The sequence below is a fragment of the Phyllostomus discolor genome, chromosome 6, assembly GCF_004126475.2.
Source record: "Phyllostomus discolor isolate MPI-MPIP mPhyDis1 chromosome 6, mPhyDis1.pri.v3, whole genome shotgun sequence".
Classification (NCBI taxonomy): Eukaryota; Metazoa; Chordata; class Mammalia; order Chiroptera; family Phyllostomidae; genus Phyllostomus; species Phyllostomus discolor.
In genome coordinates, this window is record NC_040908.2 from 154,813,351 (window position 1) to 154,884,662 (window position 71,312).

The following is a 71,312-nucleotide window of genomic DNA, read 5'->3' on the forward strand; positions in this document are numbered from 1 at the left end:
CACTATGTCCAGGCCACACTCTGGGGGGGGGGGGGGGGGCGGGGGGGAGAACTGGGCCCCACCTATTGAAGGAAAAACCTTCACATTGACATATTTACAGTCACGCCAGGGGGTGAAAGGAGGCGTTAGCCAATCACAGCGGGGTGATGAACCAGGACCGTCCTGTGCAAAGCACATGTGCTCGCTCGACGCCTTCACAGTCTCTCAAACCTCTGGACCGTGAGCCGCAGCTAGAAGTGAGTCATGACCTCCCATTGGCACACCCAACTGGAAACACCCACAAAACACCATTGAACCTCATCTCATGCATTCGTAGGGGAGGAAAAAGTGTCCCTAGGCCCTCTCAGCGTCCCTGTCTGGTCCAAAAATAAAGCTGGCAAAGACGGATGAACAGGAGAAAAGCAAGCGTTTATTTAATATGAGCTTTATGTGGCACGAGAGCCTCATAAGGGGACGAAGCGCCACAGAGACAGACCCGTGGATTTGCACGTGAGGTGTGGTGCGCAGTGACCACCGTGAGGACTGTGACGGATGAAGGAGTCTGAGGGAACCGTAGTAGACAGGGCACACTGAGCATGGTCTGTTTGTTCAGTTCCTCCTGGCGCCCCTCTGACTTTGGAGATGAGGACGTCCCTTTTCCCCAGGTACCTGGGGGTCACCTCTCCCGGGAGGGTGTATGACCGGCCTCAGGGCAAAGGGCGGTGGGGGTTCAGAGTGACTCTCCTGCTTGTTGTGCCACTCCCTCCAATCCCACAGCTGCCACCGCACAGGGTGCCCAGGCACCGCAACTGGGGGAGGTGTGTCTCGAACCCCATCATGTTGAAATCTAAATTAATCTTCCACTTAATTTCATCCTACTTTATTCTGTTATACTCTGTATGTTCTCAAAACACCGTTTATACCCACCTAAATTTATGTCATGACTCAGTAACAGTTCGAGACTCAGTTTGCAAACGCAGACGGCTGTCCTAGAAGGCGTGCCACGTGAGCGCCATGGCTGCTTCCACTCTCCGTCCACCCTGGAGCTCTCCACGGGTCTGACCCGAGTTTCTTAACCCACTACGTGTTTATCTTTTAGACCCCTCTTCCCTCCACACACACACACGGACACACACATGCACACGCAGTCTGTAGCTCTATACAGTCAGTGCATCATGAAACATTAGAGTTTGAGAGACACTGTGGATCGGGAATGGCAAACGTTCTTGGCAATGCCCACGGCAGACGTTACCAATCGCTCACAGCTCTGTCCCATGAGACTCAGTGTCTGCTCAGAATGGCACACCCAGCGTGCCAAAATCCCTTTTGCTTTTAGAGTGTGAGACAAAATCTATTTTGTAACATTTCTTTGGAAGTTAAAAAGTAAACTCTGAATCCCAGAGACATGGCAGGGCTCTCCCAAGGCCACGCTGCCAGGCGGTGGCCCGGCAGAAATGGGCGGCCTGCTCCCTGACCCGGCCCACCGCTCCCTCTGCCAAGCCCAGACTTCACCCGTTTACTCCCCGTCTTCTCGGATCCCGCTCTCCTGACCAGGATGCAGCGATAGCTCACCCGCTCATTCCTCACCCCTTGCCCACGGACCGCCACGCGGTTCGTGAGACCCAGCCCCTGAGACCCAGCCCCTTTCCAGAGAGACCCTCACCTGCGGCCGACGGACACAGGGCTACAGCCAGCCCAGCCCAGCTTCGTCTGGGATGCAAACCACGTCAGAAAAGAACCCGCTCATCCTCTGGTCCCCACCTGTCGGCCACCCGTCCCTGCTGCCGTGAGGGCCCAGGCTGGGGCCCTGCGTTCCCGACGTGCCTGCTCATCCCGCATGAGCAGCTGTGTGCCACTCACTCCCTACTCCCTTCTGGTGCCAGCGCAGGCAGTGGCCCAAAAGCAGAGAAATGAACACGACTGTGGGGACTCACAGACACCCTTCCGGTCACCGTGCCGGCTGGAGGGCACATTTTCCGGGCTAGAACAGGGTGCTACAGGAGCATAGAAGAGGGGACGCTGATACGCCAGGTAAAGGCTGCTATGGAAAGGCTGCTCTGTCGGAAGGGGACAGCAGAAGGAGAGGCACAGAGAAAGACACAGGGAGCAGTGGGATCCGGGGAAATGCAGCCATTTAACGTTCTTGGCGAGTGTGCGGCAAGGCCGGGGGGAGCCCTGGCAGTGAGGCTGCTGCCCGCAGGCAGCTCCGTTCTACGGAGGGAGGGAGAGAAAAAGACGGCAAACACATACCAGGTGGTGACAGGAGCAAAGGCGATGTAAAGCAGGGAGGGGACAGAGCCGGGGTGCCACTTTCAGATGGGTGGCCAGGGAAGACCTCTCTGAGGGAGGGGCATTTGAACAGGGACCTGAGATGTGGAGGAGACGATCTGGGAAACCGGGGGAACAGCATTCCAGTCAGAGGGGACAGCCCGCAGAGGAGATGCCCAAAGTCTCATGCTCGCTGTTGGGTTCGAGGAGCAGCAGGGAGGCCAGTGTTCGCACACGGCACACTTTCTCCCTGGCCCTGTCCGGTCCGCATGACCACCTGGAAGGAAGGTCACAGACCGATGCCCCTTTTCCAGACAGTGACCCGGTGGGCCCAGGGGGTAAGTGGCTGATCCCAAGCCATGGAGTGAGTTTGAGGCAAAGGAGGGCCCGATACCCACAGCTCCAGACATGCAGTCCAGGGGGCTTTGGTGGCTCCGAGTGGCCTCCCCTATCAATGGTGGGCTTGGGCCCAGCAGAGCTCAAACCAGGACAAACCCCCAGGCTTGCCAGAGGGTGGGACTGCTGGCTGCTCCGGGGCAGCTGGAAATGTCCCCTGAGTTTGGTTCTGGCTTCTCCCCAGGCCGAAGCATTGCAGCCAAAACTGGTCTGTTTCAGGTGGCCTTCATCAGAGGCTTGGAGGTCAATGGGATTGAGGAAACCAGGCCGAGCAGGAGCTGTTCGCAGTGTCCTGAAGCTCTCGGAATGGGGCCTATACACAAGGCCTGCTTCTGGGGACCCAGCTGCACCCAAGAGGTCCTCCCTGGGGTGGGGTGGGGGTGGTACCTGCAGGCAGCATCTCGAGTCAGCATGCATCAGGGGTCCTCAGTTTGGAGGGTTCACAGTGGAATCTGTTTTCTCCTTCCTTTTCCTGCTTGCTTCTTTTAAAATATCAGGAACGAGATGGGGTGCAGAGGATGGAATTGGATAATAGTTTCTGGGAACTCAGGATAGAGGCCCCTTTGTGCCCTGCCAAGCCAAATGCAATGTAAAGCCTTCATCACCCGCCCCCCCCCCCCCCGCAACATTCTAGGTGAAGAGGCAAGGAAGGGGTTAAAAACTTGGGCTCTGACTTCAGACAAACTTGAGTTCAATTCCATTCTCTCTTATTAGCTGCTTAATCTTGATCAAGGCGGCCACGGCTTTTTTCATCTGTGTAAAGGGGAATCGAGCATCTTTCTCTTGGATCATCAGACAGTGCCTTCAAAGCCCTGAGCGCAGTGCTTGGCCCATGTGTCCAGGGCTTAGGGACACATGAGGGGCGATCTGTCGCGGTGCACAGGGCCCCCCGCCGCAGCCAAGCTATCCACGTGAAGATCAAATGTCAGCCTCCCTCTCTTGATGGAGAGTGAGAACAATCATAAAATTCACTCTTGAAATCCAGCTTTCGCTTTCCGCCGGGATGAATCTCATGTTTCCTCTGGGTGAAAAGGATAAGTATTTATTGGTCCATAAAGGGTCTTTCAGTCAGGGCGGGGTGGGCCTGGATGCACAAGACTTCCTCCAAGTTACTTTGGGTGTGGGTGGTGCCCCACCCCATCCCTTATTTGGGCCTATGCCCCGCTCTTCAGTTACTGTGTCGGCTGCTAATAGTTCACAGATTGTTCCCCCATCTGGAGAATCACCCTTGACCTCGCAGGAGCCAATGGCTGAGGGCCCTGTAAATACAACAGGCCAGCCCCACTGTTTGTAGTTACAATTGTGCTGCAGAATTCCCGTGGGATTCTGCTGGAGCAAGGTTCCGGCTGAGACTTGCCCTGCCCTGTCCTTCTTCCTTCCCGCCCCTTCTCCCTTCCCAGTCAATCCTGTGCACTGAACCTGGACCTCGGGCTCTGCTCCCGGACCAACAGACTCAAGACACGGGCTCGCCACGATTCTAGTCTCAGAAACGACCATCATTTCAAAATTTCAGAAAGAGGGCTTCCCCTCCCCTGCACGTTACCTACAGACTGGTCTCCAGGCCCCCACCCCACCCCTGCTCCCTAGAGGGCCAGCCTCACCCATCTCCCCCCCGCCCCGCCATCTTTGCCTCCGCTTGATTTACCCCACCTGCTCCCCACTCAACCCCCTTTGCGACAACACTCATTTTCCTCTAGGTAACCCCCACATGTATAGCGCTGCCATATCTGCCCTCTCTCTGGCTCAGCCCCAGTGTCCCAGCTGCCTGCTGGATGTCTGCACACGGCTGTCTGGCGCCTGAAAACACCGACTCTAAAATTGCACTCACCATCTCACCATTTCCCCCCAAACCCAGCTCCTCCTCCCGGCCGCCGGGGGCTGTAAATGGCACTTCTCTCTCCAGCTCTTCGGGCTCCAAACTTGGCTGTGTCCTGATTCCTTCTCTCCCCTGCTCAGCTGCCAACTCTCATGCATCTGCCCCCCTCTCCCTTCTTACAACCAGCCTCTTCCCCTCATCCACCGCATCTGTTTTGAAGCAATCTTGGCAGACATTTGCTAAGAACTTACTACATGCAAGCTGCGGAGTTCTTTGTGTTTAGGAACTCACTCATTGCAGTGATCATAAGGTAAATTATTCTTCATCCTCATCCCCATTTGCTAGATGAGGAAACTGAGGCATAGAAAGGTGAAATAAGTCACCCTAAGCCCCACAGCTGAAAATTGGTTGTTTTATTCTGATTTCCCCAGGAACCAAGCCTAAGTAAGGAATTCGAGGGTGAGAAGTACATTTGGGCAGCGGGTCCAGGAAGCTCTGGCAGGGGAGAAAGGAAGTAAGATGGAGGGGGTGAGGTGGCCAGTGAGGAGTGTGTTATCACACAAGGTGCCGAGGTGAGCACCGGAGCTCAGTCCCTCTAGGGAGCTTGGGGGAGCACCAGGGATCTGGGGTGTGGAAACACCAACTCAGTCCACAGTGGGGAGTTATTCCTGGGGCTGCTGAGTCCCTGGCAGGTAGAGTGGGCGCCAGCAGCCTGATTTCTCAGCAAAGCAGCGTTGGTGCTGGGAGTTGGGAGTCAGACCATTGCAATCAAATGTCAGGGCCAAGGGGCCAGAGCAGGGCACCAACGGAGCCCACTACCCGGTTGGCAGAGCTGACCAAATCCGAGCCCTGTGGGTCTAGGGTCCATGCCTTTAGCCACGTGCTCTGCCAGTTCCGACATGGTGGCCTGCCTCTCTCATGCCTATCCCATGCCTTCCTTCCCACTAATTTTCCCTATCACTGCCAATTTATTCTCCTGCCTTTCCTTTGAGTCAGTCTTCTACTCACGCCCCTTCAGTGGCCCCATTGCCCACTGACTGAAGCCTCATGCCCTTTGTTAAGAGCACTCACCTCTGTGTGCCACAGCTGTGCTGCTCCAACTGCCCCAGCTGTCAGGCCATTGACGCTGAATCGCTGAACCCCCACTCTGCAACTGCTATGTGATCCTGAGCAAGTGACTCGATGGCTCCAGGACTCAGTTTACTCATCCATGCAATGGGGGAAAAATAATAGTATTTATGTCAGACTTCCAGTCAAGATAGAGGCGTAGGTAAACATGGCTCAACTCCTCACACAACCACATCAAAATTCCAACTAAACTATAGAACAACCATCATTCAGAACCATCAGAAATTGAGTTGAATGGAAGTCCGACAACTATGGAATTAAAGAAACTACATCTATCCAGACTGGTAGGAGTGGTGGAGACACAAAATGGGCTGGCCCTACACCCACATGTGGTGGATAAAAATCAGGAGGGCTATCTTGGGAGAGAGGAGTCCCAGCCCTACACTAGGCCCTCCAGCCCAGGGTTCCAGGGCCAGGAAGATAAGACCCCATAACTCCTGGCTGTAAAAACCAGCAGGCATTGAGTCAGTGGAAGAAACTGCTGGAGTTTCAAACAATGCCTCTTAAAGAACCCCCACACAGGGTGACTCAGACTCACTCCCTCTGAGCTCCAGCACTGGGGTAGCAGCTTGAAAGATACCAGCCACATACAGAGAGGGACTGAAGTATCTGGCATCAAGGTGAGAGCTGGGGGGCAGCTTTCTCCCAGACAGAAAGGCAGGCAGAGGCCTTTGTCTCTCTTCTGAAGCCTCCCCACAGAGCCACAGAGCTGGTAGGTGGGTGCCATATCTGAGACTCCATCAACCTGGCTAACACAGTTGGCTCCCCCACCAATATCCCCTGAGGCTCCATCCCACCCAAGCTTTTAACAGTGGCTTTCACATATGAATGGCTGGTCTTGGCTCATGCTTCACAACTTCCTAAACCTTGTCAAACAAGCAACAACTAGCCTCATTGAGTCCCCAGCCCTTGTACCTTTTGCTAAGTGGTCCCATACATAGCACTAGCAGCAGCCAGCCTCGCTTCACAGCTTGGCTTCACCTGAGAACCTCCAAGCCCAGCACAAGTGGCACCCATCTTGAGATTGCTTTATAGCTCATGCAGGGTGGTCCCTGGCAGAACACAAGTGGAGACTGACCTTGGCTTTCACTCCTACAGCCTGTGCACCCAGTGGACAGCTATAGACCACATAGGAGCACCACCATCCTGCCCCTGCACAGCTGATCCTCCACGGAGGGAAGAACTCAGTAGTCAGTGGTCACAGCCAGTCCTTGCAGCTGGCTGGCCTGGGTAAATCCCTCCCATTGACCTTCCAACAGCAATCAAGGCTCAACTACAAGAGGAGGGTGTACTCAGCCCCCATGAAGAGCGTACCTTGAGTATCCAGCATGGGTGCGAGGGCAGGTTGTGCCACAGGACCCTACAGGACACCTCCTACATTAGGCCACACTACCAAGACATGGAATCAAAGAAGCTCTACCTAATACATAGAAACAAACACAGGGAGGCTGCCAGAATGAGGAGACAAAGAAACATGGCCCAAATGAAGGAACAGATCAAAACTCAAGAAAAAGAGCTAAACGAAATGGGTATTCACTGGTTATAAAGATGCTCAAGGAATATAGTGGGGACATCAACACCATCAAAAAGATCCGGTCAAAAATGAAGGATACACTAATTGAAATTTTAAAAAATGTACAGGAGAACAACATTAGAATGAATGAAGCCAAGAATCAAATCGATGATTTAGAATATAAGGAAGCAAAAAAGAACCAATCAGAACAAGAAGAAAACAAACCCCCTTCCCTCAAAATGAGGATAGTGTAGGAAGCCCCTGGGACAACTTCAAATATTCCAGCACTCACATAATAAGGGTGCCAGAGGGAGAAGAGAAAGAGAAATTGGAAATATTTGAAAATATAATGAAAAAAAAACCTCCCCTAATTTGGTGAAGGAAATAGACATGCAAGTCCAGGAAGCACAGAGAGTCCCAAACTACATGGATGCAAAGAGGCCCACTCCAAGAGACATCATAATTAAAATGCCAAAGGTTAAAGATCAAGACAGAATCATAAAAGCTGCAAGAGAAAAAAAGTTAGTTACCTACAAGGGAGTTCACATTAGACTGTCAGCTGATTTCTCAAAAGAAACTTTGCAGGCTAGAAGGAATTAGCAAGAAATATTGAAAGTCATGAAAAGCAAGAAACCTACAGCCAAGATTGCTCTAACCAGCAAAGATATTTAGAATCAAGGGGCAGATCAAGACCTTCCCAGACAAGAAAAAATTATGGCAGTTCATCATCACCAAACTATTATTACATGAAATGTTAAAGGAACTTGTTTAAGAAAAAGGTTGCCACATGGGAGGGGGTGGGGGGGAATGGATGAAGAGGTGAGATGGTTAAGAAGTACAAACAGGTAGTTACAAAACAGCCATGGGGATGTAAAGTACAGTACAGGAAATGGAGCAGCCAAAGAACTTATACACATGACCCATGGACATGAACAATGGTGTGGAAATTGCCCGAGGGATTGGGGAGTGCTGGGTGGAGGAGGAAGAAGGGAGAGAAACTGGGACAACTATAATAGCATAATCAATACAATAACTTTTAAAAATTAAAAAAATAGTATTTACATCAAAAGGTTGCTGTGGGAATTAAATGAAATTACCCAGGTAATGTGTTGGCACGTAGCATGTTCCCATTAAATGGTAACCATTACATTTAGGCAGAAACCTCCCCGTCAGCCAGGCCACACATGCCACGAGAGGGGAAGCCACCTCTTAGTCCTTTCTTTATTCTTCAGGGCACTTGGCACAGCTTCTCCACCCAGCTGCTGACGGAGCATATTAAAATGTAAATCCCACACCTTGTCAGATCGAACACGCCCCTCTCTAAGTCCTCTCTTCCTTTCATTTTTCTTCTTTTTTTAAAGCCCACTCATCGTGCTCCTTAGTGTTTGTCACTTACCGACATATTTATTTCCTTGTTCACTTATTGGCTAGCTCTCCTAACAGAATTTACACTCCCCGATGGCAAAGATTCAGGACGTTTTGTTCACCGCTGTACGTCTGGCACCTAAACCATCACAGTAGGCCCTGGAAAATGCTGATTGGTTGGTTGAATGAATGAATGAATGAATGAGTGAGTGAATTGAGCAAATGCCCAATGATGTTCATTGCCACAGAGGATCTCTCCAGAGAGCCTGTGTTATTTTCTTCAAGGCCAAGGCTGTAGACAGTCAAAGGTTAGGTCTGTTTCCTCACGGGCTGGGGCCCGGGCTTGAAGGCACTCAGATGGAGGAGTTTCTCCTTTGCCTCTGGGTCTGCTTCCATGCATTCTGGGCTCCCTCCAGGCCATGCAAAGCGGCCCCCATCTTTCTTCCTGGAGCCAAACCAGGCTCCTAAAGAGGCAACAGGAGTGGAAGATTGATAAGCCAATCAGTTGGGGCCTCTGGAGACCCAGACGGGGCCACATCCACAACTGTCACCCCTTCCACAAGGCCCTGCTCCCCACTCCAACCCCACCTCAGTTTCCTTCGGCATTTCAGTGCATCAGAATCCCAAAGGGTTTGACCTCCTGGGTGCCGCATGCAGAGATGACCCCACCCACTACGGAGTCAGGACCATCCTCCTCCATCCTTGGGTGCTCAAGTTGGGGAGGATGGGGGTGGGAGAATATGGGCAGATGTGATTCAGTTTGGGGCCCTCAGCAGAAACAGCAGCTGCCTGAGGGACTCAGCAAAGAGCATGTTGGGGGTGCTGAGGGCTGGCGTGGGCCAGGGCTGGAGTTGAGCGAGTGGGAGTCAGGGACCGGTGACGCACCACATTCCACACACAGGACAGTCGCCAAGTGCACTCTGGCTTGGGAAAAAAGACATTCAGGGACCACGCATCTGATGACTCCATTCACAGCTCCCTGGGCGCCTGCTTGAAAACCAAACCCAGCCTCATTCAAAGTCCTCCAAGATTTGGTCCCACTCTCCACCAGCCTCTCATGCTATATCTCCTCTCAACTCTGCTCCAGCCATGTGGGACCATTTGAACTCCCAGAAAGCTCCATCCCCTTCTTTTCTGTAAACCTCTGCCCTTTGCTTAGCAGGCCCGCCACCTTCCCCATCCAGCTGGTGCAACTTTGATGCCCACCCTGCAGAAGCTAGACATCGGATGTGAGTAACATGCCCCTTCCCATGTCACCTTAGCACCTTGGGCTGTCCTTTACTCAGGGGGCCCTATTTAAACTGTAGGTTTTGTTGTTATTCAGATATGGTGAGGCCAACAGACCAGGAGATGCTGCCATTGAAAAAATAGTTTGTTACTCACAACTCCCAAGAGGAAGGGGCACTCTGCACCGTGGGGTCCACACCAGGAAACACCGGGGTCAGGAAGGAGGCAGAGGAAGCTGGAGAAAAACATGGGTGGGTGCCTTCTTGTTGTTTCTGTGGGAAGAATGGGCAAAGCAGGGTAAGCAGGCTAGTCTGAGTAATTTCAGTGGTCTCTGGGGACTAGGGGCTGTCCCTAGTTGTCTGGTACCTGGCCCTGGGGTGATTAGGACAGGTGGATAGTGACCCAGAGTGAGAGAACCCCATAGAGGGACAAACGAGGTGGTTGGGGTTTGGTCTCTAGTTGGTTGGTTTGCATGTGAAGGGCATGATCACGGGCAAACTGTTCACTCTCAGGGAAACAGCCGGCCTGGGAGGAGCAGTCTCTCAGGGTCCACAGGGCCCCGGGTGTCAAAGCATCAGCAACACATGGTTCCCACACACCCCTTTATCCCATTTGTCAAATTCTTCTGAGATCAGCAAACAGGCCATGGTGGAGCCCCAGCACTGGCCTGCCAGCTGGGGGGCTCTTGGCAAATTCGTGGTGGGTGAGGGGTCATCATGGTGCAGACATCGCACCAGGCACTTAAGGACACAACCGTGGACAGGAAGGTCAGATCCCTCCTCCGAAGGAACTTACTTCCAGTGGGCATGGCAGATCACAAACCGGCCAACAGAGAAATAAACTAGAGAACCTCAGTTACTGGAAAGTGTTGTGATAGAAATGAATCACGAAGATGCAGTAGCATCATGGTAGGATGGAGGGGCAGGGACTCCACTGGAAAGGATGGGCAGGGCTGCCTCTCTGAGGAAGTGGCCTTCGAACTGAGACCTGAACGTTGAGAAGGAGTCAGCCACGCAAAGATTTCAGGGCAGAGAATTCCAGCAGATGAACAGATGAATGAACGAGCAAATGAAAGAACAAATCAGCCCTTCGCTCTGGATTTCCCACCCCTTACTTCTGCCTGTCATGCATTTTGAGGCTGGAATGCTATAGGTGCCAGTCTCACACATCCAAATAACTTTCTTTTTAAAAAAAAATTATCTACTTTTAGAGAGAGGGGAAGGGAGGGAGAAAGAAAGGGAAAGAAACATTGATGTTTGAGAAAAACATTGATCTGTTGACCCTTGCCTGCCTCCAACTGGGGACCTGGCCCAACACCCAGGCATGTGCCCTGACTGGGAATCGAACCAGTGACCTTTCAGTTCACAGGCCGGCACTCAATCCACTGAGCCACACCAGCCAGAGCCAAATAACTTTCATTATGGTCTTCGGTCATTAACGGGAACATTCCATGGGACATGTGAGCAGGCATTTCCGGTCCTTGGGGCAGGACACCATTTTAACCAGATTTGCTCTTTGACCCCTCATCATATCCACACTGGAGCCAGCAATCTCCTTGTCAAACTTGTCCCTGATGAGAATTAAAGTGGTTGATTTATGGCCCCAGCCGATGGTGCTTCTTTCAGGGGAGGGTAAAGGGCAGTCTTGCTCCATTACTGAGATGCTGCCCAGCCGTTGGACACTCGAGCCAAACCCAGGCTACAGATGCTTCGGGCAAAGCCCCGGGTGCAGACCCCTGGCCAGCCCAGCACCTTCCAGCAAAGATTCCTTGGACAAAACTAACCCTCAGGGGAGCAGCAGCAGTAGGCCCCTTTGGGGTTCCTGGTAAATGCCAGTCTTTCCTGGGAGAGCCAGGCTCTCCGGCCAAGCCACCAGCACCCACCCTTTGAGGGCTGGAGGGTGTGCAAATGTGCTCAACAAATGAAAGTCAGTGGGAGGCACTGTGATTATGCTGTCGGTTGGCAGGCAGCAGGGATATAAATAGTTTTAACGGGCCCTTTTCCCGCTCGGAGCACTGGAGAAGGCATCGTAGTGTTCATCACAGTGGCCTGAGGGCAATCTCAGTGACCGTCTGTGCGCCCCACAAGCCGCCCGCCTCTCCACGCAGCACCATTCTCAGCCACGTGCTTATTGCTCCCCACTGGAAAGTCCCCACCTGCCCGGACCCCAGACCTGCCCGGTTGGATAACAGGACCAGGAAAACAGGCTGTGTCGGAAGACAGGGTGGGAGGGGTTGTCGGGAAGGGCAGGAAGGGAGCACTGCCCGAGCTCTGGCTCTGCTCAGAGAAGAGAAGCAACTGCTCCAAGGTCGAAAGTGTTGGGGTTGAACCCAAGTCTTTTTTGCTCTTAACCACTATGGCATGTTGCTATTGCCACCTTCTTGTCATTCATTCATTCATTGGTCCATTTTTCAAAACTTCTTGAACCCCAAAGGGAGCTCAGGCCCCCTGGTTCGGAGCCTGTTTCTCCGCACACTAACCGAGGGCCCAGGGCAAATCACCTCCCTCAGTTTCCTGATTAGTAAAAAAGGGTCATGGTGCCCACACCCTGTGAGCACCCTCTAAGGATCAGCGTGGATGCTTATGGACCACACTGGCACACAGCAGGCCATTGCCCATGTCTGGCACTGGCTTGGGGATGGCAGAGAGCCAGACATGGGCTGCCACCAGACTGGCCTTCAAAACGCTCGGAGACTGCTGAGGGACAGACACATCGTGGCCACTTCTGCTGGTGGCGAGATGGAGCAGGTGCCCCGTGGAAGCATGAGAAATATGCTGTGGGCTGTCACGTTTGGGTGTGGGGAGGGAATTTTCACAGAGGATTGGGGCATTTGAGTCCCATCCGTGGGGTGGAAGGCGAAGGGACATTCAGGTGGAGAGGACAGCATCAGCCAAGGCTGGAAAACCTGAAGGCCATTTGAGGATAAGGCGGACAGAATAGACCAATGTCACTTAGATGAGAAAACCAAGGGAAGAATTGGCGGGGTCTGGTCAGGGGGGTTAAGACTAGAAGCTGATTGGCTTTGACTGTTAAACTATGGGACTTGAACTTGATTCTCTGAACACAGGGGAGCCATGAATGACTTTTGAGGAAGACTATGACATACTCTGACCAGGGTCTTAGGCAGAGCGCTCTGGAGGCAGTGTGTGTGGGGGAGGAGCTATGGAGACTGAGGCTGGAACTTAGGTTCTGCAAGTTCAGCAGGGAGATAACAATAGACAGGTCTGGGTGGAAATGAGATCCATTTATTGAGCACTTACTACGTTCCAAGCTCCGTCTGTACATTTTTTCTCATTCACCCCTCAACAGCACTTTGAGTCCCTTGTTCTCATTCCCATTTTATAGATAAGAACACTGAGGTGCACGAAGGTGAAGGAACTTGCTCAAGGTCACATAGCCATTGAGGTCTGGATCTGGGATTCAGCTTCCGGTCTGTTTGAATCCGAAGCCCTGAGACTTCCCAGGCCCCAAACCTGATCCCCACGGGAGGAGAAGGCTCAAGGGTGGAAAGAGAGACAACAGCAGGCTCAGCACGTCCCGAGGGCCTCTTCCCTCCCAACATCCCTGAGCCGGGCACCTTCTGTCTGTACCTGCAAGGCTGACCGCAGGGCAGCATCGGCCCCCTGACCACTGCCCATCAGCTTCTGGCTGGTTCCAGGAATGGGGCAGGAGAGCTGAGGAGGGGAGGACCATGCGTGGGGTGCTTAGTTCCCCTCTGTCTCCCTCCCACAGGCAGGCCGTGTCCCCCTGCCGGCCACAGCTCCTTTCGGCGACTCCCTCTGTACACCTCCCTCTTTCAGGTTCTGGCAGCGGCTCCCTCCCTTGCCCTTTTTAGCCTGGGGATGGTGACAGCACCCCAAATTTTATATGGGATTGTCTATGGGTCTGAACCTCAGGAGAGAGGGCAGCAGGGATCAGCTTATAACGCTGGTCCCTGACGTCACGAGGGTGGCTGGGCTTGTGCGGAGAATGTGCAGAGGAGGACGCTTAGGGACCCAGCTCAGGGAGACCCTGACGTCTAAGAGTCCCCAGAGGGTGGGGAGCCAACAAGGCAGCTGAGCCTAGATGGGGCTGGAGCCTCCTTTTCTCACACCTCCAGCTGGAAACCGTTCCCACTCACCGTTACCTTTGCCAAAAGCCATGAAGGACCGTGGAACAAGGCTGCCAGTCTCCCGAGACAGCTCTTGCCCTCAGTTCAGCCTTACCCCCTGCCTCCTGGGGTTTCTCCAGTCCCGCATGTGGGGGCCCAGCTTTGTGCCCTTGGAGGGCCTTTGAGGGCACGCGGAGCTTCCTCCAGGCTTGTCAGGAGAGAATCTGTCTGAGAACAGACCATCTTTTTTTTAAGATTTTATTTATTTATTTTTAGAGAGGGAAAGGAGGGAGAAAGAGAGAGAGAGAGAAACATCAATGTGCGGTTGCTGGGGGCCATGGCCTGCAACCCAGGCATGTGCTCTGACTGGGAATCAAACCTGCGACACTTTGGTTCACAGCCCACGCTCAATCCACTGAGCTACACCAGCCAGGAATCTTTTTGAAAAGCTTGTTCCATCTCTAAGTCCCTGACTGGCTGAGCCCTCTGGAGCCAGCCCCGGTGAGGCGTGCCTTTTGGGAAAGGAGAATGAGGGCCTGTGTGTCCCTCCCCCACCCCCCCGCACCGTGGCTGGCCTGTGTCAAGCTTTAAGAAGGCACCACTGGCCCCGGCAGCCAGCTACCTGCAGGGAGGGCATGCCAGGCAGCAGGCGCTGGAGGGGTGAGGTGTCCAATGAGCATGTCTAGGGTCAGAGAAGGGGTGCGAAGGATGGGGCCTGAGAACTGGGCACCTGCATTTGAGCTACAAAAATCAGTCTCCACACGAAGGTAGATGGACCCATTTAGAGCCATACAGCTTGAGAGCTGGAAAGGGCCTTCCAGAACCCACCCTCCTTTCAGATGAGGAATCTGAGGGCCAGAGAAGGGACATTACTCTGGCCTCCAAGACCAGCCCCACCCAGCCCGTGCACACCCAGCACCGCCACCTGCTTTGCCGCAGCCCCTCTCACCCATCACCCTCCGCTCCCACAGAGCAGGGTGAAGGTTTCACACAAGTCGGCATCTGCATGCCTGCGGCTGGTCCTGACCTGGGTATCCACACACCTCTGTCCCCCCCACGGGAGCAGCTGGCTGCCCCAGAGCGGAGGCTGCCGGGGTGCGAGACGACCATTTTGCACAGGGCGGAAATTAGATCTGCTTTACTTCTCAGGGAGAGGTGTCTGTGGGCCCAAATGTCAGCCAGCTGGGCGCCGCACGGGGCCTTGCCTTTCTGTGTTCCACAGACTTCTGCTACACAGGGGAATGGGGGGCACAGGGAGGAAGGGCCTGGGGCTGGCAGAGCCCTTAGAAGGGGCCTTGCAGGTAGAGAATGGAGACACCAAGGGGACGAGGACTGGTCCAAGGACAAGGGCTCACCCTGTCTGCAACCCCCATTCTAGCCTAGGCTGCCTCTTCCCTCTGCATTTGAACCCTGGAGGGCAAAGGGGTCCCGCAAGTTGGGGGTCTTCCGGTCATGAGAAATTGGATTATTATTCAGCAAATATTTATTACCCTCCTCCCCCCACTGTGCACGGGGTCCACTTCCTGCCTCCTCAAGTTGAACTTGACTCTGTGACTTGCTTTGAGCAAGAAATATTAGCAAGCATGGCGGAGCAGAGGCCGGAAATGCGCTTGTGAGGACCAACCCGCTCCCTTGCAGTCTGGTGCACCCTCTGAGAAGAGGTTCCTCTGGGAGGCTGCTGCTTCCCTTCAGCGGGGGTCACAGAACAGGCATAGTTGAACCTGAATGAACTTGAACCCAACCTGCAGTCTGTAATAGAGCACCCAGCTGAGCTCATCCTAGATCAGGAAAACCCACAGGCCCCCGAATGGGAGCGTAAATGCTTGTGGCCGGAAGGTGCCGGAGTCTGGCCGACGGTTTGTGTCACAGCGTTATCATGGCAATAGCTGCTACACGAGCCCAGAACCGGGGGCCAGGGAGGGAGCTGAGAGCTGCGACTTAGAAGATCCTTCCCCTGCCAGGGCCCTGTGCGAGGGGGACTGGCGGAGGGGACGCTGTGGTTGCTCTCAGGAAACGCCAAGAGGCCAGACAAATACGGGGGCGGGGAACCCCTGTTTCTGGTGATACTCATGACCTCTCTGTGACCTCACCCAGGTTCAGAGCCAGAAGGTGGCAGAGCTGAGACTGGAACCGGTTCCCTGGGCTCCATTCTCCAGTCTGCAGGCAGCCCCGCCCTGGGCCAGTTGAATGGTGAGACCCATGAGGACTGGAACCCCCGTCTCTCCCCTCGTTACTCTGTAGTCCGTGCCCGGCCAATGCGAGGCATCCCGTCAATGTCAAGGTCATGAGGAGTGACCAGGGAGCCTGAAGTTCTGATCGCCATCGATTTGCATGTAACCTATCGTAAGTCACTTCCCGCTCTCGGCCTGGATCCCTGCCTCTGTCAGGAGAGGGACACTGGGCCAGATGGCCTGGGAGGCCCCCGTCCCCAGGTGAGTTCAGGAATCGGCTCTCACACAGGGCCCACTCGCTGACGCCGCTCTGGCCATGGATCGTGCCCAGGACCCACAATGACCAGGTCTGGTCCCTTTCTCTCTGAAGACCCTGATTTAGAAGTTTTAAAAATAAACAAGGAGGAAAACAGTTTGGGACATCTGCAAACCCAGGCCAACAGTTTTTCCTCCTGCTCCCAAAATCTGCTTCTGAACAATATTTAGAGATCGCCACCTTGGCTTCAGCCTATTCAGCCCTTATCTTCCAGAGAAGGGCGAGCAGATCTAGTACGACTGGCTTCACAGACGTGATAACGTCTATTTCATTCCCTAGAGATAAGATAATCATCATTCATTATATGGCGAATAGCTGGGGGTGACTGCAGAGGGAAGCAGCTGAAAGGAGCTAATTTTTACTTATGGAAAACTCACTCTGAGCCAGGCACTATCCCCAACGCTTTGTGTACAGTAACCAACTTGATGTCACAATAATCCTCGAAGATGTGTAAGTGCTGTCCGCATCACTCCCGTTCTCCAGATGGAGAAACGGAGGCACAGGGCAGGTGCGTAACCGGCTGTGGGCGTCACACCCTAGTGCTACGGCTGGCTGAGAAGCAGAGGCACAGAGGTCTGTGGTCCCGGCCCTGCCAGCTCTGGCCTGCTGTGTGGCTTGGGGCAAGAGAAGAACCTCTCTGTTTTCTCAACTGGGAAATACAGAAAAATAGCACCTACCTCACAGGGCTGTTGCAAAGATTAAATGAGTTAATGTGATGGCACGTCTGTATGGTTGATAACATATGACAGGGCTCAGGAAATAGGAAAAACTGTCATTAAACAAAGAGAAAAGGTGACTGGATAGACGTCCTCACCCCAGAGCAGCCCCAGGACAGCCCCAGGACAGCCCCAGGACAGCCTGGGCTCTGAGAGCCTCTCTCAGCTCCACTGCAAATATTTAAGGGAAAAAGAATGCTCCCCCTTCCCACCCCCGCTCAGCACCCCAGGCACCCGTCACAGGGGTGAGGATGGGGGCATCTCAGACCTGGGAGTTAGCCAGCCCGGGGCCCCCCTCCTGCTCTACTGCTTATAATTCCACGTCCCCAGGCACTCACACCCTCTCCCGCCTCAGTTTCCTCGCCTGCACGATGAGGCAGCAACCACCACTTCACAGGTGTGGTAAGGAGCAGGGCACCAGCCAGCTCACGTTTATTAAGCTCTTGCCATGCACGAGCCCCTCTTCTCTGCATATCGCAGCCCTCTGCAGAGAAGTACTACAGTTACCTCTATTCCACAGACGCGGAAACTGAGGCTCGGACAGGCCAAGGAAACCGCACAAGGTCACCCGGCACCAGAGAGGTGGATGAGTGAGGCCAGCCCAGCAGGGCTACAGAGCCCGAGGCCTGTGGCTTTGGAAAATTTCTCCCAGGGGGTCCCTCTCCGGCTCTCTGGGATTAAAAGCAGGGAAACACGGGCTGTGCCCTTGACTTCATGGCCTGAGCTGACAGGTCCCTGGCCACTTGTGAAACATGTCCAGCAAGGCCTGGGGCTCCATGGTGTCTGATGCAGTTCCCTGACTTGTTCCAACAGCCATCGTCCCTGGACCCTGGCTGCAAGCAGGGGCTTGAGCAGCCGGGCCTTCCTGCTCTGATTGCTTCCCAGCTCGGAGGTGAACATGACCTCCACTCAGCCAGTTCCTTTTCCCCAGAGCATCTTCTTCCTGTTGCTCCAGTTTGCATCTCCTCAGGCCCAGGACAAATGACTCCTTCCACTCCACTTGCCAGGAAAACAGGCCACTGCAGGAAACCCTTTTGCCCCCAGCGGCTCCCTGTCCACATTCCTGCAGCTCCAGGGGGAGGCTGGCCGGCCTGAAGTTATCCATCCTGGCCAGAAGGACTGTTCAGGCCGACTTGTCCCGCCTCCCAGTTTTCGTAGACCAGGAAATGGAGATGCAGACAGGGGCAGGCTCTGGCCAGATAAACTGGAGCTCAAGTGGGAGCAGGAGGAACCCCGAAAACAGCCACCACGGCGGAGCCTTGGGACCTGCAAAGAGCCGTCTGGCCGCTGCTTTCATCTGAGACTCAGTCCAGCCCTGCAAGGTGCGTGTCGTCGCTCCCATTTTGTAGCCTGGGAAACTGAGGCACAGAGAGGTTAAGTTGCTTACCTAAAGTCACACAGGAAGCAGCAATCTAGAGAGTTATTCCAAGGTCTGTCCTGACTGCCAAGCCAGCGCACTTCTCTCTTGGTCATGCCGTCAGTGACGACATACCGAGTCTACCTACTGAAGGTAGGTGGCCATACCAGGGCCACCTACTGAAATGGCTGGATTCTCTTGCCACTGCCACCACCCAGAAAATCTGGCAGATGGTGGAAGTGTCTCCTTGCCCCAGCAGTCTGGGGTTCCTCCTCTCCAGGCTTCCACCCATCACCCTCTTTCTCCAGAGGAGTTCTCGACAATTTCACGCTGCTGTGACGCAGAAGGGCGCCCCCCACAGGCCCAGCCTCCTTCCCGTTTCCCCTCTCTCCTCACTTGCTCTTCCCGCGCTGGGGCCACACTGGCGCCTCACCATCTACCCACACGCTTCCTCGGGCCTGCCCTCCAGACGCTGCCTCTCCCGGCCCACGCCTGCTCATTTGCAGATAGACAGAAGTTCAAGTCCTTCCACACTTACACGAGCTGTTTGACCTTGAGCAAGTCACTTATTCTTACTGGTCCTCAGTCTCCTCCTTTGCAGATGGGCTGATGATAGCAGCTTTGCAGGGATATTTGGGGGACGGGTGAGCCGTTGCATGTGAAGCAGCCCAGGGCCACCTTAGGGCGGTATTGCCAGCGCAGGGGTGGGGGCGAGGGCAGGATGAGAGACCGAGCAGGCAGAACCAGGAGGGTGGACCTCGGGTGCTGCAGAGAGGACTCCCAGTGCTGACCAGGACCGAGTCTCGGTGAGGCCAAACAACAGAGGGTACCCCAGCCACCGGGCAGCAGCAGCTGCTGTCCCAGAGGAAGTGGCTGAATGCCTCCCCGGGGGAAAGGGGCCCAGCCTGGGGCACCCAGCAAGGGGGCAGTGGGGGCCACATCAGGCGAAGGTTTGGGGGAGAGAGCCGCTATAGCCCTCTGAGTATCAGCATTCCCACTTTACAGACAAGGAAAGCAAGGCACGGAAAATGCAGGCAACTTTCCCAAGATCACCCACCCAGAAAGCAGCCACACAAGAATGAGGACCCAAGCAGTCCGTTAACCAAATACTCTCCGCGCCCACTCGTCGCGGCTTTGAACTGAAGTACTAGCGCCTGGTAATGTGCCTCGTCCTGGGCCCCGGCTGAGTCAGGATGTGGACAGGTTCCCAAGGGACGCAGCGAAACCAGGCCAGTGCCCGCCCCCACATCCCTCTTCCACCCCAGACAGCCAAATTCTTCCCCCTTCTGACGCGCCCCGGGGCGGCCAGAAAGAGGACTGGCTCCAAAGACAATTTCTAACAATTAAAACGAAACAGGAAAAAAACAATTAAGTGAGAGCAAGAGGGGGCCCTGGGCCCTTGAACTCGCGGGGGCGGGGCTGGCAGCACGCCCCAGTCGCCTCCGCACTCGAGCTCCCTTATTAAAATAAACCACCGTGTAGTGGGCCTTGGGCAGCCCGTAAAGGGATCTGGGGCCAAACTGGCACCACCAGCCAGGAATGTGCCACAGGGGGACCCAGAGCCCCGGCCAGGCTGGGATACAGTGACCTAGCTGGACGAGGACAGCAGCCCTGCCATGGCGGGGAAGTGGGCGGGGGAGGCACCCCAGACCCCAGAGACTCCTTGGAGCTGGCTGGGCTCTTTCTCTTCCTCTGCTTTGCAGGACAGGCCACGGCCGTCCTCTGGGCTGGGCTCAGCGGCCCTGCTGACCCTGCCCTTGCCCCTGGACCGCCCCTGCCTCCTCGCAACACGGTTGTCAGCCCCTTCTTCTGAATTACTCCGTGAGGGTCCCACTCCGGGCCGCCTTCTCAAAAGAAACAGCCCTCCTGCCTCTACAGCGGGACCTAAAACACTGGAGTGAGCCAATCCCGTGGGGTGGGGGGGGCTGCTTCCTCACTACCATCTTCCTCCCCCCACCCCACACTGCACGTCATGCAATCCACGCTCCACACAGTAGAAACGCTGCCCCTGGAGTCGTGGGGTGCCGTGGTCCTCAAGGCCAGCCACTCCCCTGAGGGTTAGAGGCAGAAGGTCCATGGGGACAGGCGTATGTCCCAGGTGCCACCTCCCCACTCACACAGCCCTTGGCTGCTGGCCAGGGGCTGAGGGTTTTTTATTCTCTCGGGCAGGGTCAGAACAGAGGGTTGTGGGGAAGGAAAACGTGTACCCTACCCTTCTGGTTCTTCTGGCTGGTCTGATCATTAAGTCGACATGAGATAGAGGAACAGGAGAATATAACCAAGTTTAAAGTTGTGTGTGTGCAGGGCAGCCCCGCCTGCGGGAGCAGCACAGAGAGGAAGCAGCAGGTCTGCGAGGCACCCCGACCCCGGGATGGGGTTGGGGGGGGAACGCCCCAAGGCCGCAGACGGGAGGAGGGCGGTTCTCAGGACGGCAAGAGGAGCAGAGGAGCAGTAACTAGACGTTTGCCCTGCTCTACAGGTAAATCCCTGAAAAAATGTGGGCAAGGTCTCAAATTTAAATTCTTTAAAGTAGCAGGAAAAGGGTTATCTCGAGTATGCAGGGTGTCTATGGCCTTCAGCTGAAAGTCATCCACATGGCAAAGCAGCCCGTCTTAGGGAGCCCCGTGCTGAACCCCTTTCAGGTAGACAGTCTGCCCCTCCTCCCGGCAGCCCATGTGGCCCACAGACCCTGGGTCTTGTCGATGACGTAGGCTCACTGCTCAGTAACCCCTTCCCCACCAGCCCCCCCCCCCCCCCCGGCAGCCAGTGTCACCCCCTGTGAGAGCAGACCGGGGGTGCCTACAGAGGAGGACGTGGCTTCTGAGCTGGGTTCAAGTTCTTGTGACTGTGGCCCACTGGGCCTCAGTGTATCTGTCTGTCAAAGGGGGGAGAATCAAGCCGACACAGTGGAGGGGGACATGCCTCCCGGCAGCAAGAACAAAAGCTCACGTGTAACAGGTGCCTTCCAAGTGCCAGCACTTGCTGTGCATCCTCAGGCCATTGCCACACACACCTGTGAGGGGAAGGACTCTGACTTATTCTACCCAACAGATGGGGAAGCTGAGGCAGGAAGCAGCGCCAGGGTCTGCGTGTAAACAGTCTAACTCATCCACACGCTTTGCCTCTGAGGTCAAGGCCAGTGGGAGAGGAAGTTTGAACTAACACGACATCCGTTTCCCCATCCCCAACCCCACCCAGAAACCATCAGTCCCACCCTGTGGCCCAGCCTACCACTCAGGGAACACGAAGTTGTGGCCAGCGGGGTCCTGTTGTGTCCCCCCACCCTACACCCCCAGGGAAGCCTCTTTGGGTGGAGGAGGGAGGGCACAACCCGCGCCCTTGGCCTCCACCCCCATCAGCACCCTGCCCCAAAGGGAGCCCGGTCTGCTCCCCTCTGCTTCCCCTCAGCCCTTCCCTCCGCCCCTCCCACGGAGGATTTATGGTTTTAATAATGCAGACTTTCTCCTCCAGCCTCTCTCGCTGTTTAGTCTCCTCTAAAGATCCTTAAAATTAAGGCACTAATCAGGAATTGATTTTCTCATCAATCCTGCCCTTCAGGTTATGAGGCCCGGGCGGTTTCCACAGGCCGTGGGCGGGTCACAGGGAGCAAGGGCTCCGGCTTCCGTCTTGGGAGACTTAGAGAGAGAGAGAGAGAGAGAGACTGGCAGAGGCAGAGATCTCAGACTCGGGTCAGAAGGAAAGGAGACAAGCCTTCCTGCAGAGACTAGAAAGACAGGCAGGAGCGGCATGCTGGGAGGGGTGGGGGAAGAGAAAGAGAGAGACAGAGACCCAGGCGGGAAACACGCACACAGCGGGGGATGGAGACACAGGGGTAGAAACCCAGGGAGACCAGAGATGGAGTGGGGAGGAGGTGGGCAGGGAGGGGCAGGGGGCGGGGGTGGAGACCGTGGCAGGCAGAGAAAAGAAAAAGAAAGCCAAGCAGACTGAGGAAGACAGAGCAGAAGGGCCAGGAGAGAGATGGAAACCAGACGAGCTGGGCGCTGGAGGCGGCTCACCGCTCCCCTCCTGCAATTGTACAGTTCTCAGCGGTCCTGGGGTACTTCCGTCTCGCCCCCTGAGACCACAGCTCCACGGTGGGGCATGGGGAGGCGGGGGGCAGGCCTTGGTGTCTTCAGAAAGAACCTGGCTCAGGGCGCCTCCAGCCCTGAGACCCTGCAAGATGCCCAGCGAAGCCCTCGGGAGGCCCTCACTTGCCTCTTCCTCTGAGCTTCAGGGAAGCCTGCTGGACACCAGGCCCTGCTCCAGCCATCCCCGCCTCCGCCCCCAGGCCCTCCTCGCAGCGTGGGCAGCTCAGGGGAAGCATCACCAGCACCCGCCCCCACCCAAAGGGACTGTTTGCACCGCATGTCTGTCCAGGCCCAGCACTACTGTTCCCCCCGTGGGAGGCCTTCGAGACCTGTCAGACCACCCAGAGCACGGAACAAAATCTACTGCCCGCTCTGCCTCGGATGGGGTGCTGTGTGACGGTGGGCCAGTCACTGGCCCTCTCTGAGCCTTGGTTTCTTCATCTGCAGAATGAGGGGGCTAGACGGTGTCTACAGCCCCTTCTTGCTGTAATGGGCTACGGTCTTTGATGCGGTCGCTTTGGAAGCCCCCAAACTAAGTAAGGAAATGGAAAATCTGCACTTTGTTCCCATGTTCTTTTGACAAAAAGAAGCAGGGGCCCGCTGACCTGGAAGGCGCTATGCCAGGTACGGGGGACATCACCCTAAAGAGCCTGGACTTGGCCTGGGTTCACGGTCAAGTCACAACATAGCACAGCCTCAATGTGTTCACGTGTGAAATGGTAGGACGTGGTACCCACCCTGTCTCGGAGAATAATTAGTCGAGAAAGGCCTTTGTCAACAGAAGTAAGACACCAGAAAGGGCCAGTCAGGGTCAGGAGGGTGTGACACACCCATGAGGAACTCGTTCTGTCCACTGCACAGCCCCCCGGGCCCGGTAGGGTGTCCACCCCTGTCTCAGGGGGGCCAGGCCGCAGGCAGACCTGCGTCCCACACACCGTCCAGCCCTGGAAGGCCTGAAGAAGAGCGAGAGTCTATGGCAGAGCCAGAAGACCCGAGTTCGAGTTTCTGCAGCCCTCATAAGGTCACTCCCCCACCCCGGGACCTTAGTGTCACCATGCAAGGACACAAACAGCCCTGTCTCGCCTGGGGTGTCATGTGAGGAGCCAGAGAGGCGGCTCCGGTGGAAGGGCCAGGCCCACAGTAGGTTTGGGAAACGCTTGCTCAGCACACGGTTGAAGCCCAAACCATTCCTAACACCAAGCGCAAGAACACCAGGTGCCAGGTGACCCACTTGCGCGTGACCTGGGATCGTGGCACAGCCCACCCCAGAGAGGCAGCGGGCTGCAGCCTCCCTGCCCCACGAGGCCTTCCCCAGGCCGGCATTAACATTTTCCAAGATGATTCAGCAAAACCAAGGGGCTTCGCCAGGCCTCCCCTTTCTGCCGAGAGCTTGTTCACGCCACAGCCCAGCTTGTCTGCCTGATAGGAAATCAATGCGTTTATGATCCGAGGCCTCTTGCAAAGAGAGGAGGGAATAATTGCTCTTCCGAGGCCTGAACAGCAGCGTTCCCAACATGCTGATTTAACTCGCTGGGCGCCTTCCCCAACCAGAATCTTTCCTTTGTTCAAGTTGCAGAATCCGAGATTTGTAGAACCCAGGACCGGCATCAGAGGACCTGTAATACTCACACCCGAAAGGGTAGACGATTCCTCTCGGGCGATCCCGGCCATTTAGGAAGCAGTATTTGTCAAATCACGTGACCCGAGGGAAGGGATTTGACTGCGTCCTCAGGAGGTTTTGAAGCCTGAACTAACGGAGACGTGTTGGTCTCTAACTTGTACTCCTACCGGAAATACTATAAGGTACAGGGGGAAAGGGTGAATTTTGTTGAGAGGGACAAAATAATTATGCCGTCATTATGCCTCATTTATACTCTAACTGCACGTCCGGAGCAGTACACGATACCGTTGTCTGATATAATGCAGGATTCGCAGGTAAAATTAATGTCGTGGAAGCTAATAGAATTTATGCTAATACTGATGCGTGTGATCAAACGTATTGGGAGAGTGAATCAAAAACCCCCTCGGGACGTTATGCCTATGAAGGAAATTGGCCTGAAGAAGATTTAGATTTGATTAATGATAGATTGATTACGGTTCTTAATCACTCGACAAATGCATGCAGCAAGTGCAGATGGCTGGGGATCAGGGAAGCAAAAGGATTGTCGTGTTAAGGCCCAAGTACGAGAAAATTTGCGCTGGTGTTATTGGGTGCTTCAGTGGTCTGTTAAAACCTGGACCAATCCCTCACTGGTTGTTACAAACGTTTGCCATCTGTGTGAGCATTTTAATGGCTGTCAAATTAAGGATGACGGTTTTGTCGTGAAAAGATCAGGTGCACGGGACAGGGGCGTGGACGGTGCTGTGAGCTGTGTCGGTGAAGCCCCCGCGAGGCACTGACCGTGGTCAGGGTAGGAAACTCGGTGGACAACAGTGTCGCCCTGTAACCAGGGGGCGGTGGACTTCCGGGGCAGCTCCCAGCAGCCCATCAGCACTACGTACGGACGACAATGAGGGTGACGATTTGCACCTGATCTTGGGGTTACCCCCGAGGGGCTCTGTTTTTGAGGCTGGTTTTGTAGCAGGAAAATGCCTACGTGACCAGCGAAACACAAAAATACAAAGCCGAGACTCTCGCCCAGTTCGGAGGCCTCCCATGCACCTGCCCCCGACAGAGGGAGGAGGTGAGGAGCCTGCGCCTGGCCTCTCCAGACCCCTGGCTGGGAGGTGCGACGTCCTGACGTTAATGCAGTCTCTGCGTCATCTCCTGGTCCTGCAATAAGCTGCAGACTTACACGTATTGCCACGTGAGGTCCTGTGAGTCTTCTTTAACAACTGAATCCAGCCCAACTTCCCCTATTAGAGGTTTAAAGTCTACCTTTCATGTTTTATAGGTGGAGCAACTGAAACCCAGAGAAGGGAACTGATGCGCCCACAGTCACGCACCAGGTTTGTAGTAGAACCCAGGTAGGAAGCAAAGGCTCATCCCTCAGTCCAGAGACAATACTCTGTTTTTTTCCTCCTCACCTGGCTCCTCAGACATGAGTGGTGACTTCCCAGCAGGCCTAGAAGAACCAGAGAGGAGCCTCCACCACTAGCACAGGCTTCAGGGTAGCAGGAGGAGCATTATCCGGGGATGGTTCAGAAACCAGAAAACAGATGGTGTAACCCGAGGTTCAGTGATAGGAGCAGATGGAGAAAAGGGCCCAGGACCGAGCCTGTGAAGGGAGAGTGTATCAGTCAGTGTAGGACAGCTGCTGTAACAAACAGTCCCCAGTCTCAGGCACTTAATGCAGGAAGAGTTTGTTTGGACTCCTGTCTCAAGTCCAAAGCAGGTCAGGGGGAGAAAGAGAGAGAGCACTGCTCCATGCATCCATTCAGGGGCCCGGGCCCCCTCCACCTTGCAGCTCTGGTCTCCTCGAGGTCCTCAGAGTCCTTGCCACGCAGAGGGAAGCTGCGGAAAGAGCAGACAGTAATGTTGTGAGATGCCAGCCCCAGCATCACATCTTTCATGAACACCCTTGCCTGCGTGTCAGTGTGAGGGAGTCCGGACAGAGGGCTGACTTTTCTTTCTTGCTGTCAGGGGGTGGAGAAGGGGCCTGACTTGGCACTTTAGTGTCCCCAGGAGAGCCTCCTGACATCTTGACATCAACACAGTCCCTCATTCACGTAAGGTGAGCCAAATCCCAAACACGCCACCAATCCCGAGACAGCCGGGCTCCTCTTGGCCTTGGAAACCCACATCCCAAGTTCATCCAATGCTCCTTGGAGGAGCATTTCAGCGGTCATGCAGACCACTGGCCATTCATTTTAACCTTGGGATAACAGTAGAGTATGAATTTCGAGCTGTTCTTTCCCGGGGTGAGCTGCTCTATTTAGAAACACTTGTCTTCATGGCAAAGCCCCTGTTGGAAGCTGACTCCAGTAGCTTAAATACTGTAAGAGTGGTCATTTGTGTATTACCCAAGGGAGAATCTGTTCTGGAATTTTCCACCAGGACTGGCAGCGGAAATCAGTGAGGCACAGGGGTGTGGGGGCTGGAGCAGAGCCTGGCTCAGAGTCAGGCTGGGGAAAGGCTCCCAGACACAACACCCCAGGACACCGTGGGGAGGTCTGGGAGGAGCACGGGCCTTGGGGCAAGACAGCTCTGGCTTCTCCTCCATGTTACAGGCTGTCAGCTCGCCTCACTGGGCCTTCTTTTCTCATCTGAGAGACGGGTCTGATTGCAAGATCTTTCCCACGGGGATGCTGCGAGGTCTAATGAGATAATGCGCTAACGCACCACATTTGGCTCCCAGGAAGCTCTCGTGACTAAGCTTCCATGAGCCGTCTGCCCTTCTGGAACCCTCTGTGCTGAGGGCAGCCCGGAGCCTGTTTTGGTAAGCCTTTCAATCTTTAGAGAAGGTTCTGTTTCCCCGGGAGCCGAGGGTCTCTTCCGGTTACACTGTGGCAGGAGGTGAAGCTTCGATGCCCAGTTCTGGCGTCCAAGGCTGGGCGGTGAGCAGGGTCTCGGAGCCCAGGGGTGCAGTGAGCTCCTCCATTTCGGGACTGTTTTCTCACCTGGCTGAGAAGAGCCCAGGCTCGTAAAATGCACTTATTAGTCGAAATGATCTAAATCTAATCTAATTCTCCCGTGGAAACGGTGTAACGATGTTCTTCCGCACAGACCTGATGTTCAACATTCTCTAAAATGACCACAAACATCTTTGTTAATCACATTTAAATGGCATACCTGTGCTCCAGGCAGTGGCAAGCTTTCAGAAGTGCTTCTAAATCAATTAAACGGGGTGACACAGTGAGCACTCACATAAAATATCGTTTAATATGAAACAGAGTCGTGGTGAAAGGTACAAAAGGTCCTCATCAAAGTTCTTGTTAATTTTCGCCTTATTTTCTCTGGAGTGAATCCTAACACCTAGCATTTATGTGCCCAGCGCTGTTCCAAGCTCTTCCCAGATGCCGCGTCACTAAGTCCATTCCAACAACGGAAAAGCAGCTCGGGCCCCAGAGACATTAACCATACTTCCTCCGGCCACACAGGTAGGAAGGGACAGAGCCCAGCTGTGAACCCACACGATGAGATTCTAGAACCAATGCTCATAACCGAGTTGGGGATGGGCCAGTTCTGACAGATAATTCAAGGAGCTATTCAGGGACAGGGGCTCCCCCTGGTTGGCTTTGAGAGCTATCCACCAATTGTGTTGGGCTTTTGCCTTTCTGTTCCATGTTCTGGCCAATCCTGCAACATCTAATCAGCCCCATCCGAGGTGCCCAGAGCTGTGCTAAGCACGGTGATATCAAGGCACTTGACAACTGGTCCCTTCCCTTCGGGGGAAGCAAACAAACAAATGGGCCATTCCAAACGAAGAGGAAAAGCACAGTAGGGACACACTGCATGGTTGACATGGCACCAGGGAGGAAATGACTCGCCTGGCAAAGTCTGAGGGAAAAGAGTAATTACTAGAAGAGTTTTGGAAAATGAAGAGTTTTCCGGGCACAGAAGAAGAAAATGCACCCTAGACAGAGGCATTCATGGAGATGCAAAGGCTGGGTGGTGGGCCCCAAAGGCGGCTTGGTGTGGCTGAAGCACGGAGCCTGAATTTGTCACATAGGGTTGGGCGCCAGGTTATGGAGCAGCTGTGTGAAGTCTGGCAGAGCTTTGCAGGCCATTCTTAGAGACTTGAAATATCTCTTACATAAGAGGGAAACTGTATTAGTCAATATTCTTATAGTTACAAATGACAGAAACCCAATTCAAATGGTCTTGGACTTGAAAGATTTTGACACATGTGACTGAAACCAGCAATTACCACATTCAGGCATGGCTGGATCCAGGTGCTCAGAAGATCTCCTCAGTGGTCTGTCTTCCTCCATCTCTTGGCTGTGTTTCCTCTGGCCTAATCCTTAGTCAGACTCAGTGTAACTGATGACAAAGATGAGCTCCAGCTGCTCTAGGGTTACATCTTACCAGCTGGACAAACTTAGGGGAAAGTACCTTGTTCCTGATCATTCTAATCAAAGTCCTGGGGCAGATGTTATCTGGCTCTAACTGCCTATTTAAATGGCCTGTGCTATTATTGAAGAGTGAAGCCCAGATCAAGAGCCCCCAGCCCAATTCCAGCCCTGCCAATTAACCAAGTGAGCTTGGGTGAGTCCCTCCACCCTCTGGGTCTTGCTCTCCTCATCTGGGGTGGGGTATACTTGGGGATCTCTAGGACCCCTTTGGGGTCTTCCCTGGCAGTTTGCATGCAGCCTGCCTCCCCTGAGTGCTGCTCGGGCAGCATGGTGCTGTCTGCAGTCTGCGGTCTGCGCGCCCACAGCTGCCCGCTGCGGGGATGGGCTCGCCCGGCACCCTCCTCCCATCCTCTCTTTTTCTCTCTTCCTAACCCAACAGCAGGAGACGACTGGAGGATGGCTTGACCAATTGCAAGGGCTGGGGGACGGGGGTCAAGCAGACACAGCCCCGCCTTCCCCAAGGACCCAAAAGAATGGCCTTAGAGACCAGTGGCACTGTGTGTCAAGCCACTGTGCAACCCCCAGCCAGCGTGGGGACCTTCCGGGGAGAGAAACCCCGCTCTGGCACAGGGTGATTTAATAATCGCAGGACGATGGCTTCACCGAAAAGCATGACTGCTTAATCCTTAAATTGAATTTTATGGGAATTTTTTTCCCCTTGAATTCTCATGGTACTTCATTCTCGCTCTAATCTGGGACCCTGACTCCAATCTGTGACCTGGGTCACTGTCGTATTTTATCAGGCAGCAGTGAGGCTGTTCGTGCGTGGACTACTTGCCATGGGCAGCTGCTCTCCACGTGGTCGGGGCCTCCCTCCTATCCACACTGGGACTCCTGGCTTCCTTGAGCTCTAACCTTGCTCATCCTGGGCTCAGCCTCTGGCCAGGCCCACCCTCTGGTGGTGCCCATTTCCATGTTCTGGCTCATCGCATTGCACTTGACACCCCGGGGTTCGGGTTCTGATTTGTTGCCCTTGTTCTGGGGGCTGCGGAGGGGAGAAAAGTTCTCAGCAGGAAAACTACTGTTCACAATGGGCCTCGCTCAGATGCTGCCTTTGGAGGGTAAAGAGAGCTGCCTGTCCCTTCCTGTCTTATTCCCCCGCTGGCCCCCTCCACCCACCCAGGCCCTGTGCTGGGGACAAGATGCCTGGTCCATTTTAAAGTACAGCCTGGCAACACAGCAAGAGCTGGAAGAAGTGGGCACTCTCCCTTATCTTCCCTCCCTTCCTCCTTTCCTCCTTTCCTTTCTCTTGTTCTCTTTTCCCCCCTCCTTTCCTTACGTTCACTCAGATTTCTCCCTACCTTGAAGGACTATTGAATATTTCATTAATCCGTGTAAAGGACTCAGCCTGGCACACAATAAGCACTCAGTAAAACTTATTATCGATAGGCCAGCAGGTAAATGTGCCTAATACGGCCTCTGGGGCAAGAAGACAGTGAGCTGTGCTCCGATGGGGGCAGGAAGGAGGAGTGTGGACAGAGAGGCAAAGGAGAGGGGTGGGATCAGGAGTCAAGGAGGCCATCCTGGAGAAAGTGATGTCGTAGAGGCCTTGAAGGCCAAGCAGACTTTCATCTACAGCAGGGGCGTGGCCTGCAGCCGGAGAAAAGGGCACAGCGGCGCGCTTGTGGAAGAGAGGCTGTCCAAGCATGCACAGGACAGGCTGCAGGGGAGGGTCAGATGGAGTGACAGAGTGAAGCAGGAAAGGTGGGCCGAGGCCACACAGGTCGAGCCCAGAATGTCATCCCAAGGAGACTGACTTTATCTTTAGACTAAGAACAATGTTCTTTCTCCTCAAAGCTGGGAAGTGAGTGACATAATGAGATCAGACCTGAGTTTTCACTGTTTCCTCTGGCAGCCCTGTTGCAGGGCGAGAGCCATGTGCAGGAGGCTGCAGCTGCCTCCCAGCCTCACAGAGGAAAAACCCTGGAACCCACGTGTGCTCAGGTCAGCCATTGCTTCCCTGGGAGAGGACATTCTGGACCCTAGTCTTGGCTGCGTGGGCCACTGCCTGGGCTACCTCGCACCAGTCCGTTTGTTCTCTGGGTCTCTGTGTCCTCAGCAAAAATGAATGCACTGAACCAGCTCCGTGCCAGGCTGCCCAGCGGGATGAAGGTCTCAGACTCAAGTAACATGCATGTTATCTCCCCAGACAACACGCAGAAGATGTACTAAGGGGAGAGGCAGGGGAGCATCAGGGACAGGTGGGCATTGTGGGAAACTGGAAAACACTTGCCCTGTCTGGAGAGGGGGCTGCTGCTCTGTCCAGCCCACCGTTGCCATGGGGACCAAGGGTGTGTATGTGTATGTGCTCTCAAGTTGCCTACAAGTCTTCCAAATTTTTTAAAGGAAAGCAAGAAATCAATTTTATTTTAAATGAGGAATCATCTGACTTTTAAATGTTGGCTCAATTTAAAAATATATATATATTACTATTTGGATCAGCCCATCTCATCTACCCCCCAAAACGGACTTATCCCACCAATCTGGGACGCCCTCCCCCTACTCCCACCGTTGTAGGATTCTGGAAAGTGGAGACAGAGCAGGTGGAGAGGAGCAAACTGACGGAAGGAGTCCTGGGCCCCCCAGACTGAGGACAGCCTGGTACCCCCCTGTAGCCAACCATCCCTGCCTGCTGTCAGGCTAAGCACCTCTTCTGAGCTCACTGGGCAACCAGGAGTCTGTTTTCATTAGAAGCCGAAAGCAGCACCGGCCCCGGGGGCGTGTAAACCAGCTCCCCTGTCTGGGAAGCTTTTAAATCTATTTTGTAAACTTGCCTTTCTGGCCTGACAAGAGGCAGCCCTGTCGGGAGAGAGGCTAGTGAACCCCCGTCAGCAGTCCCGCTCTCATCAATCAGGCCACAGCGGTGGGAGGAGTGGGGGCAGGAGCGCTCCAGGAGGCCCGGATTCTGCAGCCTTGGAGCCGTGTCAAGGGCAGACAGCCGAGTTCCTAGGCTGCTGTCCTGGCTGCTGTGTCTCTTTGAGCAAGTCACTGAGCCCTCTGCGCCTCTGCTTCTCCCCCTGAAATGTGAGGGCAATACAATCGTGCTGGCAGCACAGCCACTGGAGTGGGGCGCCACCGTTATTCTCATTTTATACAACAGGGAACCGGCATTCTGGAACTTGCCTGGGATCCGTACATCTAGTCAAGTCAGAGGTGGGACTTGAACCCAGGTGGTTCGCTCCAGAGTCCGTGCCATCTGGCTGGTTTCCCACACTACTCTGGAAGACTAGGGGAGAAGTGAGAAGGGCATTTGGGTCTGGAGCCAGAGCTGCCCCAGCTGCCTTCCAGCTCACTGGGTGGTCTCGGAAAGCCTCTGCCCCTCTCTGGACTCCAGAATCGGGATGGCTGTTTGACCTCGGGGACCCTGCAGCTCTGACACCCATTTATTCAAGAAGGACTCTGTTAGTGCCTGTTCCGTGTCAAGGCCTTGGGGTCAGAGCAGGGAACAGGACAGACAGACAAGACCCCTGAGCTCTCGGAGTGTGTAGTATCTGGGTGTGAGGGTGGGATTGGGGAGACGTGGAAACGCAGGAGCTCGGGACCAGAGATGGGTCCCGGAGAGCATGTGTCTGCAGCAGGCAAAGCAGGCAGCGTGACAGAGGCGAGCACGGGGGAGCAGGCAACCTGAGATCCAGGGCTCGCGGGAGCCTCTTCCGGGGACCTCATCCATCAGCCCACGTGTGATGGTGGAAAGGAGTCAACCACACAAAAGCCTACAGGGCGATCATTCTGCACGGGGGAAACAGCAGGGGCAGAGACCCCCAGGAGGGAACACGCTTGGGGTTTCAAGGACCAGAGAGAAGCCCATGGGACCTCAGTCAGGATTTGCAAACCCTACCTGCCCTTCTCTGCCTCCTGCTGTGGAGGCCAAGGGCCAGGCAGCCAAAGGGAGAGAGACGAAGATGGAGCCAGCCTTGAGAGCGCATAAACCCGGAGGACTGGCCCTTCAGTGATCCCAGGGTGGGCACTCAACACGATTGCAATCTGGAGAGCTCAGCTTGCTTAGTACAAGTGGAAAATTACCTTAGCATCTATTCTGTATTGCTTTTTGATCCTGATTTCATCATTCAGATGTACAGCAGTGCATTTTCGAAGGGTACAATTTAATTAGGCTCAATTTGTATAACTACGTTATTAAAGACTCATTTGAAAAGTGCTTCACGTCCAAGGTTCATTGGACGGCACCACTTGCTCAAAAACGTATTTGGAATAGAGCCTGCCGATGACCCTGGATGCAGAGAACTCTCCTCTGCTTCTGGCTCAGCGGCCTGGCCTGGCCTTTAATTTCCATCTCATCTAGGAGAATGTCTTTGGACATCTCTGAATCTTGGAGTCTCTGACAGGTGCATCCTGTCATTACACAGATTCCTCGTACGCTCCCTTAGTCGGTCATCAAACACTCATGGGGAGCATTATGGGAGTGAGGTCCTGAGTCAGGGGACTGGATGGGAATAAACGGGTCAGACCCTGCAGACACATACCTTAGAGCCTCCAAGGAGGTGGGGAGAAAGAAAATTCATAATCCCATTTTTATCCTCATGAACAGTCCTGCGGGATGGGCATCGAAGGGTCACTAGTGCCGGTCGCAGATAAGGACTTTGAGGCTCAGGGTCCCTAAGCCAGTGGCAGCATCAGGGCTTCGCCCCAGGACTCCGGACTGGTTCTGCTTCACCAATATCTTTTTTCCCCTGTGAATGAGGCGCAAAGATATTCGCCAGGGCAGAGATGGAAGGGTCTGGTGGGACTCGGATTCCTGGGAAGGCCGTCTGGGGGCAGACGCCTTACAGATACTGAACCTGGAGGCCCAGGAGCCTCTGAGCCACTGAAGTCACTGAAGCAGAGGGGGCGGGAGGCAGGCACAGGAGTCAGGGCTCTCCAGAGAGACAGAGGCAATAGGATGGATTGGTCCAATAGGATAGACGGCTTCATTCCGTCTACTCACTCAAACGTCCGCCTCATCCAGAAATGCCCCTGAAGACTCACCCAGGATGTCTGACCAAACGTCTAGGCACGCCGGGTCCCAGTCAAGTTGACACGTAAAATTAACCATCACAGAGGGAGAGAGAGAGGAAGAGAGAGAAGGAGATTTATAAAACAGTGGCAGGGGCGTGACGGAAGCTCACGCTCCCTTTCATCCTCACAGCTACACTGTGGGGTAGGGGTTATTACCCTCAGTTTAAAGATGAGAAAACTGGGGCTGAGGTCAGTGATTTGCCCGGGGACACCGGCTGGTGTCTGCATGCCACCTTGTTCCTTGGTAATATTTTCATCATGGAGAAAGGGTAAAGGGACTATTTGTAGGTCGATCCAACTCTCGCTTTTTGTTGCTTCTTCTGTTTTTTCTGGGAACTCAGAATCTGGCCGCAGGGCTGAATCGCCTGTCTCCAGCTGCTGCAAGTGTTGAGGGAAGGTAGCATCACTGTCGGCACCAAGGCCAGTGGAGACTTCAAAGTCTCCCAAGATCCTGTGCTTCAAAAGAGGCTGAGAGCCCTGGAGGTCAAGGTCAAGGACCCCAGCTCTGCCTCTGAGTCGCTGTGTGGACTTGGATGAGTTCCTTTTTCTCTCTGGACCTAGGCTCCTCATCAGTAGAACAAGGAAGGACTAGATAATGCCTAAGATCTAGCAGAACCTTCTGAAGGGTTCCATGGCTCCAAGATGGATCTGTCCTTTGTTGGCGTCCCTCCAGCCTCTGCAATCCCCAAGTCCCATAGGGGCCGCTCTGGCAAGGCCCCCGAACCAGGGGCTGCACAATCCTCACTAAAGGAAATTTACACCCAGGGCCCCAGCCCCGCCCAGTGCCACAAGCAGGGCCCCGGACAGGGAGGCGTTGGCTCTGATGCTGGTGGGAGATGGCCTCACACACAGCCCTGCTTTCCCTTCATCATCATCATTGTCATCAAAATCAGCCCAGGGGCCCTTGCACGGCCAGGGGAGTTCTCTCCTCTCTGGCCTTTTCCCTGAAGAACATTCCAGTGTAAGGAAAACCGCACTCTTTCTGTGTGTCTCTTCAACTGTCACCTTACCATCCCATGACCCTCTGACACCAGATGTGGGGTCCCCCCCCCCAACAACAAGCAGTGCTGTGACACCGGCTGGTGCCCTGCAGTGTAACTCAGTCCCGGCAGTCTCTGCCTGGAGATGCGTCGGCTCCACAGGCAGGGGCTCAGTCCCAAAGATTGCCCTCACTTCAGACACCAGTCACCTCGGGGGTCCCCAGGTTACTCACACATACCTTCTGTCTCGCTTGGCTGCACTGGAGGTTCCCATGACCCCCTTCCCTTGGATTGGATTGTTTGCTAGAGCAGCTCACAGAACTCAAGGAAACACATTTCCCAGTTCATTATATAACAAAGAATATGAACAAGGCTATGGATGAACTTCCAAACGAAGAGATACACAAGGTCAAGGTCCGGAAATGCCCCTAGCCTGGGAGCTCTTGTCCCTGTGGAGCTGGGGCACATTACCCTCCCGGTACATGGATGTGCTCACCAACCTGGAACCTCCCCAAACCCCATGCCATTAGGATTTTTATAAAGGCTTCAACATGTGAGGATTGGCAATCATTGACTCCTCTTCCAGCCCCTCCCCTCTCTCTGGAGAACTGGGGCAGCCCCCATGCAGGAGCCCACCCTCATTGGGACAAAAGACACTCATATCACCAGGAAATTCCAAGGGATTTGGGAGCCCCGTGTCAGGAACCGAAGACCAAATGTTAGAATACACTGTGCTTCTGGTGCTCTTACCGCTTAGGAAATTACAAGGGCTCAGGGAGCTCTGTGCTGGGAGCAGGGGTCGAAGACGAGATGTTAGAACAGGAGATTTCCCTAGCAGCTGCATTTACAAGAGTTTTAGGAGCCCTGTGTCAGGCACCAGGGCAGAAACGAAGGTATAGATTTCTTCTTATTTCCCAGTTCTTCAGTAATGCACCCCACATCAATGAATCTAGGGCCCAGGAGACTGGAGGAGGAAAAGTTAAGAAGATCATCGCCTGTGATCCAAGAAAGAAATTGGGAGGAGCTCAGAGCTCGGAGCCCAGGACTGGATGGGAGCCACTGAAGAGCTGGACTGGGAATGGCACTCGGGATCCAGTGCCGGTCCTCTTCCTCATTCACTGCGTGACCTTGGGCAGGTTCCTCCCCTTCAGGTTTTGCATCTATAGAACAGAGAAGGGGTAGGTCAAGGTGATTGTTAAGGTCTACACAAGTTTGCCTTCTTACCAGAGGGCCTTTGCACATGCTCTTTCCCTCCTCCGAGAGCCCTCCCTTTCCACCTCACACCTCAGATCCTGCTCCCACTTTCGGTCTCCGTGTCAACACCACCTCCACCGGGAAGCCTTCTTGGAATTCAAACTACATGAGGTTCTCTTATAACATCTGCCCCAATTCCTAAATTTCCTCATTACAGCTTCGGTCAGAGTACTTATTTAAGCTCCATTTCTGGGATGTTAACTCCACGGGAGCAGGAGTCCCCTCTGACCTGTTCACTCTGTGTTCCCAGCACCGTGCATAGTACTGGTACATAGCAGATGCTCACTAAACATTCGCTGACTGACGGACTGGGTGCTGGAATCCTGTGATGGTAGGAGATAGGGGATAGAGAAGAAAAGCATAAATAATGCAGAAACCACCCATGTCCTCTGAGCTTTATAAACCCCTGGCCGATCCACAGGCCACATAACAACGGCATCCAGCCCCTCTACTGCAAGGGGAAGAACAGCGTGGTTGTGATACACAGGCCACACACCCCCCTCACCTTCCCTGCTCCCTCTCACCTGCCCTGCCTCCCTCTCACCTGGCCCTCACTGCAGGGGTGGCGGAAGAAGGGACTCACACTGAGGACCTGACCCCCCCACCATGCTCTGCCACCCCTGCGGTTGCTCCGGAAACCACCGTGGCACCACTGATGGGGCGGTGAGGCTTCCGGGCAGGCTGTCGGCCCTGGGAATCAGCACGGAGGCACAGCCTCTGGGGTGCTCCCATGTAAGTGCCCTTCGTGTGGAGAGCAGGCTGTCGGGACATCCACACAGGCTGCTTCCTCCTGCCCCTCCCCAACCCGCCAAGACCTTCCCCAGCTGTGGCACATCTCTCATGCTGTGGGAAGCTGTCAGATCCATGGAGCCACTGGAGAAATTAAAAATAAAAATTGGCTCTCAGAGAGCGAAATCAGACCTGACAACTTAAGTCATTCAAACCAGCCGTGGTTAACACATCGCAAATGTGTTTATCATAAGGGGGTGGTGGCAGGGACGGGCTGAAATAGCACGGCAAGGGAGAGAGAGTGGAGTGAGAGGAGATGGTGCCTTGCTTCGGTCAGTGAAATGTTAATGGACGTGAGGTAAGCAGTGGCTCTAAACGAGCTTGTGGAGTTCGGCCCGGCCAAGACCCTCGTGCTCAGAACCAGGGAAGGAAAGCGCTGTGTCTGCTCTAGGAGGAGGCCCTGAGAAGTCCTGTATGAAGGGGGCACACGCCCGACCAGAGGAAATGCAAGATTAGAGACCATAATCCAGTTTGCCACAGTGGGATCGCTCTGGCTGCTACATGGAGGGTGGGTGGAAGAGGGTGGGCGGCCGTGGAGGCAGCAAGACGGGTCCAGGTGAGAGGGGAGGGCGGCTTGGGGTTAGGCGAGAGCGCTAGAGGCAGAGGGAGATGGACACACAAGGGATGCACTTGGGGGGCATGCCCCCGGGGAGCTGGCGACAGCTCAGACAGGCAGCAACTACTGTCGCATGCTCTTTGCCCACTCCATTCCAGCCACTTTGTTCTTCGTCATGCTGCTCCTCGAACATTCCAGGCATGCGGTGCTGCCAAGGTCTTTGCCATTGCTGTTTCCCCTGCCTGGAGCCCTGTTCCTTCGGCACTGCCTTGGCCCATGTCTTCCGTTAATTCAGGGCCTGCTGGAATGTTGGCTCCTGGGCGGGGCTGTCTCGGGTCACCCTGCTAACAGAACAAGAGAACGCCCTTACCCTGATCTGATTCTCCGTGGCTCTTACTGGTCAGATCCTCGCTCATTGGTTTCCTCTCTCTCAGCGCCCCCGCCGCTGGAAGCTCCATGCATGCAGGGCCTTTTGTATGTTCTTTTCACTACTGTCCAGTCAACGTCTTGAGTACTGCCTGGCACAGAGTCGGCACTCAGTGTATCTTTGCTCAGTTAAAACAATACATCCCCACAGGCCAGCCCTCCCAGGCAGGCCTGTGACAACTCCTGGGAACCCTTCCCCTGGGGTCTGGTCTTCAGAGAGCAGAGTCAGGGCCCACTCTCATCAAGAAGACCCCCTCTCCCCACGCACCTGTCATGGGGGCAGTCACACACCTGGACTGCACGGGGGCTTTCCTGCCTGTCAGGAGTCACTGGAAGGCCCAGCTGGGGAATTTCTGGCAAGCTGGTTTGCATGGTTCTGATGAGCCTCTGCCCCACCGGCTGGTGGTCCTGCGCTTTCCCACCACAGTGTGGGAACTCCGGAGGCCAGGCTCACACCCCTCCCCGACCCTGGAGCAAGGGCCAGGGTGAGAGTGAGGGCTTCTGGGGCCTCCCACAGCGCCAAGCTTCAGCTCTGAGATCCGAGGCCGACGTCTGTGGGCAGATCTGAGAGGAAGGGAGAGAAAAAGCCTCCCTGGACATTTGTTGGTGGCAACGAGCAAACCAAGGCACCAGTTGTCTTCGCAAAAGAATAAACAGCTCCTGATTGAAATGGGAAACTAATTGATTTCACACACTGGCTTTTCACAGGACAATGTCTTCCAGGAAGGGAGTTTGCAGGGAACACCACAGCCCACACGCGTCATGGGGAAGGGGGTGGAGACAGCTACGGTGGGTACAACTGGAGGAGGCGCCGGCGTGCCCCTGGGGAAGGGGACAGGAATGCTGCTGTGCTCCCAGAGGGATGGCAGCTCAGGGCTCTGCTGGAGGACTAGAAGGGACACCGTGGGGGAGGGCCATAGAGTTTTCACACAGCGGTGTGTTTGCCAGAAACACTCTAACCCACCTGTGTGCATTGGGAAGGAACACTGCGGGGGAGCCGCTGGATAACAAACACAGGGGTTCTGCTGTACCGTGTACCCCAGGGGAGGGACCGCCGTTGGGTATGCAGACGGGAGGACCATGTCCCACTGAGAGAGCCGAGTCACCACTGAATGACACCTGCCCAGGTAACACCGCCAGGTGCTGAGGCAGGCCCACCTCGCAGGCGTGCACTGCCTGGGGACATTGGGCCGAGAGGTTCCGAGTGGGCGTGCAGCCTGCTCCCCAGACAGTATGGTCCAGCATTACTCACTGATTCCGCCCACAGGGCGCCTCTTTTTCTAATCGGCCAACCCCTAGGAGGCACCTTGTTGCTACCTGGTCCACCCAGAAGGATGCCTTTTTCTGATTTGTGCAAATGTGCCGTAGTGCTACCCACAGTCCCGTGTCCTGAACTCCCTCTCCCCTCCCCCATCTCCTGCTTCGTCTCCCTGTCCCCTCTCCCACATCCCCCTCCCTCTTGTTCCAGACAGACGGGTCTGTTGTCACCCTACCTGCACGCCCCATCTGTGACTTTCCTGACCTCTCCTCCCCATCCACGTCCCTGGTCACTCCCACCTCTGAAACGAGTGTGTTAGGCCAGATAAACTACCAGGTCTTGTCTATAGGCTCTTCCGTAGGAATTTTAAAACCAGTGTCATCCAGGTATAGTGAGCAAACAATAAAATTCACCAATGTTAAATGTCCAGGTCGACAAGTGTGACAAAAACCATCGTGTAACTACTACCAACCCAGCCAGGATCCTTCCTGTGACTTCCGAATGCCCCTTCCTGCTCCTGTGCGGTCGGTCCCCTCCCCCACGCCATCCCACGGCAACCACTAATCTGTCCCTGCAGTTTGACCGTTTTCGGATACCGTATGAATGAAAGCACGCCCTCTACTCCCTTCCAGACTGGCTCCCGTCACTCAGCCTAACACTTCCGGGATCCGTCCGCGTCGTTGCTGGTGTCGGTCATTCATTCCCTGTTGCTGCTGCATAGCTTCTCGCTTTGTGGATACGCCGCAATTTATCTCTTCAGCTATTAAATGATCGTTGGGTTGTCTCCAGCTTGGGGTTAATGTAAACACAGCTGTAACTAACGTTTGAGTACAGTGTTTCCGTGAATGCATGTGTTCGTTTCATCGGGCATACACCTAGGAGTGGGACAGCGGGGTCCCATGCAAGGGTCTGTTTACCTTGGTTTTAGAGATGCAGGCTATTCCAAAGTGGCTGGACCAATTTTCACTCCTACCAGCAATGAATGGACATCCCCGCTGTTCCACATTCTGGCCAATTCTAGGTATGGTCATTTTCTAAGACTTCAAAAATGAAACTTTCTACTTTGCATTGCTTCGTAAACTGTGTGTTAATTGTAGAGTCACATGCAGTTGTAAGAAATAATGCAGAAACCCAGTTTCCCCCTGCGGTAACATGCTGCAAAGTAATAACACAGTTTTACACCCTGGGAGGCGGCATTGGTACAGAACACGCCCGTCACCACAGGGATCCTCTCTCTGTCTCTTTCTCCATCTCGTTCCTTTCTGTGCTGTGACCTGCAAGTTCTGGTAGCTTCAGCCTCCATAAACCGCCACCTCGGTCTCTTCAAGTCAGCCAGGCTGCAGAGCTCTGCACCAGTTTTCTCTCCTGGGTTCTACACCACCCCACCCCCCCGCCCTGACCTGGAGACAGCCCCCAGGTGGAGAATGAGGCAGGTCCCGGGTTCACCCCACTGTGTCCCTTCTCTCAGGCTTCATGCCACTGCATTGCCTGTTGTCCCAAGTTGAAGAGCTGTTGTGTCACCTGTTTTGTTCATTCCCTTTACATTCTCAGACCAGGGGTAACTCTGGACTCTCTCACTCTCCCTTGGCCGGAAGTGGAAGTCTCCCACCGTCTTAGGGTGTTAAAATGGGAAACCAGATAAACCCAAACGGGGCCGCCATCGGCACGAGGACTCTAGTTCTCGGAAAGCCAGCAAAGACACCATCCTGTGCTTCCCTCTGGTCCAACCTTTCCCTCACGTGAGGAAGCAAGAGCAGCATGGGTTAGACAGGTGCAATGAGGGGTGTCCAGTGAGTTCCAGGGACACTGAGCAGGAAGATGCTGGAATGGCAGGAACCTGGAGGAAGACAACAGGACTGCAGAGCTGGCAATGCAGTCCTCGGCCCTCCCGGCCTGTGGTCTGCTGGGATCTGTCTCCAAGGGGGAAAAAGACATCAACAAGAAAAAAAAAAAAAATATATATATATATATATATATATAAATATTTTAGCAAAATGCTTTTCCAGCTGGGATTTGCAGAGGGTTTTCTGTCCCCCTTAAACAAGTGGCAGTGAAAGCTTTAGTGCACCCACGATCCCCCAGACTGTTTTTTTGTGCTGCATAACGTGTTTGCAAGTTTCTGTCCGTTGCTGCGTCTCCCTGTGCTTCGTGCTATGTGAAACCAATGGTTTCCATGGCAACTAGACTGCCGGCTCAGGGAGTCACATGGAGGGACAGAGGTTCTGCAGTTCACATCTGGGGGCTGGCAGAGGCCTGGGCCACAGGTAGGAAGGGACCGTGTAAGTGTTCACAAGCCTCTGCTGCCCCGTCTGCTTTGCACCCTGGGTGGCTGCCCGGTGCATCAGCACATCAGCAGGCTGCGGCTCGTGGGGGGGCCTTGACCTCTGCTGAGCCCCTGCAGTCATTGACGCCTAGGCCAGCCTCGGGGCCAGGTGTCAGATTCCAGAGACAGACAGGACTCAAACTCTGCCTCAAGGGGCAAGCCGTCTGTCTAGAGACAGAAAGATGAAGGTAAAGAGTGTCCCAGAAGAACATTTATTAAGTGCCGACGCTATGCCACACGCTGTTCTGGGAATTCCATACCTTAGATTTTAATCTCACAAAACCCTCTGATTCAGTTACATCCAAGTGCAAACAGCTAATGAAAGGTAAAGCCAAGCTTCACAGCCAAGTGTGTCTCTGCCTCTACCGCTGTGCACAGCCTCGCTCAGGCCAGGCTCTCTGCCTGTCTCTGTACGTCTCTCTTGCCCAGGTGCCTCTGAGTTTAGAGAACTCTCTCAGAGAGTGCCTCTCTCTCCCTCTCTCTCTCTCTTTCTCTTCCCCACCCCCTCCTCTCTCCAACCACTCCCTCCTTCCCTCCCTCCCTGCTTCCCCCCACCCACATCCTGCCCCTCTCGGCCCTGTAAACATCTCTGCTTCACATCTCTTCCCTCATTCTGGAGATAAATGCATCTTTGAACTGAACCCCCGAACATGAATTAAACATTTGAGTAAATCCCAGTGTGACCCCTGAGCCCCATGCAGTGTGGCGACGACATTAATGAAGGGTCACACTGCCACATCTCTGCTTAATTCCCTGAAATCCCACCCGTTTTGTCCAGAGAGCAGGAGGAAACAGCCAACATCAAAAACCTGGAAGACCCTCAGGGGAAAGAAGCTCTTTAAAAATAGCTGCTGCAGAGGGTGGGCTCCCCAGGCCAAGCCTTCCCGGGGCCCCAGGAGCCAGCCACAGCCACCCTTCCAACAGGCTGGGTCACTGCCTGGACGGCCTCAAAGGCTGGTCCCCGGGGGCCCGAGCCAAAGGGAACAAGCTCAGGAAGCTAACGGCTGCAGTGGCTGAGGTCAGGGTGGGCTCCTGGAGCCAGAAGAAGCTGAAGGAATCAGAGCGCACAGCCTGGGCCCAGCCTTGGCCCTGCAGATGGGCTGCAGGCACCAGTCTTCTCCCCTGAGTCCCTTCCCCCGTGCTGAGCATGCTTGGGGTCCACGCTGTATCAGAGGCCGCAGGACACTTTGACCATGCTGTCTGGCCCCTTGTTTTAGAAGTGGGAACCCAAGGCTGAGAGAAGGGTAGTAAGGACCCCGTGGGTCACATACCAACTCGGATACAGGGCCAGTACTCAAATCGGGCTAGGGCTCCAATCAGGGCCACAAGGCAGTCATTGCCCCAGGCCAGCCTCACGCTACAAAGAGCACCAGCTCCTGGAGCCCTGGAGACTCTGCAGCAACCTCTCTGCTGCAGATGGCAGGGGCGGGCAATGCGCCCCAGGACCCGGAAAGAGCATGTGAGATCTGAGAAGTGGGTCCAATGCAGACGGAGGCCCAAGGGGATGGGAGGCCTCCTGGGTACCAGGATCGTCTAGGCCCCCAGCTCCTGTCGAGGGCATGATGGGCTGGCAGTACAGCTGTGGACCTTGGGCAAGGCCCCTAGCCCCCTCTTCCCCGCTCTGTGATGTGGGGGAGTGGCAGCACCCACCTCTGGGCATGGCTGAGTACATTATGCAACGATGTATTTAAGGGGAAGAACCTCGCTGGGCCCTGGCACATGGCACAGCCTCAACAAACAGCACGAATACACATGGTCCCCTTGCAGGCACGGCATCCCCGCAGGGGCCGGGCCTCACATGGAAATTCTTCGTGGCTCAGGGAGCTCCTGGCAGCATCCAGAGAGCTGGGTGCCTGCAGGTCTTTCCCGTCCACGTGATTCTTGGGTCCTTCCTGATGCCAACAGCAGATGCAGGGCCCTCGCCTTGCGACTTGAGTTGCCGCCATGGCTCATGCACCAGCATCCCGGAGCCAACCAACCTGGACACTTTGCATCGGTACAAGGCTCAGTGGAGACCCAGATCCTTTGGGTAAGTCGTTTAACCTGTCTGGGCCCCAGTTTCTTAGTTTCTTTCTCTGAAAATGAAAATAACAACAGAGCCTAACACACACACAGACACACACACACACATACACACACGTATTAGACTCTTCATTCAACTTTCTTGAGGTACAATCTGTGTCCAACAAAATGCATTCAGTTTTTTTCTTTTTTTCAGCTCTATCGAGCTGTAATTGACAAATGAAATGGTAAGATTTAAAGTGTGCATTGCGGTGACTTGATGCACAAACACATTGTGAATGATTCTCCCCATCTAGCTAATTATCATCGCATCCGTCATCTCACATACTTGCCTTCTTCTTTTTATGAGAAGATTCAGTCCTACTTTCTTAGCAGATTTCAGTTCTACAGTACGGGGTTCCCACCTACAGCCCCTGTGGCAGACGTTAGACCCTCGGACCCTGTTCGTCGTGCAGCTGCAAGCTTGTGCCGCTCCACGACCCGTCCCGTCGCTCCCACCCCCGAGCTCTTGGCAGCCACCATGCTTCCCCTGTTTCTCTGAGCTTGCCTTTTTTTTTTTCAGATCCCACATGTAAGTGACATCAGGTGATACTTACTTTCCTCTCGCTCATTTCACTTGGCGTAATGCCTTCACAGTGCATCCATGCTGTTGCAGATGGCAGGATTTCTTCCTTCTTTCTCATGACTGAATAATACTCCATTGTATATGCACCCCGTCCTGTAGGCATTCACCTGCCGAGGACACTCAGGTTGTTTCCGTATCGTGGCTGCTGTGAATAATGTCTCAATGAGTGTGGGAGTCAGATAATTTCTTTGAAATCCTGTTTTCATTTCCTTTGGATAAATACCCAGAAGTGAGACTGCTGGGACATATGGTGGTTCTCTTTTTAATTTTTTGAGAAACTTCCATACTGTTTTCCTAGTAGCTGCATCGATTTACATTCCCACCAATAGTGCACTGGAGTTCCTCTTCTCTACCTCCTCACCAGCGCTCACCTCTTGTCTTTGAGAGAATGACCATTCTAATGTGTGAGAGGACATTTCACTGTGGTTCCAGTTTGCAGGTCCCCAACATTTAGTGGGGACAATCTATAGATTTAATGCAATCCCTGTCAACTTCTGTTAAGATTTCTCATTTTTTACAGAAAGAAAAAACAAGCTTTAAATGTGTATGGAGTCACAAAAGACCTGAAATAGTCAGAACCATCTTGAGAAAGAACAAAGCTGAAGGCATCACAATTCCTCATTTCAAACTATATTACAAAACTGTAGCAATTGGTGTGGTATCGGCACAAAAACAGACACGTGGGTTCATTGAGCAGAATGGAGAACCCAGAAATAAACACATGCCCGTGTGGTCAATAGTTTACCACAAAGGGGACAAGATCGTACCATTGTCTCTTTGACAGATGGTGCTGGAAAAGCTGGACATCCATGTGCAGAAGAATGAAACTGGACCCTGTCTTACACCACGCACAAAGGTAAACTCAGAATGGATTAAAGACTTACATGTAAGACCTAAAACTGCAAAACTCCTAGAAAAAAATCTAGGGGGGGAAGCTCTTTGACATCAGTCTGGACAATGCTTTGGAGGATTTGACATCAAAGCAAAGGGGGACAAAAGAAAAAGTAAGTGGGAACATGTCAAACTAAGAGTCTTCTGCCAAGCAAAGGAAAGCACCAATGAAATGAAAACGCATTCTAAGGAATGAGAGAAAATACTTGCAAGGCATATAGCTGATGAGGAGTTAATATCCAACATATATCAAGTCATACAACTTAGAAAAAAACAATGCAATTAAAAAATGGGCAGAGGAAATTAACCTGTTTTTTTTTTAAAGAAGACATGCAAATGGCCAACAGGTGCAGGAAAGGTGCTCAGCATCACTAATGGGAAGGGGACATGTGCTCATGTTTTCAGTGTACAGTGTGGCGTGTTTACATACTACGCTACTGTGTTTGGTTACATACTATACCATACAACTCCCTTACTTAAAGTGTACAATTCAGTGGCTTTCAGTACAGTCATGTAGTTGTGCAACCATCACCACTACCAATTCTAGTAGCTTTCACCACCTCCTTCCCCCCAAACCACAGCTGTCAGCAGTCACGCCTCACTTCTTCCAACTCCCACCCCTCGCACTTAGGGAACCAACTTTCTGCCTCGTAGGTGTGTCTTTTCTGGACGTTTCGTACACCTGGAATCATACAACATGTGACCTTTTGGGTCTGGCTTCCTTCTCCTGGGATAGTATTTCTAAGGTTCATCCATGTTGTAGCATATATCAGCGTTCTGTCTCTTTTGCCAAATAATAATCCATTGTACACATGCACCACATTTTATTTCTCCCTTCGTTCCCTGAGTTTTTCTCACATCTGGCTATTACGAACAATACTGCTGTAAACATTTATGTACAGACCTTCATGTGGACATAGGCTTTCGTTTCTCTGGGTACATACCTGGGTGTGGAATTGCTGAATTATATGGTAACGCCATGTTTAACCTTTGAGGAATTACCAGGCCATTTTCCACAGCAGGTGCACCACTCCACAGTGCCAGCAGAAACGTAGGAAGGCTCTGATTTCTCCACATCCTCGCCGACACTTACTACTGTGGGCCTTTTGACTCATACCCCTCCTAGCGGGTGTGAATTGGTGTCTCGTTGTGGTATTGACTTGCATTTCCTTAACGGTTAACAACATCCAGCATCTTTTCATGTGCTTCTTGGCTATTTGTATGTATACTTTGGAGAAATAGCTAGTGAGATTCTCTGTGCATTTTAATTGGATTATTTGTCTTTTCATTATTAAGTTGCCATGGTTCTTTGCACGCTTGAAGTGCAGAGAGGCTGAGGGATGGGTCCTGAGAAACACAACTGATACTCAGCGCTGCTTCAGCACCCCCATGCTCGCCTGTCCTCAGTTCTCATCCGCTAGTGGATCAAGACGGATTTGCAATGTCCGTCTATGACTGTGTTTTATCAGACCTGAAGCTCTTTCTCCTGGGGTCTGCATCACCAGAACCGACTTTTCCGTGCTCCCCCTTCCCTCATCGTGGATCTTGATGTAGGCAAAGGAGGACAGTTACAGGGCTCGGCACGACCCCCATCTCCTCCCCAACCCAGTCCTCTCGTGTTTGTACTCAGCGAACCCCTTTCTTCCTCCAGCCACCAGGCCTGCCTTCCCACGTGCTCCTCACAGTGCCTGCCTCCTCTTCCGGGCTAAGGTCCCCCAGCTGCAAAGAGAAGCAAGGCCCTCCCTCCCACCGCAGTGACCTGCGTCCCTCCCCAGACTCTGATACGCTATCTCTCTTTATTTTCTTCCCAGCGGGTTGCATCTTCTCCCTTCATCCCTCCCTGCTTCCTGCCTGGCTGCCATCTCACTGTCCTCTTTATAATTCTGCTGGGGAAAAAAAAAAAAAAACCTTTATATTGTTGTATTTTCAAGTTCAGAGACCTGGAAAGGAACAAGTGAAATGAGTTTCTCACTGATTTTTTTTTAATTTTCAGATCAAGCCCTAAAGGAAGCATCGGGAAAGTTCCGAAGGCTTCCAGAAGCAAGTGGAAATTGCCAGACCCTCTAGGAGACTCCCTGAGCGACCAGAGGAAACAGGTCCCCTCTCCCGCATTTGAGAAACAAACCCGCATGGCAAGGTCAATGCTGAGGTCCTCTGATCTGACCCCTTCACCTTGGTTGATACCAGACCACTCTGGGTTTAAGTTTCATGTAATCCGGATAAATGTAAAGTCTCCTCCTTCTATTCAAAGAGCCCAAGTTTACAAAAGACTAGAGTCTTAGCCTGGATTCCCCCAAAGCAGAGCCCAAGACAAAAGCGTGTGCTGGTAGTTTATTCGGGAAGGTGTTCCAAGGACTTAAAAAATGGGATGGGAGAGTGGGATGGGAGGGAGGGGAATCCTGGACAAGGATGCACCACGGAGCTGACCCTCAGTGGGGATTTATGAAAGCACCTCAGAACTGTCCAGGAGGCACCCATCAGCCTCCCACCCCCGATGACCCAGAGCGGCTCCACGGGCACCGGCTCCCTCTCACTTGCAGTTGGTCGTGCATCAGAGAGCCCCCACAGACACTTCCAGAAGGACGGTCAGAGGCGTCTCAGGACAGGAAGTGAGAGACGTGTGCCTCGGCTGGCGGGCAGGACTGTGTGACGACTCCTGCACAAAGCCTGCGTGGAACCGGTCACTGCAACTCCAGCTCCAGTCTCTTCCTGGCTAAGTAAGATATAAGGTCAAGAGAATGTTAAAGTCAAGTCTAAGAAGAGACCAGGGATTGGAGGGAGGATGTACCTTAGCAGGGGAACAAGCACAAGTGGAAAGAATCTCTGACCCTTGGTAACCACACTCTCCCGATGAGTCAACAGTGCCATGCATTCGTCAACTAAACCAGTGCAAACTCTGCACAGCCCACGGAATAAGCGAGCCGGGAACCTGAGCATCCTCTTGAGTCCCCTTAGTCACCCTCCCATCCGCACCACCTCCTGACTCATCTCAAATCTCTTGCCGCACCCCCACACCTGCTGCTGCTGCTGCTGCTGCTCTGGTTTCGGACCTCCTTCTCCCCCTGCGCTATCCTGGTCTGTCTCTCTCCATCCCCTCCATGCAGGTTAGATAAGACACTTCTTGCATTTGGCTTGAAGCATAGAAGATGTGCTGCAAATGGGGTTATTTTTTTTTTCTACTGTGCCTGTCAGCGTAGGACTGGTGATGCTGCAGTAACAAACACCCCCCAGATCTTAGTGGCCAACAACCACAGCGGCTAATTTCTTAATTTCTTTTCCTTTTTTCTCTTTCTTTCTTTTTTCTTTCTTTCTTTCTTGACCTGAGAGAAAGAGAGAAACTCGGATTTGTTGTTCCACTTATGTATGCATTCATTGGTTGATTCTTGTACGTGCCCTGAGTGGGATCAAACCCCACAACCTTGGCGCATGGGAGGGCACTCTAACCAACTGAGATACCCGGCCAGGGCCGGAGGCCAGTTTCCTAATCACACTACATGTTCACCACAGACTGATCAGGATCTCCACTGGCGTGATTCTCACTCAGGAATCTAGGCTGATGGAGCAGCTATCACCTCCCATATTGCTGGTTGCAAGGGCAGAGAGAAAGAACATTCTGGAAAGTCTTGTATCTTCAACTAAGTGCTTTAGCCTGGCAGTGACCCCCATCATTTCAGCTCCCCACCCATCGGTCAGAATGGCCACATGACCCCACCCAACAGCAGAGGTTGCAGGAAGTACAATCCTACCATGTGCCCAGAGAACGGAGAGCCAGGCAAATAGCATTCATGTCCACCACTATTATCCAGCTCCGTCTTGATTTCTTCAGCAGCAAAACGGATTCATCACGTCTGCCCTGCACTTAGCTGGAAGTTGGAGAGATCAAGTCCACGCAGGCTGCTGGGGTGTTGGGTTCTCCCAGGGTCCCCGAGCCCAGACCTGCTCTTTGAAAGCCTCCTGGGTCCCCTGAAGAGCTGGGGCTGCTGGGGCTCAGGGAGAAGACAGTGGGGATCTCTGGTGGGACCGGGAGGCGGTGAAGGCCTCATTCCCCAGCCTCTGGCCCTGGGGAGATTGGGCCTGAACCTTCAGGGCATCCTGTGATGAGGCCCACCAGACATTAAAAATGAGCAAGATGGCAAAGCAGGGTTATAGAACTCGTGACCTACTTTAAATGTTGGCTTCTAATTAATTGATGCTTTTGCCACCTACCCCCAGTCCAGTGAGTGATAGAAAAACCACTGGGAAAGAACTCTAAACCTCTAAATGTGGTACGCTTTGTAAGGGGGAGACCTCCTCTGAGGACAAGGGAGGGGGCGGCGCTCAGACTTCTTGGAAGCCTTCCCCATGCGCTCTGTCTTTCAGGAAGCTTGCTGCGACTTCAGTCAAGGCAACACCATTTAATGGTCAAAGTCTGAAGCTATGCTATCTGAACAGGGCTCACAGCCGCAGTTGAAACTGCCCTGAAATGTCCCCAGTGGAGTCTCTCACCAGGACTGTCATTCCCCTTCCTTGGACAGTCAGTCATTCCTTTGGGGTGAGGCTCCCGACCTCTGTGATGGGGGCGCCGATAACAGAGAGGGATAGGAGGAGGGATGGGCTGGGACCTGCTATGCGGCCCCTGAAGTCTTTCCACTCCGGGTGGAATTAGCGCACTGTAAAAGATTCTGGCCGCCCTGGAGGGTCTGGAGCCAGGTGTGGGGGCGTCTTCACAGCGACCCAGATTGAGTGTGTTTCTGTGGGCTCCATCTTGTTCTTCCATCTTCTGCTTCTCCTGTTCATTCTAGACTCTACCTGCCCCTCTCTGGGGGCTCTTGTTGGTTCTCCTGACATTGCTCCAGGCGTAGCCAGCCAACTCCAGCCTCACACAGAAATGCCATTCATTTACTCACTCATTCATTCACTCTCTCACTCATTCACTCATTCATTCTTTCACTCATTCATTCATTCACTCATTCACTCATTCATTCACTCATTCACTCAAATTTATTCAAAATGTATCAAACATTCATGGAATGCTGACTGTACCCCTGGCCCTGCACTGGGCCCTGGAGCCTCATGTATCCCCATGAACAGAGCAGACACAGTCTCTGCCTTCACAGACTTTTCAGTCTGGTGATGGGGAAAGATCTTCAAATCACAACTACAGCAACCTAATTTTTAAAAGAATAATAATAATAACAATGGGTAAAACATTGAGCAGGTACTCACCAAAGAAGATACATGGAAGACGGCATAGAGGCTAATGAAAAGATGTTTAATGCTAGTAACTATTAGGGCAATAAAAACACTGTGGTGCGAAACCACCGCACAGCTGTGTCGTGGCTGCCCGTCCCGGGCGTCGGAGAGGGAGGGGCTCAGCTGACACTCTCACAGGCTGCTGACGGGACCAGGAAGTGGCTCGGCCACTTTGGCAAACAGTTTGGCAGTTTCTTAAAAAGGGAAATATGCACCTATTATATGATCCAAACATTCCACTCCTAGGTATCTACTCATGATAAATACAAACACATGTCCACCCTGGCTGGCGTAGCTCAGTGGATTGAGCATGCGCTGCGAACCAAAGCATCGCAGGTTCGATTCCCAGTCAGGACACATACCTGGGTTGCAGGCCACGGCCCCCAGCAACCGCATATTGATGTTTCTCTCTCTCTCTCTTTCTCCCTTCCTTCCCTCTCTAAAAATAAATAAATAAAATATTTTTTAAATACCTTTGTTAAAAAAAAACACATGTCCATACAAAGACCTGAACACAAATCTTTTTTTAATTCTTAAATTTATTTATTTTTATTCAATGTTATGCTTATTGCACTTATTGGGGTGGCATGGGTTAATAACATTATATAGGTTTCAGGTGTACAGTTCTGTTATACAGCACGCATGCGTACTGTGCTCACCTCCCCAAGTCCAGTCTCCTTCCGTCATCATTTATCCTCCTTGACCAGGGGTGTCAAACTCATCTTCACCGGGGGCCACATCAGCCTCACGGTTGCCTTCCAAGGGCCGAATGTAATTTCAACTCCTTAACAGTTATACAGTCCTAAAATTATTTCGGCCCTTGGAAGGCAACTACGAGGCTGATGTGGACCCCAGTGAAAATGAGTTTGACACCCCTGCCCTACACCCTCTTCTACCTCCCATACCCTGCTCTCCTTCTGGTGATCACCATATATACCCAGTCCTAACTGCTGCTTTGTACGTAACAGCCAAAACCTGAAATCAACCCCGGGTCTATCAGCAGGCGGCTGGATACACATGCAGCCAGTGGAACACTATTCTGCAATGAAACGAACGACCGACACAGGACAGTGTAGATGAATCTCAAAGGCATTATGCTGACTTAAAGAAGCCAGACAAAAAGTCCATATATCATAGGATAGCCCAGTTATTCTAGAAAGTTCTAGAAAATATAAACCAGAAAACAGATCAGTTGTGGACTGGATGGGGGAGAAGGTTGTTTGCGGGAGAGGAATCACTGAGAGTTGAGAGGTAAACTTTTAGGGAAGGCAGAGATGCTTATTAACCTCATTGCACAGATGGTTTTATGAGTGAAAACTTATCAAATTTTATACTTTAAATTTACATAAGCCAATAAAGCTTTGTGTATTTGTGTGTGGTATATGTGGTGTGTGTGTGGCATGTAGTAAGCATGTATGTGATATGTAGCACAGTATGACGTGCATGGTATGTGATGTGTGTGTGGTGTGCATGGTGTGTATGATATGTGATGTGTCTGTGTGGTGTGAAGTATGTGAGTATGTGGTATGATGTGTGTGCTGAGTGTGTGCATGCATGCACATGCAGATCTACATGACAAAAGCATCAAATGTTTACCAGATCTTGGCGGTCAGAGTATACCCCGTGAAATCAAACAATCTCAGTTCAAATCCTGCTTCCATTACTTTTAGCTAGTTGACCTTAGGGACATTACAAAATGACCCAGTGCCTCAGTTTTTCCATCAATAAGTGGGGATAAAGATCATGTCTATTTGAGGCATTGCTGTGAGGGTTTTATTAGGTAACCCATGAAGAGCCCCTTCTAAGAGCAGCTGGTATATAGTGAGTACTCAGTAAACATCAGCTGTTGTTACATCGCTAATGTTGACAGAACTCCCCAAACCCATTCCTCACAGGACTTCTGAGAACTTGAGCTGGGAAAGAACCCCAAGGCCATTGAGCTCAGGGTGCTGCCCATCCTGCTTGCTCTACAAATAAAACGAGAGCACGGGATGGCCTCAGACTGGAGAGCGACCTCAGAAAGTAGAGGGCACAGGAAAAGGGAGAAAGAACAAAGACGAGCAGAGAGGGAATTACATTCAGGGTACGTTCAGGATGCAGCAAGTCTAGAGGTGTCTATTTAGGGGAAGGGCTATTACGTCAAAGAGGACAAAGTTACTCTTTTTTATTCTTGCTCCAGAGGGCATACAAGGGCAAGATGGACTAATGGAGAGACATTTTGAATGTAGTTATAGCAATGGAATGGGTTTGCATACAGGTGGTGAGCTCCTGGTCACTTATGCTTCCTGGTTTGTGGGGTGTCAAGCAAAGGCTGGAGGACTATATTTCCCACCTTGCACTGGGAGGCCATGATCATTTCTGAAGTCCCAGAGAGCCACCGCGCTATCTAGTGTGGTAGAACAAGAAATGCACAAGATGGGGGAAGGGGAAAGAGCAAAAAGATGAGTACCGGGAGATGAGGCTGGCAAGGGGCACTCAACTGCCCGTGGTTGGCCATTAAATTTCATCCCTTTGGATTATAGATTGTCCATTACAGAAATATAAAGAATGACAGATAGTCCTATCAGTCCTTTTCATTTTAGTATAAATTAGATACACAGATCATTTCCTGCATGACAGCTGACTGATGATAGAAGAAGACAGAGGATACCAAGTGAAGAGAGAGAAGGACATGGAGAGTAAAGTGGGCAGGGCTCTGAGACAAACTTCATTAATCTCAATTTGGCCAAGAAGTAGCCCTGACAGCAACCTAAAATGAAAAATATAAATACTCAGTGGCAAGCATTTTCCATTATTTATATTTCAGTAACCAACTGCAGAATACCAATAATGTACCACACTGTGTGCAGGGCGCTGGAAACACTAATGAATCAGACCAGGGTCCAGCCCTCCTGGGCACCCAGCCGGTGGAAGACAGAAATGAAACTCATAAGCCAGCATGACCAGCGCCGTGGTCGAAGAGCGTGCTCAAGCTGGGGACCAGCCTTCCTGTCAGCGGCAGCCCAGGCCTTCCTCTCAGAGCCACACCTTCCCCTGGGAAGAATAAACTAGTATAACACCCATTTCATAGACAACAAAACAGAAGCCCAAAGAGCTTGAGCAACCTCTTTGGGATGTAGCAGAGTCAGAACTAAAACACCTGGCTCCAGAGCTGGGCCTCTTCTCCCAAACAAATGCGTGTTCCTTGGAGTCACTTCCCAGAACATCCCCCTGAGCCCACAGGCCGCCCCGCTCGGCCGGCTGGCCTGCTTGCTGCCCTCCTTCCTTCCTCTGCTGCCTCCCCAGGGCAAGGAAGGCAGAGGATGACTGTGACAGCGAGGGTCTGTGTGGGGCCGTGGGCAGGTGGATAATTAGGCTCTGAGAGCAGCCATCTGCTTCGGACCCCCAGGGGTCCTGGGCATGCTCGGGCAGCACAGCTGGTCCCCACCGGGTGTGCAGGCAGCTTTCACAGTGCAGTCCCTACGTGCAAGGGGTTTCAACATCTCTGGCCGTGAGAAGGCCTGGCCGCCTCACAGCAGCAGGCCTTGGGTAAAGAGCTGGGGGCTCAGTCAGGTCTTCACGTCTTTGTTGGGGTGCTCTGCTTTCCTGGGGCCCTGGGTGAGGGCTGCAGAGATTGTGGCCGGTGGATGGGGAAGGTAGACAAAAGTTACCAAGGTCAGTCAATAAACTTCAGAAATGGGAGAGACCTAGGCCAGTGCCACATGGGCCCTTCCTCTCTCTAGAAGGATAAACTGAGGCCCAGAGAAAGGGAGAGAGTGGACCAAGATTCCAAAGTGAAACACCGTCTTCAAAGGTCATTGCATCCTTCGCTGGGACAGGAGAGGGAGTTGGGGTTTGGGAGGTGGCCGGGCTAAGCAGCCCAACCCTCAGCTCCTAAGGAAATCCTACCCCAACACACGGAGAATTTTATCCACGTGACCTGTCTTATGTTGGTAACCTCCGAGGTTGGTACTTTGCTGTCCAGTGTACAGACAGGGTTGAGTAATTTTCCCAGGGCCCCCTGGCTATCAAATGGGATGAGTCTTTGCATTTAGGTCAATCTGAATTCACAGCCCTGCGCTGACCCACCCAAGAGGCCGTGCAGAGCAGAGAATGCCGGGGCTGGACTGCGGGCGGGGTTCGACCCAGGCCTGTCACCTACAGGCTCTGCGCACTTGGGCAACCTGCCTGTCTGAGGCTCTCACTCATCCCCCTCTTGAAAATGGGGACAGTCCCCACCACATGCGGTTGTGAAGATTAAGTGAGTTGATGGGTAAAGGACCTGGAGTTGTGCCTGGGAGAGGGCAAGTTCTTAAATGTCAGCTGCTGTTACAGCCACAGCCTATGTTCAACACAACGGTCAGGGGAAGATGGAAGTTGGATCACGTCACTCACTGTTGAAAACTCCCCAGCAGCTCCCTCTCAGTCCAGAGCAAAGGCTCAGCTCTACCCATGGCCTCTGTCTGGCCTCCATCACTTCCCTGGCCTCTCCTCCCCTGACACAACAGGCTCCCACCTCAGCACCTTTGCATCTGTTCTGCCCTCTGCATGAATGCTCTGACCCCCACCCGAGATTAGTGTGGCTCCTTCTTCAAGCCTCTGTCCACTGGTGTCCTCTCTGTGAGATCTGCCATGACAACCCCTTCAAAATTGCCACCACACTCATTCCCTGCGGCACTCATTGTTAGCAGATGCTACAAACAAACAAACAAAAAAACAGTTTGCTTATTAAATTAGTTATTATTACTGCTACACCATCTTTCTCCCACACTAGAAAACAGCTCAGGAAGGCAGGGATCCTTGTTTGTCCTGCTCTCTAGCCTGGAATATCGGTTGGCACAAGTGGTACCCTGGGAAATACGAGATGAATGAATGAATGACAACATCCATCTGCCTTGGACTCAAACACCAAAGAGACCAAATCCCAAGGGCCAGAGGCAGGCCCGGAGGGGAGCAGGGCCAGGAGCACTCGTGGGAGTGGAAGAAGGGAGTGCAGAGCCAGGCAGAGGAGGAGCGGTGCACAGTCACCACCTCTCTTGCATACCCTGAACCCCATGCCAGCAGTCAGCACACGGGGGACACCCCAGCAGAGACTTGCTGGGAGAATGGCAGGCAAGAGGGGGGAGGGCCATGTGCCAAACACGCACCCGCACTAGAAAAAGAAACAACCAAGATATTCATTCATTCATTCATTCACTCACTCATCCATTCATCCATCCATCCATCCATCCATTCACAGATGAGCCACTGAACACAGCCCTGTGCCAATTGCAGGCCTAGGTCTCCAGGACTTACACTCCGGAGGGAACCGGAGGTGTGTAGTCCATGATTCCTGCACTCGCATACATCACAATCTTGTGAGCAAGGAAGACACTAACCTGCTCTATATGCAACATATTAATACCACACCTATTTCACTTCTGCGGAACCTGAGGCTCAGGGTGTTTCGGTGTCTCAGCTGCTAGGGGGCAGAGCCAGGTCTAGCACCATCGGAGTCCGTCTGGCTCCATACTCCCCTCTTCCTCTCAGATGAGTGCTGCTGGTGGCCGGTGCTCAGAGGAGGGTGTAATCGTCAGGATTGGGGTGGTGGGGAGGCTGTCCCAGGAGAAGTAACGCACCTGGCAAAGGTGCAGAGGTGGAACAAAGGCCGTTAGTTCTCCTCCAGGGAGAGGGAGAAAGCTATTTGAAGGCAAAGCCGTGAAATGAAAGAGTGGGAGAAAACCACCTGCAGAGCCTGCGGGCCAGTGGCTTTGGCTTTGGCCTTGAGGCTTTGCTGGGGAGCCAGTGGAGGGTTGGAGCGCAGCCTGGCCACTCCTGCAGGACTGATGAGAAAGAGGCAGAACCCTGGAGCAAGGATGCCTGGCCAGGGGCTGTCACAACGGTCTAGGAAAGACTAGTGAGTGTCAGGGGTGCAGGAGGCCACGGGAGGAGGCAGGTGCCAGGCCCTCCAAGAGGAGGCCCGTGGAGCCCGGAGAAGGGAGATGCCGATATTTAAAGTGTCCTTAAGGCAATGCCTCGGATGGAAACCAGAAACCACAAGCTGTTTTGCCCCATCACAGACACTGCCCTGAGTTACAGATAGCTCTGCAGGTGGAAAACGACAGAACTAAGCTTTATGAAGCACCCGGCAACACCCAGGACTGAGCTGGGCACCGCGTGTGTGCCATCGCTGGCACGCTTCTCCACCACTCTATGCAGAAGGTGATTTCTCACAACTTTATGGAGGAGTATTTTACATATCATAAAATCTACCCACTTCAACTTTACAATGCAATTATTTTTCGTAAACTTATCAAGTAGCGCAGTCACCATCATCAGTTTTAGAACATTTTCATTACCCCCAAAACATCCCTGTGCTCATTTATGTTAATCCCTGTCTTACCCCCTTCCTGCCCCAGGCGGCCACTAACCTACTTTCTGCATCTGTAGCCTGGCTTTTTCCAGCCCTTCTGTATGAATAGAACGCTGCCTTTGTGTGTGGCGCCTTTCCCACAGTGTGTTTCTGAGGTCCATCCATGTTCCAGTTAGCACCTATCAGCTTGTTTCTTCTCAAGGCTGAATAGTATTCTATAGTATGCAAATGTCATATTTTGTTTACCCATTTACCACTTGATGGACATTTATATTTTCAATTTTAGGCTATTATGAATCATGAATAATGCTGCTATGAACACACGTGTGCAAGTCTTTGTGTGGACATGTGTTTTCACTTCTCTTGGATACATATCCAGGAATGCAATTGCTGGGTCATGTGGCAATGTTTCCTTTTTAAGAAACATGCTCGGGGTCTTTGCTGTGCATCAGTCTTGGCCCATGGACAGTGATGCTATCAGCTGGGAGTGCCTGGGGCCTCACCTGGGCCTGTGCTCTTGCGGCAGCCCCCTCACACGTTGCCCCCGCCAGAGCCGAGGTTGCAGCCGGACAGAACCTTGTGATTTTTATTATGATTGCAGACACACCTCAGCAACAACCACCAGGGACTTTGAAAAAACAAGCTTTATTACTCACAGGCCCCGGCGGGCACACAGCATACTCAGGGCCACACAGCCAGGTCTCCAGCAGGGAGAGAGAGAGAGGGAAAGAGAGAGAGGGAGAGCGAGAGAGCAGGCCCGAGGTTCTGCCTTTATTGAGGTTGAAGGTGGGGGCCTAGGGTTTTGCAATTCACTTTTTATTGGCGGGTTGCAACCACAAGAACAAGAATTAAAGTGTGGGAAGGGAAACGCAGGGCTATTGTCATAGTCAGTCCTGCAAGTCACCCAGAGATTCCCAAAAGGGGACTTCATGGGGCAGGGGGCAGCGGGGGTGGGGGGGTGTGCAGCCTGGCTCTTTGTTTATCTGAGTTGTTTATTCAAGATGGATGTCTTTGGCGAGGAGGAGGCCTCTGCAATCCACAGCTTAATGTCAGGCACCTACATTACAGTCTAGAAAAGCTGATTGTCAGGCACTTACACTACAATATTATTATCACCTTTCACACGAGGACCCTGAGGTTCAGATAGGGCAAGTGAGTGGCCCGTGACACTGGATCATAGCCGGGGTGGGAACTGGAAGGACCACAACACAAATCACAGTCTGTATGCGCCCCCCGGGAGACACCTCGTTCCCCAAGTTCTCCCCCCTGGAACTTTCACCCCCGTGTGCCTGCAATCCCACCAAATGACGCATCTTTCTGTCGTGTTAAACAACAGGTGAATTTCTGTTTACAGAAGTTCCCTTTCTGTAAATAATCTTCTCCAGCCTTGCGCCTGAGGCCTGAAAAAGAAGAAGAGGAGGGGCCATGAGAAGTGTAAAGAGGGCTGGGAAGCGGCAACAGTGCATCGGTCACTCCCGAGTTTGCCCAGCCTGGTACTGCCCGGATGCGCTCAGTTCCCTTCGCTTCACATGCACTGGGGGGGGGGGGGGGGGGGGGTCAACCCGGGGCTGGGCCCTGTGCTGGGAACCTGGAGGAAGTCAGGGCAAATCAGACCTGACCCTGCTCTCAGAAAACTCACAGCCCCTTGAGGCGAGGAGATACACCAGCCCACACCAGAGAGGGGCTGCCGAGGGGCAGACACCGAGTATCCCAAAAGCCAGGACAGAGAGAGACTGATTCCTGCTGAGGAGATGGGAGGCTCTTCCTGGATGAGCTGGCGTTTGAATAGAGCCTTGAAGGATGCTTGGGACTCCACGAGAAGTCTTGAAGTCGGGCTTTCCAGGCAGAGCGTTCAGCGTAAGCGAAGGCATGGGGCTGGGAGGAGGTTCAGAGCGGACCCTTAGGCTCCTCCCTTCACCTAGAGATTGGATCCTAAACTAGAGCTCGCACACCCAGAGGTCTCCGGGGCAGACCGGCCGTGCGGATACGTGAATCAGGAAACTGGAGGTGTCAGAGCAGGGCACAAGCCCCCTGTCTAAATGGTGGCCGCCATTCAGCCTGAGCCAATGGGCGCTGTATGAGAATACAGACAAGCCCATTACCGCCACATCTAGGATGTTTCGAAAGAAACCAGAAAATCCAAATTTTTATCTGAAATATGCTGATTTGGCGATGCCAAAAATGCATTTCAAATTCTTTAAACTCACATATGAGCCAGACTTTGTCCTACGGCCTCCAGTTTACAACCTCTGCCAACTTGCCAGTCCAGATAAGCCCTGCTGTCCCAACCTTCTCCTGGTGTTTGAAGGACCACCAAAGGCACGACCCCTCCTGCGGTAGCCCTCCCCCTGCTCAAAAGGGATTGGCTTATGACAAGAGCCAATCAGAACTCAGAAGCTGGGAGGGGGCGGGAGCTCCTGACAAAGGAGAGAGTAGGTGAGCAGCGTCAAACCCTATCCGCAGCGAGTGCATGGGACTGATGGATTTTAATTACATCTCATTCTAATCCTTAACATTTATCTAAAAAGTGACGGGGGCGGGCAGGAGGGCGGGTCACGAGCGTGCTCAGCCCTAGCACTGCCGTGTGTCTAATTAGAAGTTTTCTCTCTCTTGATCACCTAAAGTCAAATTCATTTACTCTGCTCGAATTGAGGGTTTAATTGGATTCTTGTTTTTCCACCGCCTGTCTTCTCCCCAATCTCCTCTGCCTTCCAAAGGGCCTCTCTCCGTGTAGGAAGCAGGCCACGGAATCTCATAATGAGAGAACGTCCCTTTAAGGACCCCCATTTGTGACTATTCGTGTCAGCTTGCGGCGGCAGCGACAACATTCACCCAGGGTCACAATTATTATTAAGGCCATCATGGCTCAGCCCCTTGTGATGCTGGCTGATGGGCACTGGGGTGGCCTGGACAACGGTGGGTTTCTTTGTCCTGGCAGGCCCCGCCTCCCGCCCCTCTTTGCTAGGCCAAGAGGACACCTGTGCTTTCAATCCGGTGTGCGCCTGAGTGGACTTAATGTCCTGGTGCTGGAAGAAAAGTGGTGGAGAACAGCAATTAGAGGCCGGGCCAGCTATATCTGGGGACAATGGAAGCACTAAAACCACTAATTCTTTTGCCAAGTAATGAGTTTTCTTTCCTTTTTTGTCACCTCTCTCCCCCCTTGTTAATTAACGCCAATTGCAGCAGTTTCTCTCTGGCTGATGGGCTGGTAATCAGAGGGTGGAGAAGGCAGGAGGCGGCTACTCATTTACTGGGAAAGGCCTCCGTTGAGGGTCAGACGCTCTGGGTGCTGGAGAGCGGAAGAGGGGGAGGCACAGACGCAGCTACAAAGATCTGGACGCCAGTCCCGGCTGGGCTGTGCGCTGGCTGGAAACAGCATAATACACAGCAGAACTAGATTGGAACCCAGCTCGGTCACGCACGAGGGGCCTGGGGATGTGACTCAGCCACTCTGAGCCTCAGTGTCCCTCCCCATTGTAACACATGGCTAACATACAATTGCCATGAAGAGTCCGGGTACCTAACATGTGCTGAGAACCCTCCCCACAGCAGATGACAGAACGCTGTCAGGTTGCTTGAAGCACTTACCGAGGAACCTGGCACACAGTAGGTGCTCCATAAATGGTAACCACTATTATTATTGTCCGACCTTGAGCAAGTTAGCTCAACCTCTCCGGGCCTTGGACTTCCCCATCTGCGAAATGGGCACAGTCCCCGCCCCCTTCCTGCCTCTTGTTGTGAGAAGCAAATGTGTTCATTCCCGTTTGGAGAACAGCGTCTGGCAGGGTTTCCTGTATGTTGGTGAAGATTACCCTAGTAGCTCTCGGAGCTCGGGCGAGCCTCTCCTCTGGACATTAGTTCCCTCATCTGCAAAAGCAAATAAATAAATAAAAGATGAAAAAACAACACCATCTGTCCTGTCTACGTCCCAGGGTTGTTGTGATAATTAAATGGGATGGTGTTGATAAAAAACATTTGGTGATCTGTAAGTGCTCTACAAATGCTAATCGTGAGCATCACGCCATCGAAAGGTAATTAGTGGGAAAATAAAGGGAAAGAATCGAGTCTTTCTCATACAAATGGTACTGCTGGGTACCCAAATTGTAGAAGAGGGACACTTCTCCTTTTAGAAGTATGCCAGCTAATAAATAAGGAAGGGATGATAGGATTAGAATCTCACCGTTTTGCAGCCCCTGAGGGGTGGATGGATCTCAATGTTGAACAGCCACAGCCACCGACATCCCCCAGCCTGGGATGTTCCGGACGGGGCACTACATGCCCCCTGATGGAAGCATGAGGCACCATGAGTTGTCTTGCTTAAAAAAAAAAAAAAAAAAAAAAACCCAAACTTGAATCTGGTCAAGCTTCAAAAACCAGAATGACAGAGGATAGAGGGATGAATTAGAAAATACCAGTGAAATCCACACTGGGAGAACACGGGTCAAATATCTGGTTTCTTCTAAAAACTTTTTTCTCGAGGAGAAAGGTGTAGCCACTTTAGAAGGCAGTTTGGAAGTTTCTTACAACACTAAGCATTGCTGGATCATACGCCCCTGATATGTATCCAAAGGTAGCTGAAAACATCTCCGCATGAAGTATGGGGGTGCAGGCCAGGAGACCTTCCCCTCTCACAGCCCCAGAACAGTGCAGGGCTGTTGGCCTTGAGGGTCCCACGCCTGAGATGCTGGCTCAGTACTAGTGCTAAGTTCAAAGCCTTTGCCCCTGATCCTGGGGGGAGAGGGAGATGGAGAAGGGTGGGGAGGACAGGGGGGCCATTGTCCCTCCAGCCTGCGCTCCATGGCTGACTTATGTGGTATATAGCCGGGACCACGCCATGCCATCCACATGCCAACATCCAGCCTGGGTGACTGGTTGCAGAGTGAGGAAGACGGATCTCAGCCCTTTGCTAGACTAGAGCTGCCAGCCCAAGGGGAGGAGGGCTCTGTGCGGGGAGATCTGCCTGCCCACTCAGCATGTTCCAGGCTCTGGGACGACGGTATTGAGCCAGCTCACAAAGAGCCCTGCCCTTGTGGGGTCTCCTTTCCAGCAGGAGGGCAGGGTGGGTTGTAGAAAGTAAACTTTCAACATAATAAGTAAATAATTTACACAGAACATTAGAAGGACAGAAAGAAGTGCTATGAAATACAAGGCAAGGCAAGCGGGAAAAGGAGATGGAGCACGGGGCGGGGGGTGGGGGGATGCCTACAATCCCATCTCCCCTGCTCACTCCCTCCATCACACATGCTCACCATCACCTGACTGTATCGCTCGCTCATTTATGTCCTCAGTGTCTCTCTTCCTCCACTCAAATGGCTGCTCCATGGGGTCAGGAGTTTTGCTGTTTTGTTCTCAGCTGTTCTCATGTAAACGCTCAGTAAGTATTTATCGCATGAATGAAACAGTCTGTGTGCCTGGCATCCCTCCGGCTGTCCCCTGGCCTCCCTCTGGGGAGGAAGTTGATTTGGGCAGCTGCTGTGCCCTGACCACCCCAGGCACCAGCCAGGAGCCAGATTGGTCCCACTCACCCCCTCCTCTGAGAAGGTGAGCGCAGGCTCATCCCTGCTGGTAATGGAGGCCAGTGAGCAGGAGGACCAGTGTGCAGCTCCCAGCACAGCCAGCACCCTTCCCACTGCCCTAGCAGCCCCGTGGGCCAGTGGTCACCATGTCTCCCCCACGGATTCTTAAAGCAGCCGCTTCTGGGGGCTCCCCCCAGCCAGGGCCATCTGTTAAACATCAGTCAGGTCTTGTCACTCCTTTGCTGCAAACCCTCTAAAAACTCCCATCTCGCTCAGAAAAAAAAGAAAGCCAGCGCCTCTTATTTTAGCCCACAAGGTTGATGTGACCTGGCCCCTCACATCCCCTACCATCTCTCCCTTTCTAGCCTCACTGCCCCTCCTTCCTCATCCTCGAGTATCATGCATGCCCCCAGGACCTTTGCGCTTTCTGCTTTCTTGTCCTGGACCTCTCCGCTCCTGGTACCCCCCTGGCCAGTACCTTCTCCATGTTCAGCTGGCTAACCAATACCCCCTCCTCAGAGAGGCCTTCCCTTGCCAGCCCACGCCAGATGGCACCCCCTCCTCTCTCTCCACCTCCCCTGGCTTCACCTTTACCACATGGCTCTTTTCACTTGACGTTGTGCTACATATTTACTCAATTGCTGTTTGGGCCATAAGAATATAAAGATGAGGACAATGATGCTGCTATTTTGTTGACTACTGGATTCTCAGCACCTAGAACCATGCCAGGCATGCAATGGGTGCTCAGTAGACTTTTATTGAATGAACACAGGAAGAAGCCAGACTGGCAGGGGGCGCTGCAGGAAGACGAGGTCCCCGGGGAATGCGGATGTTGGTTCTGCCCGACTTCAGCTGGATGGGCCACGCCGGGGCCGGGGGCTTGGTCTGAAGTCTGGGAAGATGTTCACGACACTGGCTGAGTTCAGGGGCCCCTGGAAGGGGAGTGGACGCCACCCTGCTCGCATCTATCGCGTGAGTAGCCCCCTGCCTCCTGGCAAGTGGTCAGCTGGGCAGGTGGTCTGATTATAAGAGCTGTAGATGTTTTTAGTAAATCTGGTAGCTACAAGAAAGTACCAAAAACAATTTTTTTAAGAAAGTAGAAGTAAACCATAATCCCATGTACATACTAATCTTTTTTATTTTTAAAGATTTTATTTATTGATTTTTAGAGAGGGGAAGGGAGGGAGAAAGAGAGGGAAACATCGATGTGTGGTTGCCTGTCACACGCCCCCTACTGGGGGCCTGGCCCGCAACCCAGGCATGGGCCCTGACTGGGATTCAAACCTGCGACCCTTTGGTGCACAGGCCAGCACTCAATCCACTGAGCCACACCAGCCAGGGCAACTCAGCTTTTTAAAACAAACTTGAGATCAGATGGCACCTCCTATAGGGTCACTTACTTTATTCTTAACTTTACATACTGGGAACATAATCCTATGCTACTAGATACTTTTTCTGTAATGCCATTTTTAAAGGCTGTTGTTGTTGTGTTTTCTGGGGTCAAACAGACCACAGTAGCACATGTAACTGTTAGGTTGCTTCCTCCCTGACACCAGATACCTGGTGTCTTCTCCACCACCACCTGGGCATCTGAACGACTGGCTGTAAATCAGACTCCCAAGAGCCTCTCTCCTCAGGGCTGATAATTTTCTAGAATGGCTCCCAGAACTCAGGAAAACCATTTACTTATATTACTGGTTAAGTATAAAGGGTACAACTCAGGAACAGCTAGATGAAGGAGACGTGTAGGACAAGGTGCTGAGGTGGGGCAGTGGCATGGGAGTTCCACGCCCTCTCTGGGAGGGCCGGATTCCCAGCACCTCATGCGCTCACCAACTGCAAAGCTCTCCAAACCCCACAGTCTAGGGGTTTTGATGGAGGCCTCGTTATGACCGCATGATTGATTCGATCATTGGCCATTGGTGATCAACTTACTCTCCAGCCCCTCTCCCCTGCACAGATGGGGGGTATAGCTAAAAGTCTCAGGCTTCCAATCAAGGCTTGGTCTTTCTAGTGACCTGCCCCCATCCTGAAGCTATCTAGGGACCTGCCGAGAGTTGCCTCATTAGAATAAAACACGCTCCATCACCTTATCACTCAGGAAATTACAAGCATTTTAAAGCTCTGTGTCAGGAAGCAGGGACAAAGACCAAATGTCTTCCTGTGATGCTACTTTGAACCAGCCCCCCATTGTTGGACATTCACGTGGCTCCGGGTGGTTTCATTCTTGGAAACCAGGCTGCACCGAGCATCCCGAGGCCTGCCTCCCAGTGCCCGCAGGACCTCTTCCCTCTCCAGACCAAGCTGGGGTTCGAGTCCAAGCAGGAGAAGGAGGCGCTGGCCCCATTTGGTTCCTTTGGCTCCAGGCAGCCTCGAGGAGTCCTCAAAGGCCCAGCTTGTGTCCCCCTCCTCTCTCCAGGTCTCCCCCAGCATCAGCACTTCTCAGAGGTAGGGTACCCCATTTGGGGAAGTTCTGACATCCTCAGAAAGCCCTTTTTATGGATTCATGTACCTCTGTCCAAAAGCTGCATGTGGTGTTTGATGTTTTACATGCCTCCATGGGGTGTCTAGGTTGCTGTGAGATCATAAGCAAGTCCAGTCCCCATCAGTCCCTGAGCATCAGTCCCCTCTGTACCATGAGAGGACAAGGTGGCCTGAGAGACCCTTTGGGGCCCCCTGTCTAGGCAAAGCTCTATAAGTGCCCTACAGTATGGAAGGGGGCACGTGGTGCAGGCTCTGACGCCTGGCAGCCTGGACTGGAATCCCACTTGGCCAGACACCACGTGACCTTCAGCATCTTTCTTGAACTCTGTTGAAGGGGCTTAGAACACAACTCTCTAGAATGTGCCACTTTGGCAGGTGGATTACTTTAAGCTGGAGCTCATCAAGGCCCTAAAGACTCAGGAAGAGCTTTTATACCTCCCGCTTAATTGCCTAAGAGAATTTAGATAGAGAACCTGTCCCAGCGAGAGGACAGTCACGAGAGAGAACTACAAAGAACACGGGCTAGGTGTGGTAAGCGCGGGAAGAGCCCAGCAGGGCCTGGAGACCCAGGTTTGTTCTGTGTGCCATGTCTCTGCATGGCAGGGCAAACATTTATTTACCAAACGTTTGTTCTCCTCAAATTTTTGTAACTTGTCTTTCTTCCCTTTGAAGCCCGGGACCCCTACCCCCTTCTCCTGAGCTCAGGATGACATATGACCTTTTTTTCCCTGATGGCCTGTGGCTCTCATATTCTTATGGGGCCCCCATATGTAATTACATTTATTTTTTTTCTCCTCCTGTTAATCCGCCTTGTGCTAATTTGGTTATTAGACCAGCCAAAGAACCTAGAAGTGTAGAAGGAAAATTTTTCCTCCCCAACAGTTCTCTGTGCCTCAGTTTCCTCATCCATACAATGGGGATAATAGTAATGCCCACCTCATGGGGATGAGGGAGGAAACCAGGAAGTAATCCAGGCCGACTCCTAACACAGTGCCCGGCTCACAGCACGGGAAGTGCTGAAGAATCTGTTGTTGCCCTGGACAGTTGGTTGGAGCATCATCACGTAACCAAAAGGTTGCAGGTTCAATTCCCAGTCAAGGCACATACCCAGGTTTCAGGTTTAATCCCTAGTCCAGGTGTGTATGGGAGGCAACCAATCCATGCTTCTCTCTCACATTGATATTCCTCTCCCTCCCTTCCTCTCTCTCCCTTCCTCTCTCTCTAAAAACAATAAAAAATGTCCTCAGATGAGGATTAAAAAGAAGTCTGTTGTTGTGATGAGAAGACTGGTTTTTCATTCTCTATTTTGTCAGCCACACTGGCATTGTCCCGGTTCTACCAATGGAGAAAGAGGTTCAGAGAGAGAGAACGTGACATGTGCCAGGTCACAGGCCAGCTAGGGGTGTGGTCGGGGTCATCCAAGCCTCCCATCCAGGGCTCTCTGCAGCTGGAAAGCAGGCCCCCAGCGGGTGGCCCAGCCCTCAGTGGCTTAGGGGATAGTGGAGGCCCTGTCGTGGAGAGTCAAGCCAACGGTTCCTCCACCCTCCCCATACGGACCCGCAGGCCCTACACAGAGGCACCACTCTCACTGGGTGAGCGTAGGCCGGTCAGGGCTGGGGGCAGCAGCAGCCCAGGGCACGCCCGGTAGTCAAAACCAATGCCAGGTGCCGCCAAGCTCAAGAAGCCAGGGTGACTAATGTGCTTATGTCAAAAAAAAAGTGAAACTCAGAGGAACATTTTCCTCCCCCAATCAAAAACCACCCAGCCTACCTGGTAGTTGAGGCGTGAGCCCAACAGCAGGGCAATTGGGGGACCTGGTGACCGCTGCCCCCAGTGAGCTTCGGCCGGCGGATGGAAGAGCTGGCCAGGCCTCAGGAGGCTCAGGCTCCCTTTAGACTCTGCTCATGAGTCACCCTACCATCAGCGCTACTGTGGCCAGGGGAACAGTCCAAGGCTTTCCATGTCCCCAGGCGTTGCCATACGGGTAGGGACCACAGGTCCTGTCTGCTTGGGTAGGGAGCAGGGAGGAGTTGGGGCAAGCACATGGCCCATCGCCAGTGCCTCCCCAGCAGCTCTTCCCACCCACCTGCCCTCACCCAGCCGGGAACAGGGAGTGCCAGCTGGTCTGAGGTCCTTGGACATCCTGCGTCTACCAAATCTTTGGTTCCTTTCCACTCCTACAACTGCCCCCCGTCCCCCACACACGCAGGTTTCAGTTTTTGACACTTAATAGGCAAGGACTCCCACTGGCCATCCTTCCCCTGCAGCAGTAAATGTCTGAGTCCCACTGTCCTACAGAGTAAGAAGAAATAGTCCCCCGACCAGGGTGAGAAGAAAAGAAGATTAATAATCCAAAAAGAAAGCCATCTGGCCATATAACTTTACATTTATTCTTGTGGGTCAATTAATCTCTGTCCCCCTTAGGCCATAAAGTCCATGAGGGCGGGCCCCACATCTGACTGGCTCACCGGGCATCTCTGGGTGTCTGGGAGGGGACCGGACACGCAGGGAAGAATAAAGATTAGAGGAACGAAGCCATGGCTATTCGCCTTCCTTGGGCTCTCTGGGTGAGCTCGGAAAGGACCCTTTAGAACCATGGAAACGAGGGACTGAACCGCACCTAAGGGGGCAAGCAGGAGGGGTTTGTGAAGACGGTTGTGTGGATCCTGTTTGCAAGAACTTTAAAAGGTCTAATAAAGTCACCCTTCCCCTGTGGATGGCTTGCACAAGGTCACCAAGATGCAGCCCCCTTTGGTTTTATCCAGAGCCATAATGTCCTGTGAGGGTTATGGGCGCGGTTGCCTGTGGGTGACATCACAGAACCTCAACCCCAGCTCCAGATCACATGCTTGGTACTTCCGGTCCCTACATTGTGCTCAGTGGGCACGTGAATGTTCATTTGCCACCTTGCAAGTGTGAGTTGTGGCAGACAAAATACAGGGTGGGGCAAAAGTAGGTTTACAGTTGTGAGTACACAAAACACAGAGTTTATTCTTGTATTATTACTTATTAATTATTGTATTATTTCCGGCACACACAACAGGAAGCCTACTTTTGCCCCCACCCTGCATTGCGGAAAGCACAAGGCACAGGGTCACCTGACGACCCACGTGAGCTTTGATGGGGGAAGGTTTAGGACCCCAGCTCCACAGCTGCTTGGAGACCCTCCCAGAACCAAGCGCTTCAGGTGAGCATATGCCCAAACCACTTTCTTCTCAATCCAGAAGTGCCTGAGCACAGGTGGAGGGAGATAAGGGAAGTGGGAGAGCAAAGGCACCACTTTGGGTCCTGGGAAGGACCCAGGACCCTCTATGGAGGGATACAAAGACTATTTCTCCATATGGAGCTGGGCATCCCTTTTCCTGCAGCTTGAAAATTGAGGGAGGAGCCCTCCACAGGACCAGCTTTCCCTGGCACCGTCCATTCCCAGAGTGGAAGAGCAGGCCCACAGCTGTCTGCCAAGAGCTATGCCCCATTCACCACCCCAGAGCCTTCTGTGTGGGGCTTTCATTCTCTCTCTCAAAACACTGCTAGTAACAAACAAATGTTCACCTTATGGATTGCCCTCTCCTCCCCCGTGCATTTTACATGCACAGGCTCATTTCATTTCAGTCCTTCTAACAATCCCTTGAGGAAGGTACAAGATCATGCTCATTTTGTAGATGAGGACAATGAGGCCCAGCAAGGCGGTGACAGATTTCTGTAGTAAGGTCCCCAGTTTGTTCATGCACACCCTTGGAAGGTGCCCTCCCACCTGGCTCAGGGCTTGGCCATGTGCCTTGCTCTGGCCAATAAGACAGAAGCAAGCATAATGCCTGCAGAGACCAGAGGGGTGCTTGCCCATTGGGTCTTGCCCTCTTGATGCCTTCGAAGCCTTTAACCACCCTGTAAATGTCCCAGGCTCACCTGATGGAGGCTGGGAGACCACAGGGAGAGCTTTGGTAGTTCCAATCATCCCAGATGAGGCCAAATTAACCAACCAGTCCCTGGGGATCTACCAATTGACAGCAGAAACATGAGTGAGCCCAGCCAGAGGGGCTAAGTTCTGCCCAGACCAGAAAGACCACTCAGCTGATCCCAACAAAAAGTGCTGATCCCCCAAATCATGAACTGAAGAACTGGTGGTTGCACTGAACCACTGAGCTGCAGGATGTTTGTTGCACAGCAAAAGCACCTGACACAGAGGTGAAGTCATTTGGCCAAGGTCACACAGCAGGATTGGGACGGAAACCCAAACTTTCTAGCCACAGAGCACGTGCCCTTAACCGCTAATACTTTAGTGCTTACAAAGTACATTTAGTTTCACTGCAAGCCCCTAGTGAGTCCATGCACGGATCAAAACAGAACTCAGAGATGTCAAAGAACCTACCTAAGGTCACACAGCTAGTTGGTCAGAGCTGGAAGAGGGCATCCAACCCAGTTCATGTGATCTCACGTTCATGCTGTTCCCATCGTCCACGAAGGCTGGAACGGCCAGCGCCTGGGGCACTGGATTATGAAACAGCCTCCCCTTCCGCGCTTCTAAGGTCTCCCACATGTCTCCTTACATTTCATGAAAGGCCTGATTTTCTCCCTCCCACCATGAAATTCTCGAACAGAACAAGAGGCTGCTCAGCCAGGGAGCTATGACTGCTGAACCGACCCTGCCTGCCCCCGCTCCTCCCCTCATTGCCCAGTAGGAGCTGTCAGTTGTCTTAGATACAGCGGGTGATGGGAAAGAATGGTAGCTGATGTCCCAGCAGGAACTGGGCAGGCTGTGGACAGGGAGAAATGGCCTCCCAGACAGACTCGTGCCCTTTCGCCTGCCCTGGAGAGAGAGGGGAGGTGTGGCTGGTGCAGCCAAGCCAAGTCAGCATCGGAGCCCTGAAGTCTCCAAAAGATCCTTGGGAGGAAGGGGGATGGGTTGGAGTAGGGAGGAAGCAAGTCAATCACTCAAGCCCTTGGGGTCTAATTATAAGGCAGTGGGATGGAATGTCACAGACCCATCTGCGGGGTCCAGCTGGAGCCCTGCCCTGGCTGAGCACCCACAGGGCGAGGCTCTGGAGAGGAGGTCTGCTTCCCAAAGTGAGTGTGATGAGGCTGCTCTCTGTGCCACCGACACATAAAACGAACATGGAAGGGACCGCTGCAGCATGAGGGAGACGGAGCCTTGAAGTCGTTCAGCCCCTAGATCAGACTCCCACCTGCCCTCCCTCCAAGGTGCGGGACGTTGCAGGGTTCTTCATCTCCGAGCCTCAGTTTCCCGTCTGGAAAACAGGGGTGGCCATCATGTGTCTCCTGGGTTGCTGTGAGACCTGATCGAGAAAATGTTGTCAGAGCTTCTTGCAAACCACAAATGTCGTCAGGCTGAGGTGACGAGGGGACACCAGGGCCCACCTGTCCACCTGGCCCCTTCAGCCCCAGTGCTCCTCCAAGTCCTGGATGAAACCCCAGAAGCTCCATTCCGCAAAGCTCAAAGGGCCCGTTAGAAACCATTTGGCCCAAATAGCCTGGTTTACAGACGGGGAAATTAAAACCCAGAGAGAAGGGCTCTTCCCAGATTCCAACAGGCAGCGGGTACAGGGCTGGCCCTGGACTGGGTCCCCTGGCTCAGGCTCTTCCTGCTGCACCGCGTGTGCCACCGAAGCTCGCCTTCCCGGGTCCTAGTCCTCTCTGGCTCTTGTGGATGGGTGTGAATTGGGTCCATGGCTCTCTGCTCCCTTTTTGGTTAATCAGTTCCCCCTTCTGAGCCAACTGGCACGGCCAGACCACATTAGGAGGCCAGGCCTTCTCCCGGAGGTGCTGTGATCGCATCTATGTTAAAAGGAATTGAAAGTCTTGGGGCAGCCCCTGTGGGAGACCTCAGATTGAAAAGCCTTTGCTCCCTCCAATCGCATCAGCAACTGCCCTTGTCCTGATGGAGGTCACCACTAGCTTTGCTATGCCCTGAAGGGACTCCCTCACCCCACAGGCCATCAGAAAAATAATACCTTCTTTCAGGTTCTAGACAAAATCCAAAGCCCGCCCTCTCCTTACCAGACCTGGGAGGAGCCTCCGTCACTTTCAGAGCGCTCAAAAGTACGTTTCCTTCCTGCGGGGGGTGCCAGCCTCCTGCCCCTTCGGTCTGCACACGCAGAGCCCATGCCGCCACCCGCTCCCAGTGGACAAGAGTAGAGGGGTCAGTCTGGCTCAGAGCCCCTCCTGGAGCTGACCTTTGATGTTCCCCTCTCCCCCATTCTCTCCCCAAAAGAAGATGTCAGCTTCTCACTCACCCCTTCCTTCTCAAGGTCTGACAGCCCAGGCCGGCTCAGCACCCACACTCCAAGCTGCTGATGGGGCAGCCAACCAGGCCCAGAATTCCACTCCAGCCTCGTCTTCAGAACCACTAGGTCATGGTGGGCAGGGTGATGATGCCCCCCACCCCTGTTTCTGAGACTCAGTCTCCTCCTCTGCAAAGTGGGGATAACCGCACCCATTCTCTCTGAGCTGCTCCAGGATGAGAAGAGACAGTGCACCTAGACACCTCATTTAAAGTGGCCCCCAGAGGGTTATGGTCCGTCCTTTCCCCCAGAGACTGGCTCCAAGAGGCCATTTCCTACCTCCCATGGGCCTGAAAATCACCTTGGCCTTGACCTGTCCTTGCATCTCCTACCCTGGCTTTGTCACAGCCCTCCATGCCAGTACCTGCCTGGTTAGTTTTTCAACTGTGATTTTATTTATTCTTTTAAATACAAACACATATACTTGGTACAAAATTCTGAAGCATAAAGGGGTAAATATGGAAAAAACAGTCTCTCCCTTTCCTATCTGGTTTCCTCCCCAGAGGGCAGCTGCTGCCCACAGACTCGAGTGATCTAGTGAGCCAGGGGTAGCCCACACCTTTATAAGCAAAAGAGTGCACATGTATCCGTGCAGTCTTCCTACTTTACGTAAATAGCAGCATCTTATACCCATTGTTCTGGACTTTGACTTTTTCCCCACCCAATAGCCCATCTTGGTGATCTTCCCTCATCGGGACATGAAGAGCTGCTTCTTCCCTTTTCATGGTTATGTAGTATTCTGTTGCCTAGCTAGTCCATCGTTTATTTACCAGCCTCCTGGTCGTGGGCCCCTGCACCATTTCCCAACAAGCTATCAGAAGGCTGCAAAAGTCATCATGCTCCCCATAGGATAAATTCCAAGAGGCTG

The 71,312-nt window shown here is 53.1% G+C and overlaps 1 long non-coding RNA gene across 1 annotated transcript; it reads left to right on the top strand.

Annotated features, from left to right (window-relative positions):
* Positions 1–17,945: 17,945 nt before the first annotated feature.
* LOC118501334 lies at positions 17,946–28,759 on the top strand. Its single transcript, XR_004903970.1, has 4 exons — positions 17,946–18,307; positions 25,325–25,379; positions 26,014–26,104; positions 27,687–28,759. It is a non-coding gene; the product is annotated as an uncharacterized LOC118501334 (long non-coding RNA).
* Positions 28,760–71,312: the final 42,553 nt, after the last annotated feature.